Below are 72,089 nucleotides of genomic sequence, written 5' to 3'. Positions count from 1 at the left end.
GTTGGTCAAGCAAGACATTCCCTTTTGAAATCCATGCTGACTATTCATTATTATATTTTTGGTTTCTAGATGTTCTATTTTCTTCCTTTTTGTAGGCATTCTATTTTCTTCCATCCAACAAAGTTAAGATGACTGGTCCATAATTCCCAGAACATGTTCTATCTCCCTTCTTAAATATAAGTATTACTTTAGCTATTCGCCAGTGTTCTAGCACGACAACCTTTTTTAGTAATGTTTTGATACAAACTAATCCCTAACTGTATGAATTTAACATGGATATTAACCTATTTGGGAAATTGGAACATATACACCAGTATGTTTATGTTCTGTGGGAAAGCCTCCTGCTTTATAACTATTCCAAGCTAAAACATTTTTTAAAGATGTAACCAAAAATGTTTGGCAACTATGAATTTGATATGTTTCTCTCTTTCCTTCTGAAGTTTAAATTTAGAATATAAATTACTGAAGGTTAAAACTTTCCTAACCTTTTATCTGCTGTTGTGTACTATGTCAATATCCTGAATCTATTTCCATTCAGGTAAGATCCAAGACCTGCTGGCTCAAGGTTCAGTTGGCAGCGATACCAAACTCGTGTTGGTGAATGCCATCTACTTCAAAGGAAGCTGGGCTGAGAAGTTTAATGAACAATTCACAAAGGAGATGCCATTCAGACTGAGTAAGGTATTCGAAGCTAAGTCCCAATACTGAACTGAGTTATTTTGTCTTTTTAATTCTTTCCCCATAAGAAAACAAGTTTTGGTCTTGATTACTTGAATCAACAGTAATTGGAGTTAAATTGGAAACCAAATCATAGGGCCCCAAATATGATCAAAGCCAAGTTCCGCCCATTTACCGTCGAAAAGACCGCTAACATCCTGACGGTACTTTAGGCGGAAGTTTGCTGAAAAAAAATCGGAAAAAAACGCTCGGCGGAAAAAATGGGCATTACACGGTGATTCTGGATAGTAGAGGGCGGTAGGTCGGATTCTCAGCGGCAAATGCAATCCTCGACAAAGTAATGCCGAGGCTGGAGTCGGGCCCAGGGAGGGGAGAACGCACACAAAAAAAAATGTTCAACAAAACATGGCAAAACCTTTAGAAGACTCTTTTAAACAAAATTGCTGCATAAAATTAAAGAGAAACATCTCACTAACCTTTTCTTGCAGGACTTCATATCTACTGTCCAGGTAAGACCTGCTTCCATGCAGCGGTCTTTTCTCCTGCAGGAGCGGAGGACCGCTCAGATTAAACTCTGGTGGGAGCGGGCGGAAGGACCTTTTTTGGCGTTGCATGCCAGCGGATGGTCCCCAGCGGTCCTTTCAAACCGCCAGAGTGAGGGCCTCACCAATCTCGCACAGAGGGGCGAGCGCTAAAAAACGGGTAGACCGACGAGAACATTCGGCGGCAGCCGGCGGTAGGGTGATCAAATTCGGCCCCATTAGAATGGTTACACCACAGGAGGCCATTTGGCCCAATATCTACAGGTATATAAAAAGGAAGAGAGTAACTAAAATAAATGTTGGTCCCTTGGAAGATGCAACTAGGGAAGTAATATTGGGAAAAGGAGGATATGATCAAAACCAAATATTTTGTATTGGTCTTTACGGTAGAAGGCACTAAAAGCATCCCAATAACAGTAGAAAATCAGGGGAAAAGGAAGGAAGGGAGGAAATTAAAACAATCATTCACACTAGAGAAAAAAGCACTAAGCAAATTAATCGGACTAAAGGCTGACAAGTCCCCAAGACCTGATGGCCTGCACCCTCGAGTCTTAAAATAGACTGCAGAGATAGTGGATGCATTGGTTGTAATCTTACAAAATTCCCTAGATTCTGGAAAGCTCCCAGAGGATTAGAAAACTGTAAATGTGACGCCCATATTCAAGAAAGGAAGGAGACAGAATGCAGGAAACTATAGGCCAGTTAGCCTAACATCTGTCAGAGGGAAAATGCTGGAATCCATTATTAAGGAAGTAGTAGCAGGACATTTTATTGTTGTTTTCTAAATCAAGCAGAGTCAACATGGTTTTATGAAAGACAAATTGTCAAATTTGACAAATTTTAGAGTTCTTTGAGGATGTAACAAGCAGGGTGGACAAAGGAGAACAAGTAGATTTCCAAAAGGCATTTGACAAGGTGCCACATAAAAGGTTATTACACAAGATAAGAACTCACGGGTTGGGGGTAATATATTAGCATGGTAGAGGATTGGCTAACTAACAGAAAATAGAGAGTCAGGATAAATGGATCATTTTCAGGTTGGCAAACTGTAACTCCTGGTATGCCACAGCGATTGGTGCTGGGGCCTCAACTATTTACAATCTATATTAATGACTTGGATGAAGAGACCAAATATATTGTAGCCAAATTTGCTCACAACATAAAGATGAGTGGGAAGTTGTGAGGAGAACACAGAGTCTGAAAAGGGATATATATATAGGCTAAGTGAGTGAGCAAAAATTAGGCCTATGGAGCATAATATGGGAAAATGAGAGGTTATCTACTTTGGTAGCAAGAATAAAATATTATTTAATTAGAGACTACAGAATGCTGCAGTACAGATGGATCAGGGGGTCCTTGTACATGAAACACAAAGTTAGCGTGCAGGTACAGGAAGTAATTGGGGAGGCAAATGGAATGTTGGCCTTTATTTCAAGGGAGATGGAGTATAGAAGTAGGGAACTCTTGCTGCAACTGTCCTAGACATTGGTGAGATCTCAGCTGGAGTACTGCGCACAGTTTTGGTCTCCTTATTTAAGGAGAGATATACTTGCATTAGAGGCAGTTCAGAGAAGGTTCACTAGATTGATTTCTGGGATGAAGTGGTTATCTTATGAGGGAAGGTTGGGCCTGTACTCATTGGAGTTTAGAAGAATGAGAAGTGATCTGAAACATATAAGATTCTGAGGGGGCTTGACAGGGTAGATGCTGAGAGGATGTTTCCAATCATGGGGGAATCTAGAACTAGGGGGCATCATTTCAGAATAAGGGGTTGCCCATTTAACATGGAGATGAGGAGGAAATTCTTCTCTCAGAGGGTTGTGAATCTTTGGAATTCCCTACCCCAGAGAGCTGTGGAGGCTAAGTCACTGAATATATTCAACGCTCAGATAGATAGATTATTGACCTATAGGGTAGTCAAGAATTATGGGGAACAGGCAGGAAAGTGGAGTTGAGGCCAAGATCAGATCAGCCATAATCCTATTGAATGGCGGAGCAGGCTAGAGGGGCCAAATGGTCTACTCCTGCTCTTATTTCTTATGGCCTGTCAAACCCGTGCTGGCTCTCTGCAAGAGCTCTTCAGCTAGTTTCACTCGCCCACCCTTTTCCCATAGCCCATTTTTTTCCTTCAGGTACTTATCCAATTCCCTTTTGAATGCCATAATTAAGTCTGCCTCCACATCGTTTCAGGCAGCGCATTCCTCCTAACCACTCACTGCATAAAAAGGTTTTCCTCATGTCATCTTTGTTTTTTTTGCCAATCACCTTAAATCTGTGTCCTCTGGTTCTCGACCTTTCCGCCAATGGGAACAGTTGCCCTCTATCTCCTCTGTCTAGACTCCTCATGATTTTGAATGCCTCTCTCAAATCTCCTCTCAACCTTCTCTGCTCTAAGGAAAACAACCCCAGCTTCTCCAGTCTATCCACGGAGCTCACTCTGTTTCCATTCAGGTAAGCTCCAAGGCCTGTTGCCTTCAACAAGCAAATTTGTTTTGAAGGATTTGGGGGCATTGTGGTATTTCTGTCAGTGAGAGACATGGGGCTAGACTTGCACTTTTTTTGTATGCTTAACATCCATTTAACCGCTGAAATGATGTATAACGTTCATATATCCTCCATTTAGCCATAAAATAAAACTGATGTCCATTTTTAGAAAACTTATCGCTGAACGTTATTTTCCCCATGTGCTTAACGCCAGGAAAAAATATTACCGCCCGCCCATTTCTTTGGGGCGGAATCATCAGAATGGGCGGAATCATCAGAATGGGCGAAATCAACGCCCAGAATAGCGCCCAGCGTTAATCCGCATCGAATTAACGCCAAGATTCAATATTAACGCCCGCCCACTTTTTGTTGTTGTGAAGAGCATGTTTACTGAAATGAACATTCGGCAGATCGCCCAGCGTCAATTTCACCACCTCACACACACATTGCCCACAATAACGTTCGCCCAAAAAGCTGTTCACAAAATGTGGAACTGTTCTGAACAAACACCAGCAGTATGGTTGGCATTTTTTAAATCCCACTCTTACGTGAGGAGCTGATAGCTTAACGATTTGCCTGAAAGAACGTTGGTGAGTGACAACGCTGACACACTGCTGTGTGGGTGCAGCTCAGACATCAATGGTGCCCATCACCTTGGTGCCAGTTAACGTTTATGTTGATTCATGTTAAGTTGTATTTAACCCTTTCATTGTAAGGAATCACCAGTGTGTAACGGTGCAGCTATCTGAGACAATGCGCAACAAGGTTATGTTCAATAACAAAAATTTAATACCAGCATTGGTCTGAAATCATAAGCATCACAGGCAATAACACCCAACCCCTGCCCACACCCCACTTTTTCCACCAGTGACATAAATCACATGTTCAACATGTCCAGCAACACAGAGTACAAAGGCAAAGCAAGAGCGTGGTCCCCAGCCCCCATACATTGCAACATATTGCATACACCCAGATGGAGATATAACACAGCCATCACCTGCAGACATGCACCTCACATTCCTCCCCCCACCCCCCTCCCGTTCTTCGCACCCCCCCCCCCCCCATCTCTAACCCTTCCCCTCCTCGCTCCAAGGCGCCTGACTGAGAAGCTCCTCAGGCGGTATCTCATTGGGGGTGATGAAGCAGATGCTATCGTTGGACGGGTACGGGAGCGGGGGATGCCGAGGGGGAAACATTCTGTGATGCAGAAGCAGGATCTTGGTCCTTGCTCTCATCTGTTGTTCACAGTGGTGGTGCGGAACCTAGGGGTGGAGTGCCGTGCTCGGGGACCACTGGGAGGCCTGTGGCAGCAGTGTTTCTGGCTATCGCATTCAGGGACTCCGCCATCCGCGGAATGTACTCAGTCATGGTGCCGGAGATGGTGGCCAGCTGTCGGGATATGCCCCCCAATACTTCGATGAGCCGATCACCAATGTCTACAGTCCTCCTGGACAACTGTACCATCTCTCCGCTGTCATGTGGCGTCGTAGCACAGACCTGCCGCGTCCACGAGGCCTCCGCGGGGTTGGCGCTGTCCTGGGGATAAATGGCGTGCCCTGTGGCGAGGTGCTTGGGCCCGGTACCTCCAGAGTGGAAGCGGGAATGACTGGAGGAGCACTAGATGGCCTTGGGGTGGAATGGCTTCTGGAGCGAGGCGATGGAGGTTCCTCGAAGTCCGCGCTCTCATCCATGGAGAACAGATCCAACAGATTGACGGGCGAGAATCTGACCTCCTCAGAGCAGATGTAGTAGGATCCTCCACCGACTCCTGCCCCGCGCCCCCATCTTCTGGCCTCTCTGTTCTTGCCTTGGGACGCACTGCTGGCTGAGCTGCAAAACACAAATGAGACTATTCGAGGAGAAGGGGGTGCGAGGGTCACAAGTGAGTCCAGCACTACACACAGCATATGCACGACAAACGCACCACCACTATCAAAAGCATCACAACATCACATTTCATGACCATCAAAACATTTGCATTGCAATGATTTTCATTAGGCCATCATTATTTATATGACAATTTTAGAAATTATCTATCACATATGATTGTTCGGATATGAGTGGCTGTTTACATCACGCAATGGTGTAAGCTTTACTCACGTGTCATCACTTCAGGGTCTGCAGATGCGTCCGTGGCTGTCCGTGTGTGCTTCCGTCTGAGCGCGAGCACAGGCTCCTCCATGTCAGTGATGTCGCTGGGGACTGGTGGCCATTGCTAGGTACTATCACAGGCACTGATACAACACATAACCGACAGATATAATCATGATTATTATGAAAATTATCATTCTTTACCTAACGATGTACACCATGACTGCAGGCTTTGAGTAAAACATTCCCGGTAAAAGTGAAAGACCTCACATCTGATGATAGTCACTCATGACTGTTACAAATCAAATTATATAAATACACAAATACATATACCGTATATACTCGCGTATCATGCGACTTTTGAAGACCTAAATTGTAACCTAAATTTGGGGGGTAGCATGATACGCGAGATACAAAATTTGGGGGTGTGAAGTGCTGGCCAAGATTAGGCTGTTAGGCTGTTAAGCAGACCGTATCCATTTACGGTAAGTCAAATAGTACATATGTATATCAAATAAAGATGATTTTGATAAAACTGCTGTTTTACTTGCTGATACACACGTAATGTTTACGCTTTCCAAATCAGCTGAGAGGCTAACTACCAAAGGAAAACAGAAACGATTCTTAATGAAACTATTACCGGTATATTTATTTTTTTAAATGCTTTAACAATCAAATCTCCATCTATCTCAGCCCATGCTTCTTTTACCCACAAACACAGTAGAGGCAAATCCGGAGCCTTCATATTCCCTCCCTTCGTAAATGATTTCTCTCCTTCCATCATCCAGTCATTCCATTTCTTTCTTATATTGTCTTTAAATGGCTTATTAATGGATACGTCAAGTGGCGAACGCCGCTAGTCAAGCCAGCTGGAATGATTGCTATATTGGTGTTCGATTCGCGAACAGCTTTCACAACAGAATCCACTCGATGTGACCTAAACATATCCCACACAAGTAAACTTTTTTGGCGTCGTAAACCACCTGCTCTTGATTCCCAAACTCTCTTCAGCCAAATCTTGCAGCCATTATCGTTCATCCATCCTTTTTCGTTTCATGATTCGGTTGTTAAGGTCTGTATTCGATCGTTGTTATGTGTTAGGGTACTTGTTACGTGTTGGGTACTTGTTAAACTTGTTTGAAAGCCTAGCCTAGTGTCATCTGGTATCTCAAAAAAGTGACTCGCATGATACATGAGATATATGATAAAATCATGTTTTGGGGACGAAAAGTTAGGGGTCGCATGATACGTGAGATCGTAGGATACGCGAGTATATACGGTAAATCAATGTAATACTTATTCTTGCGGATTCCACAAGCTCGTTCCATTGTTCGCGGCATTTGTTTCCCTCACGCACCTTGTTGGTCACCGACGAGATCACCTCTGCTATTTTGGTCCATATCTTCTGGTATGCCTTTAGGGTGGGCTTCCCACGCCCTCCCTGTGTCAAATCACCCCAGCGTAACTCGACCTCCTGTAGGAGGGAGGCATTTGCCTCATCCGAGAAACTCCTGGCTCTTTTGCTGCCTCCAATGTGCTCCTCTCCCACCTCACTGCTCTCTCCAGCGTCAGTCTCCACAGCATGCTGTGATGCCTCCTCCTCTCTCTCCATTATAGGCCAAATTTGGTCAAATATGTGGCTGGTAAAAGCTACTTTTTGTTTCCCTACTTGCTGTAGAACTCTAAGGTCTTCCTCCTTCCTTCCAAAGCAGCCACACCACACCCAGACATGCCTTCAGTCCCTCTGAGTTCCCTCTCTGTCTCCTCTTCTGCACATGTCATGATGACACTTGACCTCCAGAATCACGAGAATCGAGCATTGCCATGCCGTTGCTAAGGACAGCCACACTTTATGGCAGAAGGTCAAAAAAATTTTACGCTACCGTCCATTTTATATCGCTCGCAATAACACCCATTTTCAAAAGTGGAAACTAGGTGCTTTGAGAATGGGCGAGAAGCTGGCGATCTGAAAACCTATTTTTAATGCCCATGCCAGAAATATTGCCCATTTTTGGATGATAACCACAAAAGTGCAGGTTTTAGCTCATGAGATGGTGAAAGTCTGAAACAAAGACAGTCCGATAACATTGTGTATTTCAACTCCGGAGACTTGTCAATCCACAGTGACAATGTGTCTAGATAACAATATTCTATGTTCAGGGAATTTAGAAGAACCAAACTTGTTTTTTGATATAATGATTGATTTTAAGTGACCTATTGCCAGGGTACCAGAATAAAGGTGACCACATTTTAGAACCAGGAAATATTCTGAACTACAAGTGGGCCTTCTCCCACAGAGTGTTTTGTTTATTCAAAGCCAACAATGTATTTTGATCAGTCCAGAGATGTAAATTAGTAACGTGGCTTATTGACTAAATGATCTATGGACGATACTTCATTGCATCTTTCAGAAGAGTGCACGCCACACACACAAACATATGTACAATAGATTGGGTAAAATAGATTGCTTGTAAAGCATCCTTACTGCTTACAACGATATAGCAGTGAGTACTCTTGTCAAACTTTAGGCAATTATGAGGGTCTTTTTCGGACTAGTGCACTAAAACATGATACAACAATGTGTCTATTTTGCCGGTTACAGCATCATCTGTGTTTTTACCTATATGTTTATCTTTTCTTTTAAATAATTCCTGTACCTTTCTCCTTCAACGCTTTCTTTGAATAGTTTAAATTTCAAAAGAATTACATGCAATGAATGTTACTATTTATAGACTGAAAGAAGGCCGGTGAAAATGATGTACCAAAAGGGGAAGTTACTTATCCATCACGTTCCTGAAGTTAAAATTCAAGTTCTTGAGCTTCCATACGTTGATGAAGAATTAAGTATGATCATCTTGTTACCAGATGACATCATGGATGATTCCACAGGTCTCCAAAAGGTATTGTATCTTTTTAGGTTGTAACTATTTGTAACACGAGAGTTCTGATTGGTCCCCTTGGAGGTCAAGACACACCCAGCAGTCTGTCGATAATGTGGAAATAGATCCTGCCTGCCTGAGTAATCAAGATCTTTGCAATGTGTGATTTGATCCATTATACAACTACTAGCCGTTCATTGAGGGTAGAAGATGAGAGGCTGGCCAGGAGAATATTGGAACAGTCGAGTCTGGAAAATAACACATAAATGTAATGTTAGGCATGTTTAGGACGATACACAGAATATCCTCATAATTTTAAATTCATTAATTTATTGCCCATCCCTAGTAACCTGAGGGAGGTGGTAGTGAGCTGCTTTCTTGAACCGCTGCGGTCTAGAGTCGGTGGTGGGGTGGGGGAGGAGAGGGTTAACGTAGTGCAGGTGTAAAGGGGGTGGGGGAGGAGAGGGTTAACCTAGTGCAGGTGTAAAGGGGGTGGGGGAGGAGAGGGTTAACCTAGTGCAGGTGTAAAGGGGGTGGGGGAGGAAGAACGTGATTCAGGCCCGACAAAAGGTGGAAGAATGCGATTGATCTTCCCATCTGGATCATGTTCTTGCTCTCATCCCCTCTTTCGCCCGCCTCCCCCGTCCTTTGGACCTAGATCACATTTTTCTCCCACCTAGGTCTCAACTGTGCTCTCTCGCCACCCTGTTACTGTATAATGCACTATTCTTTATAGAATGCCTTTCTGTGTAATGATAACTCAACCCTGGACTAGGAAAGGAAAATCAGGCAGGAATTCTACCTGTGATTGCTATCCAGCACACCCTCCTCAAAGCACGTCCATCCAGCCTGTCCCACATAATTGTGACACCTTGTATCTCACAATATATACACTCTCCACCAGTGTTCCTGTTGAGCCGTGTTGCCGCGCAGCGGTCTGGAACTCCTGTGTAGGCCGTTCACCGGCTTTTAAATGGACAAAATTGTGCATGCGCAGAAGTGTGAATGGGCCGCGCAGCACATTAAAGGGGCCACGCACCCAATAAAAATTTAGAGGGAACATCGCTCTCCATCCCACCCAAAAATCATGTGGTCTCCTGGGCAAGGCAAAAAAACAGATTTAAAATCCAGACCAATTTGGTGGAAAAATCTGAGAAATTGCTCTCGATCTTCCCGTGCAATCAAACCCAGTCCAGGAGATCACTCTGGCCCTTTCCTTTGTAACTGGGCTTTTCTTGTTTTGGTCTCTAACTGATGTTTTCTGTTTTGGTCTATTAGCTGGAGCAGGAACTTACATTAGAAAAGCTGCAAGAATGGACACTTCAAAACCGTATGCGCAAAATGGATGTTCAGGTTCGTCTGCCCAAATTTAAACTGGAAGATGACTATGAGCTCAACTCGCCTCTGTCCAGTTTAGGCATGCGAGATCTTTTCAATGTTTCTAAGGCAGATCTATCTGGAATGTCTGAGGCTCGTGACTTATTCGTGACCAAAGTTATTCACAAGTCTTTTGTGGAGGTGAATGAGGAAGGAACTGAAGCAGCAGGTTCTACAGCGGTGATGATAGAGCTCACAAGCATTAACTTACAGCCTGACAAGATTTTCACTGCTGATCATCCCTTCCTCTTTTTCATTCGACACAACAAAACCAATAGCATTCTGTTCTTTGGCAGATACACTTCTCCCAAACCCGACACTTCTCCCAAACCCGACACTTCTCCCAAACCCGACACCTTTTCCCAAACCCAACAGTTCTCCCAAACCCAACAGTTCTCCCAAACCTGGAACTAAGTAACGCTGCATGGCAAAGCGCGAAAGCAAAATGCGGAAATCACCTTCATGATGATTTAAAGATCTGTTGATGAACGTATTTTACTTTCTTAAATGTCCTTTAGCTCAAAAATATGTCAAATAAAAAATGTCCATTAAAATCAATGCGAAATATGGGTCAGTGATTAATGATTTAGAATCTTTAAGGATAGATTTATCACTTTCTGTTTACTTTTATCTGAAAATAATACATGAACTGATAATGAAAACCGACAATAAATTAACGACAAAATGCAATTGCATTTGTATTAATGATGTGTTTCAGTAACTCACTGGTCAGTTACTGTAACTCCAGGTTACGATTGATAAACCACCGATGTAAAATGTACTGCAAAGCCTGGCACTTCGGACCTTCCTTCACACCTGACTTTATGTCTAATATTGGGGTATGAGTAGTTTATCAATGGGTATAGCATCTCGTGTTTCTTTTTTCTGTGATGACAATTACAAATAGCTTTAATGCTGAGTTTTACAATATGCAATTTTTTTTAGCAAATCCAATTTTGCCAGTCCTCTGTCTGAAAACAAAATAGCAAAGCTGGGGTGAAAGGTTGGAAATAAAAGATTTAAAACTTTATTTCCTTTTTGTATAAAGGTTACCTGCTCTATTTACAATGTAGACCAACATTCCTGCTTTTGAGTTTTAAGTTTCAAATGAACTTTTTTATATTTTTTGGAATTAAAAAAAATAGAAAATAGTGAATCATTAAATGCAAAAAAATAATCTTAATGGTGATTGAAGATATGTTAGATGAACGCAATTTACTTGTTAAATCTTCTGTATCTCAAAACTTTTTCAAATAAAAAGTGTCAATAAATGAATACAAAATATGGTTCAATGATTTATTGTTTTGGAATCTTTGAGGATAGATTGATTGCTTTCTGATTTAAAAGATTTAAACCTTTTCCCTTATTTTGTATCAAGCTCTGTTTGCAATATCGACCAAAATCCTTACTTTTGGATTTTCAATTTCAACTGAACTGTTTTTTTGGAATTAAAAATGGAAAATACTAGCAATAAATAGCACCTCTGGGGGTCACTAACTGGTCAGGTCAGCTCCGTCTTGGGTGCTGGGCTGCTGGGCCGCTCGCACGCTGCCCTGGTGTTCCGCTGCTGAAACCATCATTCATACCTTTGTCACCTCCAGACTTGACTACGCTAACTCATTCCTGGCCATCCTTCCACCTTCCACACTATGTAAACTTGCAGTTATCCAAAACTCAGCAGCCCGTGTACTAACCCGCACCAAGTCAAGATCACCCATCAACCCTGCGCTTTCCGACCTACATTGGCTCCCAGTTAAACAATGCCTCATAAGAACATAAGTAATAGGAGCAGGAGTAGGCCATATGGCCACTCGAGCCTGTTCCGCCATTTAATACGATCATGGCTGATCCGATCATGGACTCAGCTCCACTTCCCTGCCCGCTCCCCATAACTCCTTATTCCCATTGTTTACAAAACTGTCTATTTCTGTCTTAAATTTATTCAATGTCCCAGCTTCCACAGCTCTCTGAGGCAGCAAATTCCACAGATCCACAACCCTCTGAGAGAAGAAATTCCTCCTCATATCAGTTTTAAATGGGCAGCCCATAAGGGGCAAGATTATGCCCCCTAGTTCTAGTCTCCCCTATCAGTGGAAACATCCTCGCTGCATCCACCTTGTCAAGCCCCCCCATAATCTTATATGTTGCGATAAGATCACCTCTCATTCTTCTAAATTCCAATGAGTAGAGGCCCAACCTCCTCAACCTAAACTCATAAGTCAACCCCCTCATCTCCGGAATCAACCTAGTGAACCTTCTCTGAACTGTCTCCAAAGCAAGTATATCCTTTCGTAAATATGGAAAACAAAACTGCACGCAGTATTCCAGGTGTGGCCTCACCAATACCCTGTATAACTGTAGCAAGACTTCCCTGCTTTTATACTCCATCCCCTTTGCAATAAAGGCCAAGATTCCATTGGCCTTCCTGATCACTTGCTGTACCTGCATACTAACCTTTTGTGTTTCATGTACAAGTACTCCCAGGTCCCGCTGTAGTGCAGCACTTTGCAATGTTCCTTCATTTAAATAATAACTGCTCTTTGATTTTTTTCCACCAAAGTGCATGGCCTCACACTTTCCAACATGATACACCATCTGCCAAATTTTTGCCCACTCACTTCGCCCGTCTATGTCCTTTTCAGATTTTTTTGTGTCCTCCTCAAACATTGCTTTTCCTCCCATCTTTGTATCGTCAGAAAACTTGGATACCGCAGTCCCTTCTTCCAAGTCGTTAATATAGATTGTAAATAGTTGGGATCCAAGCGCTGATCCCTACGGCACCCCACCAGTTACTGATTCCCAACCCAAGAATGAACCATTTATCTCGCCTTGATTGCAAAATTCTCATCCTTGATTACAAATCACTCCATGGACTTGCCCCCCGCTATCTCTGTAATCTTTTTCAGCCTCACAATCCCACAAGATGTCTGCACTCCTCAAATTCTGGCCTCTTGAACATCCCTCATTATAACCGCTCAACCATTCAGTGGACGTGCCTTCGGCTGCCTGGGCCCTAAGCTCTGGAACTCCCTAAACTTCTACGCCTCTCTATCTCTCTTTCATCCTTCAAAACACTCGATAAAACCTACCACTTTAAACAAGCTTTTGATCATCTGCCTTAATTTCTTCTGTGGCTCGGTGTCAAATTCATCTATTTGTCTGTAACACCTTTGTGAAGCGTCTCGGGATGTTTTATTATGTTAAAGGTGCTTTATAAATAAAAGTTATCATAATAAATTTGTTGGAGTTCTTTGAGGATGTAATGAGCAGGGTGGATAAAGTAGAACTAGTAGATGTAGTGTATTTGGATTTCCAGAAGGCATTCAATAAGGTGCCACATAAAAGATTACTGCACAAGATAAGAGCTCACTGGGTTGGATGTAATATTTTAGCATGGATAGAGGATTGGCTAACTAACAGAAAACAGAGAGTCGGGATAAATGGGTAATCTTCAGGTTGGCAAACTGTAATTAGTGGGGTGCCACAGGGATCAGTGCTGGCACCACAACTATTTACAATCTATATTAATGAATTGGATGAAGGGATCGAGTGTAATGTAGCTAAGTTCGCTGATGATTCAAAGTTAGGTGGGAAAGCATGTTGTGAAGAGGACACAAAGAATCTGCAAGGGATATAGATAGGTTAAGTAAGTGGGCAAAAATTTGGCAGATGGCATATAACGTGGGAAAATGTGAGGTTATCCACTTTGTAAGGTAGAATAAAAAAGAAAATTATTTTTTAAAAGGAGACTACAAAATGCTGCAGTGCAGAGGGATCTGGGAGTCCTTGTACATTGCAAGGGGGATGGAGTATAAAAGTACAGAAGTCTTGCTACAACTGTATATGGCATTGGTGAGATCTCACCGAGAGTACTGCATACAGTTTTGGGGGTCTCCGTATTTAAGGAGGGATATACTTGCATTGGAGGCAGTTCAGAGAAGGTTCACCAGGTTGATTCCTGAAAGGAAGTGTTTGTCTTATGAAGAAAGGTTGAGCAGTTTGGGCCTGTACTCATTGGAGTTTGGAAGAATGAGAGCTGGTCTTATTGAAAAGTATAAGATTCTGAGGGGGCTGGACAAGGTATATGCATAGAGGATGTTTCCCCTTGTGGAGAATCTAGAACTGGGAGGCATAGTTTCACAATAAGGGGATGCACACTTAAAATGTAGATGAGGAGGAATTTCTTCTCTCAAAGGGTCATGAATCTTTGGAATTCTCTACCCCAGAGAGCTGTTGAGGTTCGGTCATTGAATATATTTAAGGTAGAGATATGCAGACTTTTGAATGATAGGGCAGTGGATGGTTATGGGGTGAGAGCAGGAAAGTGGAGTTGAGGCCAAAATCAGACCAGCCATAGAAACATAGAAAAATAGGTGCAGGAGTAGGCCATTTGGCCCTTCGAGTCTGCACCAGCACTCAATAAGATCATGGCTGATCATTCACCTCAATACCCCTTTCCTGCTTTCTCTCCATACCCCTTGATCCCTTTAGCTGCAAGGGCCATTTCCAACTCCCTCTTGAGTATATCTAATGAACTGGCATCAACAACTCTCTGCAGAAAAGAATTCCACAGGTTAACAACTCTCTGAGTGAAGAAGTTTCTCCTCATCTCAGTCCTAAATGGCCTACCCCTTATCCTTAGACTGTGACCCCTGGTACTGGACTCCCAACATCGGGAACATTCTTCCAGCATCTAACCTGTCCAGTCCCGTCAGAATTTTATATGTTTCTATGAGATCCCCTCTCATTTTTCTAAACTCCAGTGAATACAGGCCCAGTTGATCGAGTCTCTCCTCATATGTCAGTCCTGCCATCGTGGGAATCAGTCTGGTGAACCTTCGCTGCAATTCCCTCAATAGCAAGCACGTCCTTCCTCAGATTAGGAAATCAAAACTGAACACAATATTCCAGGTGAGGCCTCACCCAAGGCCCTGTACAGCTGCGGCCTGACCTCCCTGCTCCTAAACTCAAATCCCCTAGCTATGAAGGCCAACATACCATTTGCCTTCTTCACCGCCTGCTGCACCTGCATGCCAACCTTGGATGACTGATGTACCATGACACCCAGGTCACGTTGCACCTCCCCTTTTCCGAATCTGCTGCCATTCAGATAATATTCTGCCTTCATGTTTTTGCCACATTTATCCACATTATACTGCATCTGCCATGCATTTGTCCACTCACCTAACCTGTCCAAGTCCCCCTGCAGCCTCTTCGCATCCTCCTCACAGCTCATTCCGCCACCCAGTTTAGTGTCATCTGCAAACTTGGAGATATTACTCTCAATTCCTTCATCTAAACCATTGATGTATATTGTAAATAGCTGTGGTCCCAGCATCGAGTCCTGTGGCACCCCACTAGTCACTGTCTGCCATTCTGAATAGGACCCGTTTATCTCGACTCTCTGCTTCCTGTCTGCAACCAGTTCTCTATCCACGTCAATACATTACTCAAAATACCATGTGCTTCAATTTTGCACACCAATCTCTTGCGTGGGACCTTGTCAAAAGCCTGGTTCTCCCTTGTCCACTCTACTAGTTACATCCTCAAAAAGTTCTAAAAGATTTGTCAAGCATGATTTCCCTTTCATAAATCCATGCTGACTTGGACCGATCCTGTCACTGCTTTCCAAATGCGCTGCTATTTCATTTTTAATAATTGATTTCAACATTTTCCCCACTATTGATGTCAGGCTAACCGGTCTATAATACCCCGTTTTATCTCTCCCTCCTTTTTTAAAAAGTGGTGTTACATTAGCTACCCTCCAGTCCTTAGGAACTGATATAGAGTCGATAGACTGTTGGAAAATGATCACCAATGCATCCATTATTGCTAGGGCCACTTTCTTAAGTACTCTGGGATGCAGACTATCAGGCCCTGGGGATTTATTGGCCTTCAATCCCATCAATTTCCCGAACACAATTTCCTGACTAATAAGGATTTACTTCAGTTCTTCCTTCTCGCGAGACCCTCGGTCCCCTAGTATTTCCGGAAGGTTATTTGTGTCTTCCTTCGTGAAGACAGAACCAAAGTATTTGTTCAATTGGTCTGCTATTTCTTTGTTCCCCATTACAAATTCACCTGATTCTGACTGCAAGGGACCGACATTTGTCTTCACTAATCTTTTTCTCTTCACATATCAGTAGAAGCTTTTGCAGTCAGTTTTTATGTTCCCAGCAAGCTTCCTCTCATACTCTATTTACCCCCTCCTAATTAATCCCTTTGTCTTCCTCTGCTGAACTCTAAATTTCTCCCAGTCCTCAGGTTTGCTGCTTTTTCTGGCCAATTTATATGCCTCTTCCTTGGATTTAACACAATCCCTAATTTCCCTTGTTAGACACGCTTGAGCCACCTTCCCCGTTTTATTTTTACTCCAGAAAGGGATGTACAATTGTTGAAGTTCATCCATGCGCTCTTTAAATGTTTGCCATTGCCTATCCACCGTCAACCCTTTCAGTATCATTCGCCAGGCTATTCTAGCTAATTCACATCTCATATCATCGAAGTTACCTTTCCTTAAGTTCAGGACCCTAGTCTCTGAATTAACTATGTCACTCTCCATCTTAATAAAGAATTCTACCATATTATGGTCACTCTTCCCCAAGGGGACTCACACAACAGGATTGCTAATTAGTCCTTTCTTGTTACACATCAACCAGTCTAGGATGGCCAGCTCTCTTGTTGGTTCCTCGACATATTGGTCCAGAAAACCATCCCTAATACACTCCAGGAAATCCTCCTCCATGTAGTGCTACCAGTTTGGTTAGCCCAATCTATATGCAGATTAAAGTCGCCCATCATAACTGCTGTACCTTTATTGCATGCATCCCTAATTTCTTGTTTGATATGGTCCACAACCACACTACTACTATTTGGTGGTCTGTACACAACTCCCACTAGCGTTTTCTGTCCTTTGGTATTCCGCAGCTCTACCCATACAGATTCCACATCATCCAAGCTAATGTCCTTCCTTACTATTGCGTTAATTTCTTCTCTAACCAGCAACGCTACCCCACCTCCTTTTCCTTTCTGTCTATCCTTCCTGAATGTTGAATACCTCTGGATGTTGAGTTCCCAGCCTTGGTCACCTTGGAGCCATGTCTCCATCATCCCAATTATATCATATTTGGTAACAGTTGCTTGCACAGTTAATTCGTCCACCTTATTATGAATACTCCTCGCATTGAGGCACAGAGCCTTCAGGCTTGTCTTTTTAACACACTTTGTCCCTTTGGACTTTTTCTGCAATGTGGCCCTTTTTGATTTTTGCCTTGGGTTTCTCTGCCCTCCACTTTTACTTTTCTTCATTCTATCTTTTGCTTCTGCCCCCATTTTACTTCCCTCTGTCTCCCTGCATTGGTTCCTATCCCCCTGCCATATTAGTTTAACCCCCCCCAACTGCACTAGCAAACACGCCCCCTAGGACATTGGTTCCGGTTGTACTGGTCCCACCTCCCCCAGAACCGGTTCCAATGTCTCGGGAATTTGAATCCCTCCCTCCTGCACCACTCCTCAAGCCACGTATTCATCTTAGCTATCCTGCAATTCCTACTCCGACTAGCACGTGGCACTGGTAGCAATCCTGAGATTACTAGCTTTGAGGTCCTGCTTTTTAATTTAACTCCTAGCTCCCTAAATTCAGCTTGTAGGACCTCATCTCGTTTGTTACCTATATCGTTGGTACCTATATGCACCACGACAACTGGCTGTTCGCCCTCCCCCTCCAAAATGCAGCTGCTCCGAGACATCCTTGACCCTTGCACCAGGGAGGCAACATACCATCCTGGAGTCTCGATTTTGGCCGCAGAAACGCCGATCTATTCCCCTTACAATAGAATCCCCTACCACTATAGCTCTCCCACTCTTTTTCCTGTCCTCCTGTGCAGCATAGCTTCCCATGGTGCCGTGAACTTGGCTGCTGCTGCCTTTCCCTGATGAGTCATCCCCACCAACAATATCCAAAACGGTGTATCTGTTTTGGAGGGGGCTGACCGCAGGGGACCCCTGCACTACCTTCCTTCCATGATCCTATTGAATGGCGGAGTAGTCTCAAGGGGCCAAATGGCTTGCTCCTGCTCCTATTTCTTATGTTCTTCTGTTCCTTCATTCTTCTGACTTGTGCCTCACCTTCTCTCGTGCCCTCGCTACTCCCATCGTGTTAATCGCAAATAAGACCATCTCTGACCACTTCCTCCTATCTGTCTCCATCCACATCCCCCTTCCACGCCCTACCCGCTTTGTGTTCGCCCCTGAAAAAATCTCTCTCCTGATTCTCTTAAAACTGCACTTATGAACTCCCATCTGTCCAACCATTGGCCCTCCATTAACCATAATATTTCTGTAGCTATCTATCTGCTCAATCACACCCTCACCACCACCTTTGATGCCCTAGTCCCTGTTAAAAGAATGAATCACTCTCACCCTGGCCGTTCCCCCTAATACAGCCCTGATCTTCACTCCCTTAAGTCTAAGGGACGCAGATGTGAACGGTTTAGCCACTCACCGCCAGATATAGCTGGACCACATAAAGCACTATCGGGTCCTGCTCTCATCTGCCAAAATGGTTCATTATTCCAGAATCATTCTGGAAGGTAAAGATAAACGCCGGCTTCTATTCTCCTCTGCTAACCGTCTTTTTAAACCACTCTCCCCAGTCCCCACCCTCACCTCCGACAATAAGTGTGAGGAACTCATGGACTTTTTTGTCTCTAAGATTGAGACCATCCGCTCGGCCACCTCTCCCTCTTCCCTTCCCTCCCCTAGCCCACCAGGCCAAACTTCCTCCAAGGATCCCCCGTGCCTTAGCCCTGACCTCACATCTTTCTCCAGTTTTTCTCCGATCTCCCCTCATGACCTTTCTGAGCTGATCCTGTCCATGAGACCCACGTCCTGCTCCTTTGACAGTATTCCCACCAAACGCTGACCACCCAACTCCTTTTCTGGCTCCCATGTTAGCTGACATCGTTAACGGTTCTCTCTCCTCAGGTATTGTCCCCCTTTCCCTCAAATCTGCTGTCATCACCCCTCTCCTCAAAAAAACAACCTTCGACTCCTCCATCCTTGCAAACTACTGCCCCATCTCCAACCGCCCTTTCCTCTCCAAAGTCCTTGAATGTGTTGTCATCTCCCCAATCCGTGCCCATCTTTCCCGCAATTCCATGTTTGAATCCCTCCAATCCAGATTCCGTGCCTGCCACAGTACCGAAATGGCTCTCATCTAAGTCACAAATCACATACTTTGTGACTGTGACAAGGGCAAACTATCTCTCCTCGTCCTTCTTGACTTGTCTGCAGCCTTTGATACAGTTGACCACTCTATCCTTCTCCAACGTCTCTCCACCGTTGTCTAGCTGGGTGGGACTACACTTGCCTGTTTCCATTCTTACCTATCTAAGCATAGCCAGTGAATTATCTGCAACGGCATCTCTTGCGACCCCTGCATCGTTACCTGTGGTCTCTCCCGAGGATCTATCATTGGCCCTCTCCTATTTCTCACCTATATGTTGTCCCTTGGCGACATGATCTGCAAACACAGCGTTTCCACATGAACTCTAATGACACCCAGCTCTACCTCAATACCACTTCAGTCGACTCCTCCACAGTCTCTAAATTGTCAGTCTGCTTGTCCGACATCCCCAGTTCTGGATGAGCAGAAATTTTCTCCAATTGAATATTGGGAAGACCGAAGCCATTGTTTTCGGTCCCTGCCACAAACTTCGTTCCCTAGTCACTGACTCCATTCCTCTCCCCAACTTCTGTCTGAGGCTGAACCAGACTATTCATAACCTTGGTGTCATATTTGACCCTGAAATGAGCTTTCGACCACATATCCGCAGCATCAATAAGACCGCCTATTTCCACCTCAGTAACATCACCCATCTTCGCCCTTGCCTCAGCTCATCCGCTGCTGAAACCCTCATCTAGCCTCTAGACTTGACTATTCCAATGCACTGCTGGCTAGCCTCCCACATTCTACCCTACGTAAACTAGAGGTGATCCAAAACACGGCTGCCCATGTCCTATCTCGCACCAAGTCCCGCTCACCCATCACCCCTGTGCTCGCTGACTTACATTGGCTTCTGGTTAAGGAACGCCTCAATTTCAAAATTCTCATCCTTATTTTCAAATCTCTCCATGGCCTCACCCCGCCCTATCTCTGTTATCTCCTCCAGCCCCACAATCCCCCCACCTCTTCTCCCCTCCCTCCCCGAGATGTCTGCCCTCCTCTAATTCTGCCCTCTTGAGTATCCCTGATTATAATTGCTCAACCATTGGTGGCCATGCCTTCTGTTGCCTAGGCCCCAAGCTCTGGAACTCCCTGCCTAAACCTCTCCATCTCTCTATCCTCGTTCAAGACGCTCCTTAAAACCTACCTCTTTGACCAGCTTTTGGTCACCTGCGCCAATTTCTACTTACGCGACTCGGTGTCAAATAGTTTTATCTCATAATACTCCTGTGAAGTGCCTTGGGACATTTCATTACATTGAAGGCACTATATAAATACAAGCTGTTATTGTTATAGATTTGGGGAGTCAGGAGGTAGATACACGCCACAGAATAACCAACCTCTGACCCACATGGAATGCTTCTGAGTAGTTGTGAATAGCAATGAAAATTGTGCAATAATCCCCACTTCTGACTTTATCGTGGGTGAAGGTCATTGATGAAGTAGCTGAAGATGGTTGGGCCTACTCGGACACTGCCCTGAGGAACTCGTGCAGCAATGTCCTGGGGCTGAGATGATTGATCTCCAACAACCACAACCACTTTCCTTTGTGTTAGGTATGACTCCAGACAGTGGAGAGTTTTCCCCAAGATTCCCATTGACTTCAATTTTACTAGGGTTCCCTGATGCCACACTCGGTCAAATGCTGCCTTGAGGTCAAGGGCAGTCACTCTCACCTTCTCTGGAATTCAACTCTTTTGTCCATGTTTGGACCAAGGCTGCAATGAGTTCTATAGCTGAGTGGTCCTGGCGGAACCCAAACTAGGCATCAGTAAACAGGATATTGGTGAGCAAGTGCCACTTGCTAACACAGTCAACTACACCTTCCATCACTTTGCTGATGATTGAGAGTAGACTGATTGGGCGGTAATTGACCGGATTGGATTTGTCCTGCTTTTTGTGGACAGGGCATACTTGAGCAGGTTTCCACATAGTTGGGTTGATGTCAGTGTTGTAGCTGTACTGGAACAGCTTGGCTAGAGGTACAGCTAGTTCTGGGATGTGGTCGAGGCCCATAGCCTTTGCTGTATCCAGTGCGCTCAGCCACTTCTTGATATCATGTGCAGTGATTTGAATTTCTGAAGACTGGCTTCTGTGATGGTGGGGGCCTCAGGAGGAGGCCGATATGGATCATCTACTCAGCACTTCTGGCTGAAGATGGTTGCAAATGCTTCAGCTGTGTCCTTTGCATTTCCATGCTGGGCTCCGCCATCATTGAGGATGGCGATATTCATAGAGCCTCTTCCTCCTGTTAGTTGTTTAACTGTCCACCGCCATTCACGAATGGATATGGCAGTACTGAAGTGCTTTGATCAGATCTGTTGATTGTGGAATCACTTAGCTCTGTTGATAGTATGCTGCTTCCGCTGATATTTTGCATGTAGTCCTGTGTTGCACTTCTCCAGGTTGGTATCTCATTTTCAGGTACGCTCTTCAGCTGCCCCTGAGATGCTCTTCTGCATTCTTCATTGAACCATGGTAGGTCATTTGGCTTGATGGTAATGGTAGAGTGAGGGATATACTGGGTCATGTGGTTACAGATTGTGATGGAATACAATTCTGCTGATAGCCCACAGTGCCTCATGGATGCCCAGTTTTGAGCTGCTAGATCTGTTCTGAATCTGTCCCATTTAGCACAGTGGTAGTGCCACACCACACGATGGAGGCTGTCCTCAGTGTGAAGATGGGGTGTCTTCTCCACAAGGTCTGTGCGGTGGTCACTGCTATCAGTGCAGTCATGGACAGATGCATCAGTGACAGGTAGATTGGCGAGGACGAGGTCAAGTAGGATTTTCCCACATGTTGGTTCTCATATCACCTGCTGCAGGCCCAGTCTGGCACCTATATACTTCAGGACTTGGCCAGCTCAGTCAGTAGTGGTGCTACCGAGCCACTCTTGGTAATGGACGTTGAAGTCCCCCACCCAGAGTACATTCTGTGCCCTTGCTACCCTCAGTGCTTCTTCCAAGTGGTGTTCAACATGGAAGCGTACTGATTCATCAGCTGAGGGCAGTAAGTGGTAATCAGCAGGTTTCCTCGCCCATTCTTGACCTGAAGCCATGAAACTTCATGGGATCCGGAGTCAATGTTGAGGACTCCCAGGACCACTCCGTCCCGACTGTACACCACTGTGCCGCCACCTCGGGTGTGTCTGTCCCACCTGGAGCCATGAGACTTCATGGGATCCGGAGTCAATGTTGAGGACTCTCTGGACCATTCCATCAATGTTGAGGACTCCCAGGACCCACCTCGGGTGTGTCTGTCCCACCTGAAGCCATGAGACAGTGGAACAGGACACTCCCAGGAATGGTGATGGAGGAATCTGGGACATCGGCTGAAAGTTATGATTCTGTTAGTATGACTTTGTTAGGCTGCTGCTTGACTAGTCTGTGGGACAGTTCTCCCAATGTTGGCACAAATTCCAGATGTTAGTGGGGAGGATTTTGTCGGGTCGACTGGGCTGGCTGTTGATGGTGCCGAGGTCGATGCTGGGTGGTCCGTCCAGTTTTATTCTTCTTATTGTTTCTTATAGCGGTCTGTTACAAATGAGTGGCTTGCTAGGCCATTTCAGTTAAGAATCAATCACATTGCTGTGGGTCCAGAGTCACATATTATTCACAGCAGATTTCCTTCCCTAAAGGGACATTAATGAACTAGATGGATTTTTACAATAATCCAACAGTTTCATGGTCACTATTATTGAAACTAACTTTTTATTCCAGATTTATTGAATTAACTGAATTAACTTTATTGTCTTCCCTCTAAACAGAGAGAAGCACTATGCTACCGTTCCCACAGGCCCAGAATTAACATGTATACCAGCTTGCTGGAAGACATTTATCAAGTTGTTAAAGTGTGCAGGGAGTTGGGAAGGTGTTGGTTGCTAATGGAAGGCCCCTGACCACACAACTTTCCCCCAGTCATGGCAGTGTTTCTTGCTGCAGCAGGTCAGGCAGATGGAGCAGAGGCAGCAAAGAAGACAAGCTGCTCACAGATGGAGGAGGGGGAGGGGGACGTGGGCGCTCAACGGGTGGCCTTCCCCACCTCGGGTCTTCAGCAATGTTCCCTCATTTTTGGGGAGGGTGCCCGGCCCATTCACAATTTTGTGCTTTTGCGCATGCGCAACGTTTTACATTGAAAAAGCCGGTCCCGGGTCGTGCACCTTATAGGGAACGTTGGTCTTCAGGGCTACCCGCACCTCAGCCCACAGCGGAGCGTTTGATGGCTCAGCTTCACAAGGTGGTGCTCACAGAACTCTGCCACCTCAAGGAAAGAGACCTGCAGCCTCAGAGCAGGACAATGGTGGTGCTGCTGGTGATGCCTCCAGGTGACCATGGCCCCGAAATATTTTCGCCAGCGCATCCTTCCAAACTGGAACAGGCGACATAGCAAACATCTTGCAGTTTGCCGTCCGTCGCTGCATCCGGGAGGTCACAGAGGCTCTGTACACTAGGCGAGGGGACTTTATTGTCTTCCCTCTAAACAGACTGAAGCAAGAGGAGCGCACACATGGCTTTGCCAGGATATTGGGCTTCCGCATGGCAGGGCGCCATAAATGGCATGCATGTTGCTTTGCGGGCACTGTATACGGTAACCACAAAGGCTCTTTTAGCTGTGCAGTTGGCGTGAAACCATGGCCAGCAGTTGCTGATGGTCAATGCCCGGTATCCTGGCAGCAGCCATGATGCCTTCATGCTGCGCCAGTCCCCTGTGGCAGCAATCTTCCAGCCACCAAGTCGAGCCCGAGGGTGGCTGCTAGGCGACACGGCTATCCGCTTTGTGCCTGGCTGATGACTCCCCTCCAAAACCCCACCACTCGTAGCCAGCAATCATATAATGACAGCCATGCAGCCACAAGCAGAGTCGGCATGGTTTTATGAAAGGGAAATCATGTTTGACAAATTTGCTGGAGTTCTTTGAGGATGTTACGAGCAGGATGGATAAAGGGGAACCAGTGGATGTGGTGTATTTGGATTTCCAGAAGGCATTTGATAAGGTGCCACATAAGAGGCTACTGCACAAGATTGGGGTTGGGGGTAATATATTAGCATGGATAGAGGATTGGCAAACTAACAGAAAATGGCGAGTCAGGATAAATGGGTCATTTTCTAGTTGGCAAACAGTGACTGGTGGGGTGCCGCAGGGATTGTTGCTGGGTCCTCAACTATTTACAATCTATATGAATGACTCGGATGAAGGGACGGAGTGTAATGTGGCCAAGTTTGCTGATGATACAAAGATGGGTGGGAAAGCAAATTGTGAGGAGGACACAAAAAAATCTGCAAAGGGATATAGACAGGCTAAGTGAGTGAACAAAAATTTGGCACATGGTGTGTAATGTGGGAGAATGCAAGGTTATCCACTTTGGCAGAAATAATAGAAAATCAAATTTAATTTAAATGGAGAAAAATTGCAAAGTGCTGCAGTACAGAGAGACCTGGGGGTCCTTGTGCATGAAACACAAAGTTACTGTGCAGGTACAGCAAATAATTAGGAAGGTAAATGGAATGTTGGGCTTTATTGCAAGAGTATTAAAGCAGAGAAGTCCTGCTACAACTGTACAGGGTATTGGTGAGGCCACACATGGAGTACTGCGTACAGTTTTGGTCTCCGTATTTAATGAAGGATATACTTGCATTGGAGGCTGTTCAGAGAAGTTGATTCTGGAGATGAGAGGGTTGACTTATGAAGATAGGTTGAGTAGGTTGGGCCTATACATATTGAAGTTCAGAAGAATGAGAGGTCATCTTATTGAAACTTACAAGATAATGAGGTGGCTCGACAAGGTGGATGCAGAGAAGATATTTCCACTCATAGGGGAAACTAAAACTAGGGGACATAGTCTTAGAATAAGGGGCTGCCCATTTAAAACTGAGGTGAGGAAAAATTTATTTTCTCAGAGGGTTGTAAATCTCTGGCATTCTCTGCCCCAGAGAGCTGTGGAGACTGGGTCATTGAATATATTTAAGGCGGAGATAGACAGATTTTTGAGTGATAAGGGAGTAAAGGGTTATGGGGTGGGTAACACCACTGCTCTGTAGACCATGAGCTTGGTGCCTGGTTTGAGGTCCTGGCCTTCAATCACTCTTTTCGTCAGGTGACCAAAGGCTGCACTGGCACACTGAAGGCGGTGTTGGACCTCGCCGTCAATGTCTGCCCTTGTTGACAGTAGACTCCCGAGGTATGGAAAATGGTCCACGTTGTTCAAGGCCTCGTCGTGGATTTTGATAACCGTGGGGCAATGCTGTGTGGTGGGGGCAGGTTGGTAGAGGACCTTTGTCTTACGGATGTTTAGTGTAAGGCCCATGCTCTCGTATGCCTTGCTGAAGGTGTTGACGAAGGCTTGGAGTTCGGCCTTTGAATGTGCGCAGACGCCAGCATCGCCTGCGTACTGTAATTCGATGGCGGAGGATGGGACGACTTTGGATCTGGCCTGGAGGCGGCGGAGGTTGAACAAATTCCCGCATGCCCTGTAATTTAGCTCCACTTCAGCGGGGAGCTTGCTGAGGGTGAGATGGAGCATTGAAGGAAGGAAGATCAGGAAGAGCATTGGTGTGATGACACAGCAGGTCATGTACAAGGGTTGGTGCTGTTCCCTGCATTTCTTTTGTATCTGCCACGCAGTGAAGATCATGTCCATTGTGCCTCTTAGTGGGCGGAATCCGCATTGCGACCTCTGTGAGGAGCTCTTCAGCCACAGAGAGAAGACGATTCAAGAGGATTCTTGCACTGAATTTCCCGGTGGTCGACAGCAGGGAGATTCCTCTGTAGTTACCGCAGTCGGACTTGCCACCTTTCTTGAAGATGGTCACTGAGATCTCATGGCATGATCTCCTCCTTCCAGATAAGAGAGATGAGGTCATCAATCCATGCCAGTAGTGCTTCTCCGCCGTGTTTTAGTACTTCGGCGGGGATTCCTGACGACTGGTTGTTCTTCAATTGTCGGATGGCCTTTTCAACCTCGTGCCAGGGTGGGGTTATGCTGAGATGGTGGTGGGGAGCATGCTGTGGGATGGAGTCGAGGACACTCACGTCGAAGTCAACGTCTTGATGGAGGAGATCCTCAAAGTGCTGACTGCCTTTCTGCCCTTGATGAGCAGCTCTCCGTTCTTGGCCGGTAGTGGGGTAGAGCCTTGGTGCTTGTGCCGTAGGTCATCTTGACTCCGCTGAAGAATCATCGCACATCATGGTTGTCGGCTAGCTGCTAGATTCCGGTTTTCTTATATGTCGCACTGCGCACGTGCGACTGAATCGAGCGCACATGCGCAAAAAGGAACGAAGTCCAGGGCACGCATGCGCAGAAGGACACACAAAAAACTTGCAAATAATCACTCTAATGATATTCACTCACCTCTAAATCAAAGTTATAAACATGACATGTTCCCCGCACCTCATTTGTTTCAATGGGTGGTATATACAATTGGAATAGCTCGCAGCACATTTTAGTAAAAAAACTACTGCCTGCTGTGCCTGTGCCTGACTTGTCTTTATCATGTCAAGAGTTCTTCGGAAATGCTCCAGGCACCTCATTGCTTTGTATGGGCACTTTATATAATTTGAATATCTCGCAAAACTTTTAAATAAACATCTAATGCCTGACTTGTCTTGTCATGTTAAGAGTTCTCCGGTAATGTTGTGTTGGTAAAGGATCAGGGCCATCCAAAGTGCCATCCGCTCTTAGTATGGGCAGTTTTAATAACCAATTGGTCTGTAAGAATTTAAATGAAAAGCGACCCTATTTATCACCCAGATATATTGAATGGGGAGACAGTCCCATACTGACTGTATCCCAGACATGCTCAATGCTCACAGTTTGCCCTCAGTCTTGCCATTACTATTCTCTTTCTGTTTGCCACATGTCATCAGGCACTACCGATTGATTTGATTGTGCGGCGTTCTGTAGTTGGAGGCGGTGAAGTCACTTTCTGTTTCTCTGGAACTAAAATAAACATTGATTTGTGAGCGTTACATTCGAGTGTGCGTTTTACCTCAGCGTCTTCTGTCAAATAAAAGCGGATGATTCGTAGCCGCAAAGAGCAGTGCGGGGACGGTGGAGGCTTATTTCCAATCGGGTTATCTTTGGCGGACCCCCGGGGCAGTTGTTCCCCACGTCGCCTGATATCGAACTCCCCGGGGCATGAGCTCTCAGCTGCGCCGCTCGAGCGGACGGAGAAAATCTAAATATCGACCAACAGCGCACGCGCGTCCAGCACACGCCATCGCAGCAACCGGTCCTGGTTATGGGAGGAAGCAGCTTTGTTAGAGGCCCAGAAATCCCGGCTTCTCCTTCCCGTGGGCGTTTGACTGGATTCTACAAGAAAGATGCGCACCTACCTGCTCCTGCTGCGCCCACGCGAGTTCCCGGTCCTGAGGCCTCCACTGACTGCGCCTCGCAGCGCGTGCACGTCAGGACAGGCACAGGGCTGTAGCTGCAGTCACATGGCTCTGGGCAGCCAATCCAGGTAAACTCCGTAAATTGAGTTCCCATTGTTATGAATGAGAACTCCCCCATCCTCCATATACACAAAACATTAATAAAAAATAGAAAAAAGACACTACAGATTTTGCATTAATTTAAATTAAAGTTATTTATGTATGCTTTAAAATAAATTTAACATAGTGGGCAGAGTTTTGAAAAATAAAATGTGTTCATTAATTTTATTTTTTATGTTTTAAGTATGTTTTAAAATGCTGACACCTGTGCCTGCTTTTATCTGGCGCAAGAGTTTTCTGGACATTTGCTGGGCAACATATGGGTAAATACTTCAATCTTGCCCTTGCAAATGTCCTCGCTCCTGAGATGCGTTGGATCTGTCAAGCTCCAGGCCTGACACACGGGCTAAATGTCATCAGCAGCTGTACATAGGAACAAGAATAGACAATTGAAGCACTTGAGCCTGTTCCACCATTCTATTAGATCATGGCTGATCCACACCCCAACTCTGTTTACCTGCCTCTTCTCCATATCCCTTACCCAACCAAAAATTAAAAACGATTGCTGTCATGACATTTTCAATTGACTCAGCGTCGTGCCCTTTAGAAAAGAGAGTTCCAGATTTTCCATTATCCTTTGAATGAAATAGTGCTTCCTCCCCCAAGTAGCCTAGCTCTAGTTTCAGGATGACGCCTCCTTGTTCTGGCAGTGTGGGGAGATTCTAGCTTTAGCCGCAGCATGAATATCAACAGGTTATAGGATTACAACTAGATACAGGTAGGAGAGCGGGGCATTACATCTATTACTACTATTTACATACAGACTGAGTTATTGCATTACTCACTACTCCACCTTTGGTTTCCTCTCTTCACTGCCCTCTATTTCCCATCTTCACCTGTTTACAGGTGGCCTCTTGCTTCTTGTAACTTCTCACTCAACAGCTCCTATTGTGAAACCATATCCAACTCAACTACAGGTGATCCAACCTTTACATCGTCAAACCTTCAGGAATATCTCCAAGCAGAGTTGGCAACCCTTGTACACATGGACACCCAAATCCCTTTAATCATCCATGGTGCCTAGTCTATTCCCATTAAGCAAACAACCTGATGTATCTGATCCAAACTGGACAACCTCACACTTCTCTACGTTGAACTCCCATCTGCCAGTTTTGCACACTGAGATTATGTCTAAGTTACTTTATAACTTCCTGCTCCCATCAACACAAATCCTTAGGCCTCCTACCTTGTCGTCTGCAAACTTGGACATACAACTCTTCCTTCATCCAAGTCAAATAAATAAAGATAAATGAACAAATCTCAGTACCACTTATTACCTCCCACACGACAATCAAATGGAAGGTAGTTTGTGCAACAGTTAAAGATTAATACAATAAACTAAAGTGCCACATTTGCCACAGATCACTGACTGAGATGGCAGTTAAAATAAATAATAGTAACCTTTATTAATATAGCGCCTTTAATGTGGTAAAATGTCCCAAGGCGCTTCACAACAGTGTTACAAGACAAAACAGATAAATTCTACACTGAGCAACAAAAGAAGAAATGAAGGCAGATGACCAAAAGCTTCTTTAAAGAGGTAGGTTTTAAGGAGGGTCTTAAAGGAGGAAAGAGAGGTAGAGAGGCGGAGAGGGTTATGGAGGGAGTTCCAGAGCTTAGGGCCCAAACAGCTTGGCACGGCCACCGATGGTTGAACATTTATAATGAGGGATGCTCAAGAGGCCAGAATTTGAGGAGTGCAGACATCTTGTGGGGTTGTGATGCTAAAAAAGATTACAGAGAGGGAGGGGCAAGGCCATGGAGTGATTTATAAACCAGGATGAGAATTTTGAAATTGAGGCATTGTTTAATCGGGAGCGAATGTAGGTCAGAAAACGCAGGGGTGATGGGTGATCGTGACTAGGTGCGGGTTAGTACATGGGCTGCTGAGTTTTGGATGAACTCAAGTTTACATAGTGTAGAATGTGGGAGGCCAGCCAGGAGTGAGTTGCAGTCATCAACTTCAGAGGTAACAACGGCATGAATGAGAGTTTCAGTAAAACACAATTGCTATTGATCCTTAAGCAAGTAGTTTATTAGCAGTGTGAATTTATGGTTCATTCGCCTATCTGAAACTGAAAAGTTTTCGGTTTAGTGGTTTGACTGTTACTAGCACAATAATAATGAAAGTACATTTATACGGAGACATTTTACTTAGAGAAGGAATCAAACTTCAAATCAAGGTGCAGGTCAGAGTAACTTTGCTCCAGAAGATGTTGACATGAATACTCTGAACACTTGGGTCAGTGTTGGACTGGCTGGAGCAGTGGTTCTCAACGGTTGGTCGTGGCCTCTGAGGGCAGGGAGTCTGCAGAGACTTTTCAGGAGGTCCACAAAATAATCTACGGAGTGAATATGTACTGTGTGGCAATTAGCTTCATTTCAATAGTGTTCACTTTTTTCCACCCTAAGTATTCAAACTTTATCTTCATGGGCTGCTTAAGTGCATACCATGGAGTTTCGTGAGTCACATATCCAGTTTAACTCAACATTCACTTTAACTTGCATATATTTCAAGCCCGTGGTGAATAAATCTCAAATGAAACACTAGTGTGGCAGTGCTCAGAAGAACACTTCCCATATAGTCCTGCCCAAAAAAAGTAAAACGGGACATCAGCCAGTAAGGAAAACTTAAATTTGAAGAGTATTAGTGGCTGGATTGTTAGGTTTCGTGGGCTAGTTTTTAAACTCCAGGGCTAGAGCATGACTGCTTTATGGTGATCTAATGGATTTTGGTAAAGCCGTGGGCTGCAATATTTGGTTTTTTTTTTCAAACATTACAGGTAAACTTAAAAGTGCGTCCAGTTTGATTTGTATTTGGAAGTTTTCAGCAACAACTTCCCCAGCACAGTAGTGTGCTGTTCACCTAACTTTAAGAATGAGTATACAGCAATGAATTGGGCTTTCAATAGTTTGATTGAAAACTGCTACACAATCATAGTAATACATTATTGCTATAACTTCCCTTTCACCTCCATATATTTCCACAAAATTAGTGCTTTAAAGGAGTTACTTCCACTTCATTGGGGAAGGTAGGGTAAACTCCTCTTAAACAGCCGATTGCCAATGATGAAACTGCTATCCCACCACCAAAGTTCCTCTAATTACTTTCTGCACGGTCCCTTTAAATTTGCTGCGCGGCCAAGCATGTGCGGTATCTTTACCAGCAGCAACAGCTAGTGAGCAACCTGGGTGGGAGCTCTGGATAGGCTCCACATCTTAGAGGGAACGTGTCCCACCATCTAATGCCGCTGTACATACTTGTGCAAAATGTCATCAAAGCATCGAAGGTAGCAGTGGAATTGCAGTCTGCTGTCATGTTGAAACCTACAGTTTTAGGTGGCCTAGTTTTAGTAATGTCCCTTGCGTCATCCTAGTTTTCCTGCCTGATCAGCTACATTATGTGCTGGCTAAATCAGATCAATAAGGTCAGAGATGACTGACAACAAAGACACTTGGGTGGAGTAGCTCAGATTGCGTAATACTTGGAAATAATGGCCCTGAAATGCCGGTTTCTTCTTCACACAGCAATCGACTAAAACTAGGACAAAAGATGCGCACTTACCTTTTGGTTGAATGCTCACTAGAGATCCCGGACTCGAGGCCTCCTCTTCTTGCGCAACAGAGCACGTTCATGACACAATTTTAAAATTCTCCATGATAATATATAATCTATAAAATGCATGTTGTTGATGATGTTTTAACATTGGATCCATTTTTATTTTTAGCTTCACAATCAGCTCACTTTTGATAATCTGATGGACTGGACCAACCCAGATATGATGGATAATATGGGAGTTTATGTCGAACTGCCCAAATGCAAGCTGGAGGAGAAATATGACCTTAAATCAACCCTCACCCTTATGGGAATAGTAGATGCTTTTAGTGATTCGCAAGCTAACTTCTCTGGAATGAATGAGAAAAATGACTTGGTTTTGTCAAAAGTTGTTCATAAATCCTTTGTAGAAGTGAATGAAGAAGGCACAGAAGCCGCTGCTGCCACAGCACCAATCCTTTTATTGCGAAGTGCAAGGAGAACAGCTGACTTTGTGGCTGATCATCCGTTCTTGTTCTTCATCAGGCACAACAAAAGGCGCAACATTTTGCTTTTTGGTAGATTCTCCTCTCCTTAAACACAATGCCTGGGCCTGCAGCTACTGCAATCCAACCCCGGTTAGGTCAGTTGGGTAATGTCGACACACGTGGTTTTCAAAGTGGCGTCAACAGACCCTGTGATAATCTCAGGGATTTCCAGGGGTCTGCAAGGTACCTACGAGAGTGGGGTTTAGTGGCAGTTGAGATAAATGGGGTAAATGAAATAAAATGCATATATTGATGTTTTTAATGATTGTACACAATTATTTATAACATTACTGCCATTTTATTTAATACTCTTCTATAAATGAATAGAAATAAAAATTCTTACTAGAGGGTCTCAGATTGCAAATCACATTGCTTCAGTCCTATGGTAGTGAGAGGGGTCTCAAATATAAAAGCTTGAAAACTCTAGGCTAGAGTTTTTTTAAAGTCCTTTATTTGTTACCTCCATTTATTTGATGTAATAAGGGGACCAGAGTAACATGATCTTGGATAATCTGATCTTAATTTTAGGTGCCATCCTATCTGGTTTAATAATGGTTTGTGCCAAAATGGATTACATCTTAATTCATCCAGTCTGAGACAATACCCTTCTCCTCCACCCCCCATTATAGCATTTAACTGTTTCTTCAATGATTTGAGTTGTTTTCTTTACTACTGTATCTAAAACCTACTTCAAATGTTGATCCGTTTGTGAATAACTTCATGAATTTAGTCCTTTTATTCCATTTAGTTTGAAGCTTTATCCCCTTATCCAACTCGCACTTTTAAAATTTAAAGTAGTATTCTGGATTAGCCTCCTCTTGCATTCTCTCAACTATCTTGTACTCTTCGAAGATCACTTCTGGGTTCCTTCTTTGAGCTGCTGCAGACACAGACAAACAAGCCTGTGGTGAATAAATCCCAAATGAAACACCAGTGTGGCAGTGCTAAGAAGAACACTTCCTGTTGTGTCCTTAGATGCTCTAACAATGATTCCATGAGGCCGTGTGTTGTACTTGAACTGTAGTGACCTTAGTCCTTTATTAGTTAACTCCAGAGTGAGGATCACACCTGGTGGCCTGCCTTTTATACTAGGCCAGGCACACCTGTATAGGTAACCTACGAGTCTCCCACTGCTGTGCCCTCTGGTGGCACACCAGATACAGTACCAACAGTGGCCATGTAAGATACATGACATGACTTCCCCCCTAAACCCTCAGTGAAAATCACCTTTGCATTAACTGTGCTCTGGGCTTCGCTCTATATGGGTTCTGTCTTGTAGACCTCTAGCGGGCCGGCTCAACCTTGGGTGGGCAGTTGGTGCAGTAGCGTGCTGGTGGTTGCCGTTTGTGTGAGTGTGTGTTCCTAACCACTCCGTTCTCCCCATTTCCCACGTTGGTGTGGCGGGGGCTCCTGGCATTCATTACATACGAGTTCAGTTGGTGGGTTTTGCGTTTTGTTTTTGCATGGCTCTGTGGTGTGACAAGAGCGCTAGATGCCATGTCGGTGCAGAGACCGGTGCGTAAGGACAAGCTAATTCCAGAGCTGCTGGGTGGTGTCTCTGCAGTCTGGTGGCGGATCAGTGCCCGGTGCTGGCAGTGGGAAGCCAGTTGGGGCTGTTGCCATGGTTCCTAGTGTCAGGCAGGTTCACAAATGTCTGTGACACCCCCATCCTTTCTTTACGCCCTGGGTGCCAGCTGTTCCCTGAGGAGCTGTCGTCTAGCATGCACAGTGAACCGCTGACTCGCTGGCCTGAGTGTCGCTTGATTTGAGATCCTGGCTGATGCTTGTTTCCTCTGGGGAAACAGTGGCGGGTGATCCTACAACTCCGGGTATGGCCTTAGTGCAGTCTGCTCTTTCAGGCTTGTGGCAGATGGTGCCATCGATTGCCTGAGAGATGGAGCCGACCCAGGGCATGGTATCACCACCGGTGCCTTTGCCCTGCTGAGGTCGCTTGCTTCGCAGCTCGTGTGTGTTGGCTGCGTGTGGCAACATTTCGTGGTGCATGACACTGGTCCCCAGGACGCAGGCTACAGCATTGGGTAGCTTGCTGGACCTGTGTGCACCCGATGGGTGTCTGCCCGCTGCATTGGCTGTGTGCAGTGGTAATCCTGCATCGCACAGCTTTTCCTTACTTATGATGGACACTCTAGGGGTCCGATCACGATCGCGTGACTTTTCCTCGCTGGTTGTATGTATACAATTCCGATTACCAGTTACACATTTTACATGGTCAGTTACACACTTTACATAGTCCGTTACACCTTTAGTCTCTAACTTACAATTCTTGTTACATTGCTTAATTATGTGGAACTGTCCCTTTAATTGTAGTGGGTTGCCGGCCTACTTTAAGAGAGCCTTGCTTGCTTTACCCCAATCCGCTTCTCCATTTGGTGCCACGTGTTGCTCCATCAGCGCTGCACCTCATAGTCTGGCTGTGGCCATCTTTGTCTTCAGCGCATTGCCTCGTGGTGCGAGCGCCATCTTTTCTTCGTCCACGATGTCGACTGCGGCGATCCTCTTCTCCCCAGGTTCTGCCTCCACAGTTGGGAAGTCGCTGCTGGATCTGATTTTCTCACTCCTGAGTCCTGCCACTGGAGCCTGGAACGTGCGTTCGGGTCGTCTCAGCTGGATCATCTCCACGCAGTCGTGCTGAGCGGTCTGTGTCTCGGGTGCCGTGCTGGTCAGCTCATCGGTGCCGGGTCCACTCTCAAGTGAGGGCTTGCTTTGCCTCTGAGCACAGAGGGCTTCGATCACTGGATGGGTGAAGTCTTCCCACTTCCACTGGATCTTCTCCATCCACCTTCTGCTGAGCAGCATTGGTCCATCACCTGCAACAATCCACAGAGGTAACTTGTGCACCGCACCATCATGGAGTACGTTTACATTCACACTACCAACCACTGGGATGATTTCATTGGTGTAGGTGCACAGTTTTGCTTGAACCCGGGGCCAACTCGGGTCGTTCAGCCGGATTGTCCCACAGCCTCTCAAAGGCTTCTTGATTCATCACTGACTGGCTCGCCCCCGTGTCCACTTCCATGAAGACTGGACTTCCCTCTATCTCAACTTCCATCTTCAGCGGGGAGCACTCAGTGGTGCAGGTAAACATGCTATGTACCTCCCCATGGGACTCGGGTGCTTCTCTGCCTAACAATTCATAATCCACTCTGGATTCATGGCCATCTGCAGACTCTTCATCGACATAGTGAGTCCTATTTCTCTTACACATTCGCTGGAGGTGGCCCTTTATGCTGCAGCTTTTGCAAACATATTCTTTAAAATGGCATTGCTGAGCCCTGTGATTCCCTCCGCAGTGCCAACATGGTGCTACTCGATTAGCCCCCCTCGGCTCACTCTGAATTAAGGGACTCAGGGGCCTGTTCTCTCTTCCCTGAGAGGATTTGCGCTCTACAGTCCAGCTCCTGAATGGCGCTACTCTGCATAGTACCTGCCGGGTTTGAGACCTGAGGGTGAGACATCTGCCTTGAGCTGCAGGTCAAGGTCATGAATGACTGGCTCACAGAGATGGCCTTCTGCAGGGTGACTGTGGTATCGCCGACAGTAGCTTGTGAAGAAGGCCCTCATGGCCAATTGCAATGACAAAAATGTCCCGCAGCACTTCGTTAAGGTGGATGCTGAACTCACACGGTGCCGCCAGCCTCCTGAGGTCTGTGGCATAATTTCTTCCGAGCCTTCGGGTCGTCGGTGGGTATAGAACCGGTGTCTGGCTGTGAGGAGCACTGCTCTCCTTGGGCTTGAGTTGTTCCTGGATCAGGGTTACGAGCTCCTTGTATGACTTGGTCGTTGTTTTCGCTGGTGCTAACAAGTCCCTGACAAGGTGATAGATGTTGGGCCCACAACTGGTTAGCAGGAGAGCATGGCGCTTATCAGCCAGTGTGGCCGGGTCATCTCCTGCCAGGTCATTTGCTGAGAAAAAAATGTTCTAGCCTCTCCACAAAGGCACCCCAATCATCACCATCGGCGAACTGCTGCAACGTACCAAGGGTAGCAATTCCCACGTGAAAGTTTGTATTCTCATCGCCAGTTGTGTCCTTAGATGCTCTAACAATGACTCCGTAAGGCAGTGAGTTTACTTGAACTGAAGTGGCCTTAGTCCTTTACTAGTTAACTCCAGAGTGAGGATCACACCTGGTGGCCTGCCTTTTATACTAGGCCAGGCACACCTGTACAGGTAACCTACGACTCTCCCACTGCTGTGCCCTCTGGTGGCACACCAACAGTGGCCATGTAAGATACAGGACACTTATCATATATCCTGCCCAAAAAAAGTTAAATGGGACATCAGTCAGTAAGGAAAACCTAAATGTGCATAGAGTATTAGTGGCTGGATTGTTAGGTTTCGTGGGCCAGTTTTTACACTCCAGGGCTAGAGCATGACTGCTTTATGGTGGTCTAATGGATTTTGGTAGAGCCGTGGGCTGTAATATTTGTTTTTTGTTTTCAAACATTACAGGTAAACTTAAAAGTGCATCTCGTTTGATTTGCATTTGGAAGTTTTCAGCAACAACTTCCCCAGCACAGTAGTGTGCTGTTCACCTAACTTTAAGAATGAGTATACAGCAATGAATTGGGCTTTCAATAGTTTGATTGGAAAAGTGCTACACAGTCATAGTAATACATTATTGCTATAACTTCCCTTTCACCTCCATATATTTCTACAAAATTAGTGCTTTAATGGAGTTACTTCCATTTCATTGGGCAAGGTAGGGTAAACTCCTCTTAAACAGCCGATTGCCAATGATGAAACTGCTATCCCACCACCAATGTTCCCTCTAACTTCTTTCTGCACGGTCCCTTTAAATTTGCTGCGCGGCCAAGCATGTGCGGTATCTTTACCAGCAGCAACAGCGAGTGAGCAACCTGGGTGGGACCTTTGGATAGGCTGCACACCTTAGAGGGAACGTGTCCCACCACCTAATGCCGCTGTATATACTTGTGCAAAATGTCATCAAAGCATCAAAGGTAGCAGTGGAATTGCAGTCTGCTGTCATGTTGAAACCTGCAGTGTTAGATGGCCTAGTTTTATTAATGTCCCTTGCGTCATCCTAGTTTTCCTGCCTGATCAGCTACATTATTGCTGACTAAATCATTGCAATGTCAGAGATGTCTGGCAACAAAGACACTTGGGTGGAGTAACTCAGATTGCATAATACTTGGAAATAATGGCCCTGAAATCCCGGTTTCTTTTTCACACTGGTGTTCGACTAAAAATAGGAGAAAATATGCGCACTTACCTTTTGGTCGAACGCTCACCAGAGATCCCGGACTCGAGGCTCTTCTTGCGCAACGGAGCGCGTTCACGACTCAATTTTTAAAAATGCATGTTGTTGATGATGTTTTAACATGGGATTCATTTTTATTTTTAGCTTCACAATCAGCTCACTTTTGATAATCTGATGGACTGGACCAACCCAGATATGATGGATAATATGGGGATTGATGTCGAACTGCCCAATACAAGCTGGAGGAGAAATATGACCTTAAATCAACCCTCACCCTAATGAGGATGGTAGATGCTTTTAGTGATTTGCAAGCTAACTTCTCAGGAATCACGGAGAAAAATGACCTGGTTTTGTCAAAAGTTGTTCATAAATCCTTTGTAGAAGTGAATGAAGAAGGCACAGAAGCCGCTGCTGCCACAGCACCAATCCTTTTATTGCGAAGTGCCAGGAGAACACCTGACTTTGTGGCTGATCATCCGTTCTTGTTCTTCATCAGGCACAACAAAAGGCGCAACATTTTGTTTTTTGGAAGACTCTCCTCTCCTTAAACACAATGCCCGGGTCTGCAGCTACTGCAATCCAACCCCGGTTAGATCAGTTGGGTAATGTTTACACACGTGGTTTTCAAAGTGGCGTCAACAGACCCTGTGATAATCTCAGGGATTTCTAGGGATCTGCAAGGTACCTGCAAGAGTGGGGTTTAGTGGCAGTTGAGATAAATGGGGTAGAATGAAATAAAATGCATACATTGATGTTTTTAATGATTTTACACAATTATTTATAACATTACTGCCATTTTATTTAATACTCTTCTATAAATGAATAGGAATAAAAACTCTTACTGGAGGGGCTCAGATTGCAAATCACATTGCTTCAGTCCTTTGGTAGTGAGAGGGGTCTCACATATAAAAGCTTGAAAACTCTAGGCTAGATTTTTTTTAAAGTCCTTTATTTGTTATCTCCATTTATTTGATGTAATAAGGGGACCAGAGTAACATGATCATGATTAATCTGATCTTAATTTTAGGTGCCAACCTATCTGGTTTAATAATGGTTTGTGCCAAAATGGATTACAACATCTTAATTCATCCAGTCTGAGACAATACCCTTCTCCTCCACCCCCCATTATAGCATTAACTGTTTCTTAAATGATTTGAGTTGTTATCTTCACTACTGTATCTAAAGCCTACTTCAAATGTTGATCTGTTTGTGAATAACTTCATGAATTTAGTCCTTTTACCAGTTTGAAGCTTTGTCCCCTTATCCAACTTGCACTTTTAAAATTTATAGTATTCTGGATTAACCTCCTCTTGCATTCTCTTAACTATCTTGTACTCTTCGAAGATCACTTCTCGGATTCCTTCTTTGAGCTGCTGCAAACATTGACAAACACTGCACAGAGGTCAATGACTGCACCCAGGCTCTCCCATGACTACCTCCAAATGCTCAATGAGAGAGACACAGCTCGCAGGAAGGTTATTTTCCCTTCCAATTGGCGGAAGAAACTTCCCCAGGACACCAACGCAGCCTGTTGCACATTGCACAGGAGGGCACAGGCAGGGAGGTCATCAAGAGGAGCTGGCTGCAGTGGCACAAACCTTTCAATGATCTCAGTTCATCACAAAACGTTAATTCTGCAACAACTTCAAAAAATGAGGAAACGCCTTGCGTCCCCAGTAAGAGGACCGCCTCCGCTGTGATGGATAACAGAGCAGTCCTGTCAATCCGGGGTTGGAGGGGCGGCGACTCCGGGTTAAAAGGCGCCTCACAGGCGACGCTCAGAGCAAAGTGAAGACAGTGAGAGGAAGTGTTGGATGCTGAACGATAGCAGCGCATAAGGTAAGTGTCTTTATATCTCTGCCAGGGGTTTTAGTGACACTACATTTCCGTGTCAGCGCTGTAAACCTTCGCTAACTTCATGATCAATTCCCTTTTAATGCAGCGGATAAACACCGTCCACTCCCCCCATGTGCAATCTGTCCTTTCTCTCTTGTACTGCACTGTGAACAAGTGAAATACACACGGTTCCACTTTCGGAGTTGTGATTCGGCTGTTCATTTCCGAGATGGGATAGACCATGTAAATTTACAAAGCTAAATTTGCCTGAGGAGTGACGATATATTTATAGTTCATCAACAAAAACAAACCCATTTTCCGTGTTTCTGGAGGTTCCAGGCTCGTACTTTTCAGGAAAAGAGTAAATGTTTCCTGGGCATGAAGGTGGGCCATTGAAACTTACAAGATCATTGAGGCAGCTGTTGAGAATCATTGAACGTAGATAGGCAGGAAAGAAACCGGATCCACCATGAGACAGATTGTGGGTGAGGAAGTAGTCAACAGGTGGGTCACCACCGAGAAACCCAGAGAGGCACACATGAACTGGAGACCAGGGGCTAGAAATTGGCCTCTGCTGGAATTGGGGTGCACCTACCCTTTCTGACGTGCTCTAGTGTGGCAACCTATCTGGCGAAATTCAGCTCCTTGGGGTTTTTATCCAGCGGGATGGAAGTGGATCATCATGGGGGGGGCAGAGGTCGGAGCGGAGTGGCCGTCACTAGCAGGGCGGAAGTGGAGGCGGGACGGAGTGTCCGCAGATATCCGTCATCAACGCCGCGCTGATGATGTCATCGCGCTGATGTGTCACAACGTCTCTCGCCTTCAGTTAAAGGAGAGAGCCGCTGAGAATTCTGTAGATATTTTAGGGAGGTCCACTGGGCCACCAGGGAGCGTTTCAGCCGGGCTAGTGGTCTGGCATCCAAGAGGGGTGCCATTTTCCCGAGAGTGCACCAACAGCAAAAGTTGTCGGGGGCACCCTCTTCCGCGGGGCAATTTCGTGAGAGGGGTCCCCCTCCAGTCAGTAAGGGGTCGGTGCGTGCACACCATGGTGGGAAATTGGGTGCAGCGGTCCCGGGCATTGCTCCGCTCCTGAGGTAGGGCAATTTATAAAATGGCGGCCCCTCCACGGAGAGTCGGCGGCCATTCCATGCCGCCACAAGGCCACTGCTTTCCTGCGGCCAGGCACCTTTATCGGGAGGGGCAATTTTGGCCCACAGGAATAAGTAGGCACTGGGGGATCTTGATTTATGTTAAAATATATATACATGAAGGCTAGAAGCATTAGGACTAAGATGGTAGAATGGTTGTGTGGGGATGTGGGGCAGGAGGCAGGATAACGCCGATTATTTACGTGGCCAAATTGCATTCTGTGCCACTGCGCCCGAATTTGTGGTCAGCGGCGTAGCTCAGGAGCACACCGCCAACATCCAAACAAAATCCACACTTACCTGGTGAGAACCCCGCTTCCAGAACTTGCGCTGTGTCACTGCGGAGTTGGGCACTGTGTCATGGCCCACAGATCCCGGGGCGCACTGTTATGCGTACGCGTACCTGGGATGACGTGGGGTGGTGCTCCTTTCACTAGCCAATCAGGAAACATAGAAACCCCGTGTATTATTATCTAATTACAACTTGTAAATTTAAATGGTGTGATACTAAATATTTATTTGACACGTACAGTAATTGGCTTTAAAAAGCACAGGGAATACTATGTACAGATATTTACTGGAAGATTCTGCAAGATTTTCAAAAAGATTAAAATGATCTCATCCCTCAAATTGAACCTTTACAGATGTTAATAGTGTTTGCTTTTAACAATTTTCTCATCCCTCCCGCCCACTTCCATTGACGCTGTGCAAACAGGCTCTATTTGTGTTTGAAAGGCAAACTCCACTTTGAAGTAAGAAAGACTTGGAATTATAAAGCGTCTTTCCCGACCATCTCACGTCTCTAAGTGCTTTACAGCCAATGAAGTACTTTTGCAGTGTAGTCACTGTTGTGATGTATTAAGCCAAAAATCAACCAGCAAAATGTTTGACTGTAATCTCGGTTTTTGCATAGTAGCTGTGCAAGGGCTGTTTCCTTGCAATGGATCGAAATCCAGGCTCAAGGGGGAAGCCTGCGAACTTCGAAACTTTGATCCACTTTGTTTGGTTTTCAGTGAACAAATAAAAACTGAAATGCTGGAAATACTCGGCAGGTCAGGCAGCATCTGTGGAGAGAGAAACAGAGTTAACGTTTCAGGTCTGTGACCCTTCGTCAGACTTGCTGACAAAAGGTCATTGACGTGATATGTTAACTCTGTTTCTCCCTCCCTAGGTGCTGCCTGATTGCTGAGTATTTCCAGCATTTTCTGTTTATATTACTACTATTAAAGATTGCTTTGCATCGGTTACAATGTACGAAGGGCGCACACTCGCTAGATGTGTGTATTTTAATTCAAAATACTTTTGTTTTAATTCAGTCATTTTTTGCACTACTGATGGAAACAGCGAATGCAATAATTATTGGCAGTTGTGTCCCAGCAAACTATTGATTTATTTAACCAGCATTTTGCCCATTTAAATGTAGCAGTTTTACTAAGCTCAGTGGGGTGGCTGCACTAAATTGGACAGCTTTTTCAAAGAGCCAGCACAGGAACAACGTCCCAAGTGGCCTCCTTCTGTGCTGTAAGATTCTATGGCCGCGCTCTCGCCAACCACTGGGAGACCGGGGTAGGTGGCGGGTGGAGACACTGCTCCTCGCTCCAGCCCGCACTGCATGAAGAACCCTGCGAGATTTCCAGCCAATTAAAAGGAAGCGGGTCTGATGACGCGTCACTAGCCAGTTTCCTTAAAGGGACCACGGCTACATTGATTTTGACAGTTGTTCTGTCAGTGTTCTGCAGCATTGAGCTGCTGCAAACACTGACAAACACTGCACAGAGGTCAATGACTGCACCCAGCCTCGCTCATGACTCCCTCTAGATGCTAATGGAGGGAGACACAGCATGCAGGTAGGTTCTTTTCCCTTCCAATCAGCTGAAGAGACCTCCCCAGGACACCTACGCAGTCTGGTTGCACATTGCACAGGAGAGCACAAGCAGGGAGGTCATCAAGAGGAGCTGGCTGCAAACCTTTCAGTGATCTCAGCAGATCACAAAACGTTACTGCAAAGCCAACTGAACCTCATCCTGCTGTGCCACTCATCACATCCCCATCACTCTGCCTTCCTAACCTAGTCCTGTGCATCCTTACTAACTTACCTTGCACCTCCACTCATCCCTCTCTCTATCTACATTATCACATCCCCATCTCACTAGCCACACCTTACACTCACCCTTATCCTTGTCCAATCATACCAACTAACAACACACAAGGATAGACACTTGGGTCTTTTAGCCAATGTTCATGTAGAGTTTCTGCCAATGAGTTGTCAAAAATTGAAATCTTTATTTGAACACGTTGCCTTCTTGGACAGATTTGTGTGAACCTTTGGAAGAGTCTTAGTGAGTTGCGGTGAATGGTGAGACCCAAGGGTAACCCTTGCAGTGGTGATGAGTATGAAAGGAATGGTTTGGCCATTGCAGGAATGACTTGTGGTGCTGGTGTGGGGTAGTACCAACCTGGCATCCCAGGCAGCAATGTGGTCGGGTGCTGATGCCCTGTGTCCTGTGCAGCATCAGGTGATTGCGGAGAAGTTTGGTGTTGTTGGTGGTGATGCTGTTGTGTTTAGTGATGTTGGTGTTGAGGCTGGTCGTGGTGGGATTCTGAGGACCAAGGTGAGATTTTCTCAAGGGTGCCGATGCTGCTGGAATAGATGGCAGCTCAAGTTGAGATGACAGAAGTGATCTGTCAATGGTGAGAGAGATTGCTTCTGCAGCTGTCAACTAGTCAAAGCAAAGGAGAGTCATTGAGAACCCAACACATTTACCTAACTTGAAGCCCGAGCGACAGGAAGCTTATGAAAAACATGTCAAAATGTTAAGTACCCGGTAAAATTCTTATTAAATACTTCTCAACTACATCTTAATGATATTAATTGGCTTGGTGTCGTGTCTGTGAACCGCAGTCAGACCCAACACTTTGGAAACTGACAAGGAGGCTGGTTCAGAGTGGGATCCCGCCCTGTTATCAATCACGGCCACTTTGACTGCGGGCCCGCTTCCAAACCCGCACTCGCAGGGCTGGTAAAATTCCAGCCTCTGATTCTATCAACTTGATGTGGGATATGTTAGGGGAAGCAGAGTTTTGGATGAATTGAGGTTAGGAGCGGGGTGAGGTGTATGTTCATTAGATTTGGCGCTGTACCTTCACACCAATAGTTTTTGGTGGTTGCGCGTTAACTGAATCAAACTGTCTTGATCTTGAACTGTCTCCAGGTAGTAGAGGTTTCAAAATGGCAATACCTGCAGCAAGACGCACTAGTGGCTGTACGGAGTTTAATGTGGTGGCACAGTTCACAGCTCTCAGATATTGATATTTATTGCAGGTAAATAAATGTTCAATATGCGACTTTGAACGTGAAATGACGTCAATTGCTGAAGTTGGTGTTAAAACACTGAAGTGGCCCAGAGCAGAGGAAGCTTTACTCTCCATCTGACCCATTTCGCTGAAATAAATGGACTCATGCTGAGAGTGAATGCCTGTAATGGGAAATTGCTCCATTCCCTCGCACTAACATGAAATGTTCAATGTGAATATTTGCATATACTTGGGTGTACAGGGCATAATTTCAAAGTTTGTAGATGACACGAAATTCGGAAATGTAGTAAACAATGAGGAGGATAGTAACAGACTTTAGGAGGACACAGATAGCCTGGTGAAATGGGCAGACACATGGCAGATGACATTTAATGCAGAGCAATGTAAAGTGATACATGTTTGAAGGAAGAATGAGGAGAGGCAATATAAACTGAATTATACAATTTTAAAGGGGGTGCAGGGACAGAGACCGCTCGAGGTATATGTACACAAATCTTTGAAGGTGGCAGGACAAGTTGAGAAAGCTGTTTTTTTAAACATATGGGATCCTTGGTTTTCTTAATACAGGCATAGGGTACAAAAGCAAGTTATGCTAAACGTTTATAAAACACTGGTTGGGCCTCAGCTTGAGTATTGTGTTCAATTCTGGGTTCTGGGAATCACACTTTCGCAAAGATGCCAAGGCTTTAGAGAGGGTGCAGAGGGGATTTACAAGAATGGTACCAGGGAGGAGGGACCTCAGTTATGTGGAGAGACTGGAGAAGCTGGGAGTGTTCTCCTTGGAGTAGATGAGAGTAAGAGAAGATTTAATAGAGATGGTCAAAATCATAAAGGGTTTTGATCAACTAAATAAGGAGAAATAATGCGGTCTTACTCCTTACTTTTATTTCATATTTGTTTCCAAATATTATAGTGACGCATTTTCTGATTTATTGATGGCTAAGCAATTTAACTTGGCTCACTGGAATATGTTGATTTAAAAGCTGGTTTGGCAAAATGTACCTTGACACACAAGTCTTTGTTGCTTCAACACGTTGGTTAATGAGAAATGATAATATTTCAATTTTAGACATGGAGAGAATAAAACCTGAATTCAATTCTACAGAGAAGGCTATAATTGTTTCATTGCAGACCAACACCCAGTTTGCGTTTCTTCATAAGGCAATTCCTATCTTCAGTTGCAAACTCTGGTAATTCATTAAGTTTCTTGCGAGCCTTATTATACTAAAATCTTTCTGAACATCTGCGCTTTATATTCATTTTTCTTGCAGTTTTAAACAATGGAGGACCTGAGCAAAGCAAATTCCCATTTCACCCTTGACCTATTCAGAAAGCTGATTAAAGAGAATCAAGCTGGCAACATCTTTTTTTCTCCATTCAGCATCTCCAGTGCGTTGGCCATGGTTTATCTTGGAGCAAAAAATAATACTGCATCTCAAATGGCAAAGGTATGTATGAAATTATTCAGAGCAAAAGACATAGCTGAAATCTTTTTTAACTGTCTTGAGTGTGCATTTTGTTTGATAAATCCATGCTTCTGGCAAACTCCTAATACGGGCAACTCCATGGTAGCTCTCGATGAGGCCGATACTTGTCAGGATAAAATAGATTAAACGTAGCTCGTGTGTGTATTATGAATATCCAAAGTCTATTATTGTAGTTATATTAAAGGAGAATTCAACCCTATTTTATTAAATTAAATGCATTCTGATCCAAGCACAGGAGTGTTGTGGAGTTTATAACCAGCCATTCTTCTTTACACTGAGGAAGACTATTTCCCTTAATTCACTGCATTCAGGGTGATAATCCACAGGGACCTCACTGCTACACGAAGCTTGTAGTTTTGCTTTACAACAGGGTTCAATGTTGTTGTGTTTGGTCCCTCCCCAGCCGCCTGCTACAGGTGACTGACAATAGGATTGGGAAACCTGTGATTAGTCAATTAATTAGGTGGCTGAAAATCTGTTGCTGCCTTGTGACTGTATGTAAGCATTTTTTTGCCTGTTTGGATAGTTTTTCCGTGACCTGTGTGCATATATAGCTAAAAACAAAAGAAAGACACACATTTATATAGCGCCTTTCATGACCACCAGACGTCTCAAAGCATCTTGCAGCCAATGAAATACTTTTTGACGGGTAGTCACTGTTGTAATGTGGCAGCCAATTTGCGCAGATAATCTGTTTGTAGGAGCTTGCTCCCACAAACAGCAATATAATATTGACCAGATAATCTGTTTTAGTGATGTTGATTGAGGGATAAATATTGGCCAGGACAATGGGGATAACTCCCCTGCTCTTCTTCAAAATAGTGCCATGGGATCTTTTACGTCCACCTGAGAGGTCAGCAAGGGCCTCGGTTTAATGTCTCACCTGAATCACGGCACCACCAACTGTGCAGCACTCCCTCAGCACTGCAGTGGAGTTTCAGCCTTGATATTTGTGCTCAAGTCCCTGGCGTGGGACTTGGTTATCTGACAAATGGAGTCTATGTTTCGTTAAATGTTTAGTGCACATCTACCTGGCTATCACTGAGGCCTGTGAGCATACATTCACTTCACTTTACAGGTTGATAATGCTGCATTGCTGTGCTGTGTATGTACATTATGATGAGAGTGAACGCAAGTTGAATGTGTCTCCTCCCAACAGTGTTGACTAAGATAATCAAATCTCGTAACTGTGATTTATGTCTATATTAAAATTGTCTTTATAATTTAGTAACTTTTACACAGCAACATTTAAAATTATGGAATACTGCGAGCTTGAATAAGCTATTGACACTCACTCTCTAGGCTTAGACCTGAAGAATGCCTTGTTTGGTGACATACTAGAGGGTGATCAGCATGTGTAGAATGGTATCCCAGCACAAAATAAAAGCCTTTTGGGAAGCAGGCAAAGAAAATTGGCTGAAAAAGAAAAGTTGAAAGTGGATGATTATAACGTGTAGCTCCCTTTTTCACTTCGTTGCTTGATGATTGTTTTGTCCATGTATTCTGATAACAGGCTCTCCACTTTGATCAAGTGGGAGATCTCCATTCTGGATTCCAGAAATTACAATCAGCCATTAACCGAGCTGATGTTTCGTACCTGTTGAAAGTGGCCAATCGACTATATGGAGAGAAGACCTATAACTTCCTAGAAGTAAGTTGTGAGTGGGTCACCTGCTCCCAGATTGTTCCAGTTATCAGGAATCAAGCTGTAAGACTCATGCCAGTTATGTTGTTCTTGGATCCTCACAATAATCCCTTCAAAGGACCTAATGCCATTGTTTTGACATTACTGCTATATATAATGTACCAATTCTGGTCATTCACTAATTGATCATTTTTAAATCAGGTCTTCAAAGGGTTTTAACTAATTTTCCCTGTATCCATTGTGCAGGAATTCTGCAAATCCTCCAAGCAATACTACGGAGCAGACATGTCTGGAGTTGATTTCCAAACTGCTGCAGATAAAACAAGACAGGTGATCAATAAATGGGTGGAGGCACAGACTGAGGGTAAGTTGTGCTTCATGTTGAGTTGCTTACACACTGGTGGCGATGCACAAATCGATTGTATCGCAATTTGATCAGTAGATTTTTTTAAAATTAATAAAGAAACATAGGGGATGTTTTATGAATTAGCCCCCCAGCAACAGCAGTGTGAATTTGTAAAAGCTACTTCAATCTATTCTATAGAATGAAACTGGAGTCAGAAACCAGAGTGGCACCAACAATAAATTAATCGTCTCAGACTTGAGCAAGAGCAGCTGTGTTTCAATGTACTAGTGAGCCTTCGTTGTACCTAACCTGATGACAAAGTGAGTTGGACAATGTGACCTCCATTGTATCAGACTGGTTATAGGCTGTACAGTGTCCAGGCTTTACCTGAACTTTGGCTCACCTCGCATGTTCAAAACCATGCTCGATAGATCCTATGCTGTCTGAACGTGGGTCTCTCTGTGCAGAATGATGCTCATTGTTACAGAAAGCCCCGCCTCCTCCCCACCCTCCCATGCAAAAACACAGCTGGGGCAATGTTCCTGAATTAATGCCAGTTGTGAACGGGCTGTAAATGATATGTGCAACAGGACACACGGCCATTCTCCTGATGTTTTATGGCGTTTTTTTTCCTTTTCCGGTCTCTGTTCACTGACACCGACAATGCATTTTCTTTGATTGCATCTTTACAGCATCAGAAAGATTTGCATTCAAAATTCAAAATCTTCCACAATTGCATTTTCTGGAAAATGTTGTGCCTAATGTGCAGAAATGAATGCTTGATGACTTAAAGCTTTAATTTTCATGCATAAAGAGGGACTTAAAGAAGGAATATGGCATAAGTTCTGTGCTTTCCTCAGGCCCTGATTATTTACATAGATTTCCACTTGTTTTATCCCTGTTTTTACATTTTGCCATATGCTAATGAGATACACTCAATTTCGGCGCAACTCACCGATAGAAACACTAGCGTAAAATTGGGTAAAACGTACCATTTCAGGAAATACGAGGCATTCATGTCGGGAGACTAGAGGAGTCAAATCTGCATTTGCAATTCCAATGCTTGTCATAATAACCAGACACAATGCCTTATGGGCCATTTGGCTCAGTTCCAGCTATTACACAGGGACCAACACAGTTACGGCACTGCCTAGCTTGTGGATCTGACCACCGCACTGGGTTAGCACATTGTCCTTCCACCACTGGGACCTGGGGTTTGAATGTGGCTCAGACTCGGGGGGTGAAAGTCTCCACTTTGTGACCTGAAATCTCCTTGGGCTGTCTCAATCTAATAGACATAGGCTCACAATGCAAACCTTGCCCCTAATTTGACAACATGGGGGCAAATTTCTGCAAAAGGTTTACCCGCTCGTCCAACATAAATTTGGCAGAGGAGGAGCAAAAACCTTGGAAAGGTGGTGTTGATGCTATGTTTATGGCAGTTTTCATGGTTTTTCCAGCTTTCCCACTGAAGATATGGCAGCCGAGTGGGAGAACCTCTGCGGAAATTCACCCCTATGTTGGTAATCTCACTGAGAAGCCATAGATATGGCGAATGTAAGAAAGGTATATTGTGCGGTGAAGGTTGTTGTTCTCAGGTGAGGGGTTCTAGCACACTGTTCGGCAGAATACAGGGAACTTACCCCTCATCTAACGATGCTGACAATGAAAGGATGAAAAGAGAAAGTATTTGATTTTCCAAGACTGAAGACCATTATATCAGTGGAAGTAACCATTCCATTTTCAGACCATCATATTGTGTCCACTCCAACACCCAAACATTAGCAACTGCATTTGATTTGATGGGCCTGTACTGGAATATTCATGGCAGTTAAATTGGATGACGCTGGAAAAACCTGCGCGGGCACTGCAATATACCCTTTGAATTTATGCTGCCTGCTACATAAGTATAGCACACAGCCCAATGTGCTGCTGATAGGCTGTGCACTCAGCAGGGGGCCGAAGTTCGGGATGTTCGTGGGAGGCTTGCTTTACTTAAAGCTGGCCTGCACCTCTTAAAGGCAGTCTGCACCTCTTAAAGGTGAGCTGCCTTCTGGTGATGCAAAATATTAAAAGTGCTTCAGCACTAACCCAAATAGCTTAACAGGCCAGGGAAAGGGCACCGAGGGTCTCTGACGCAGCACTCGAGGTCTTTGAGCGGGGGTGAATGCTGGTAGAGACGTCCTCTTGCCACTGGGGTCCAGGAGGCCCTCCAGAAATAGATATTTGGCACCAGATCAATGCCAGCAGCGTTGCCCCCAAATCCTGGCTCCAGTTCATGAAGAAGTTTCATGACCTTAGACCAGTGGTCAAGGTCAGTCAATGCATCGTCAAAAGTCCTTTCCTACCAACTACACCAATAGCCTGAGGAGATTGAGATCATCAATATTTTATCCAGCAAATTTCATAATCATTAATCCTACAAATGAACCCTACGTGACATCATATTTTTGGGTACATTTAATTGCTGATAAGAGCCTTGAAGATCAAGTGTAATCACTGCTCATAAACATGCTTCACTCCAGTGGTCTTGTTTGTAACTACTGAAAAATAGCAGTAAATGGTATTATAAGAAAGATAAGGTTATGGAGTACAGGAAAAAAAATGCTGTTCATCTGGCCAGTCCTGTTGTTGGTTTCTGGTACTAAAACATAACTTGGAGATTGCCGAGGTTTTGTAAAATGATTTTGTTAGAACAAAAAAACAAATTTTAAGATTAGCCATTATTTTCCAACGTACACAGGAAGTACAGTGCAGAAATAGGCCACTCAGCCCAACCTGTCCATGCCGGTGTTGATGCTCCACTCGAGCCTCCTCCCGTCTTTCCTTATCTAACTCTGTCAGTATAATCCTCTATGTGCAGCTCTGGGGCACTCTGCGCGATTGTCCCTGCCGTCCTATTTACAGCCAGCTCAGACCACCTTTTTCCCAGCGGTTGTTCTGGCAGGCGGAGCAGCATCTTAGAGGCTCCTAGACCACCAAAATCCCACTTTTGGAGCCTCCGGCATGGGCGGGCAGCAGGAAGTTGCGTAGGTGGTACTTCCCCGAAGAAACTCCCACCGGGCGGGACCTGGGCACCAGATAGGTGGTACATAAGGAATCTCGGCAAAGAAAATGTTTTTGGGCGGTATCTCGGCAGCTGTGGGTGGTATTGGGCGGCTCATTGACCAAGTTCAAGCCCATTCTCTCTCTATCTACTCTATCGAAACCTTTCATAATTTTAAAGACTTCTGTTAGATCATCCCTCAGCATTCTCTTTTCAAGAGAAAAGTGACCCAGTCTATTCATCATTTCCTGATAGATATACCCTCGCATTTCTGGTATCATCCTTGTAAATCTTTTTTGCACCCTCTTTAGTGCCTCTATCTGTTTCATAATATTGCGACCAGTATTGTATGCAGTACCAAGTGTAGTCTAACCAGGGTTCGATACAAGTTTAGCATAACTTCACTACTTTTCAATTCTATCCCTCTAGAAATAAACTCTAAAGGTTACTTTCCTTTTTTAATGGCCGTGTTAACCTGTGTCTTCTTTTTAGTGATTTGTGTAGTTGTACACCCAGATTCTTTTGCTCTTCTACCCTGTTTAGATTCTTATTTTCCAAGTAATATGTGACCTCCGTATTTTTCTTACCAAAATGTAATACCTCACATGTATCTCTGTTGAAATTCATTTGCCAATGATATGCCCATTTTGCAAGTTTATTAATAATATCTTGTAATTTGTTGCAGTCCCCTGCATTCTCTGTCCGTATTCATTAGTCTGTTATGTGGTACCTTATCGAAGGCCTTTAGGAAATCTAGATAAATTACATCTACTACATTACCATTCTCTACACTCGCTATTACCACATTCTTCAAAAAATTCAATGAAGTTGGTCAAGCAAGAATTTCCCTTTTGAAATCCATGCTGACTATTCATTATTATATTTTCGGTTTCTAGATGTTCTATTTTCTTCCTTTTGTAGGCATTCCATTTTTTTCCTTCCAACAATGTTAAGATGACTGGTCCATCATTCCCAGGATATGTTCTATCTCCCTTCTTAAATATAAGTATTACTTTAGCTATTCGCCAGTACTCTGGCACGACAACTTTTTTTAGTAATGTTTTGATACAAACTAATCCCTAACTGTACTAATTTACCATGGATATTAACCTATTTGGGAAATTGGAACATACACACCAGTGTGTTGATGTTCTGTGGGAAAGCCTCCTGCTTTATAACTATTCCAAGGTAAAATATTTTTTAAAGATGTAACCAAAACTGTTTGGCAACTATGAATTTGATATGTTTCTCTCTTTCCTTCTGAAGTTTAAATTTAGAATATAAATTACTGAAGGTTAAAACTTTCTCCTAGCTTTTTATCTGCTGTTGTGTACCATGCCAATATCCTGAATCTATTTCCATTCAGGTAAGATCCAAGACCTGCTGGCTCAAGGTTCAGTTGACAGCACTACCAAACTCGTGTTGGTGAATGCCATCTACTTCAAAGGAAGCTGGGCTGTGAAGTTTAATGAACAAGACACAATGGAGATGCCATTCAGACTGAATAAGGTATTCGAAGCAAAGTACCAGTACTGAACTGAGTTATTTTGTCTTTTTAATTATTTCCCCATAAGAAAACAAGTTTTGGTCTTGATTACTTGAATCAACAGTAATTGAAGTTAAATTGGAAACAAAATCATAGGGCCCGAATATGATCAAAACCAAGTTCCGCCCATTTACCGTCAAAAAGAGCGCTAACATCCTGACGGTACTTTAGGCGGATGTTTGGTGAAAAAAATAGGAAAAAAAACGCCGGCGGAAAAAATGGGCATTACACGGTGATTCTGGATAGTAGAGGGCGGTAGGTCGGATTCTGAGTGGCAAATGCAATCCTCGACAAAGTAATGCCGAGGCTGGAGTCAGGCCCAGGGAGGGGAGAACGCACACAAAAAAAAATGTTCAACAAACCATGGCAAAACCTTTAGAAGACTCTTTTAAACAAAATTGCTGCATAAAATTAAAGAGAAACATCTCACTAACCTTTTCTTGCAGGACTTCATACCTACTGTCCAGGTAAGACCTGCTTCCATGCAGCGGTCTTTTCTCCTGCAGGAGCGGAGGACCGCTCAGATTAAACTCTGGTGGGAGCGGGCGGAAGGACTTTTTTTGTCGTTGCATGCCAGCGGATGGTCCCCAGCGGTCCTTTCAAACCGCCGGAGTGAGGGCCTCACCAATCTCGCACAGAGGGGCGAGCGCTAAAAAAACGGGTAGACCGACGAGAACATTCGGCGGCAGCCGGCGGTAGGGTGATCAAATTCGGCCCCATTAGAATGGTTACACCACAGGAGGCCATTTGGCCCAATATCTACAGGTATATAAAAAGGAAGAGAGTAACTAAAATAAATGTTGGTCCCTTGGAAGATGCAACTAGGGAATTAATATTGGGAAAACGAGGATATGACCAAAGCCAAATATTTTGTATCGGTCTTTACGGTAGAAGGCACTAAAAGCATCCCAATAACAGTAGAAAATCAGGGGGAAAAGGAAGGGAGGAAATTAAAACAATCATTCACACTAGAGAAAAAAAAAGCACTAAGCAAATTAATCGGACTAAAGGCTGACAAGTCCCCAAGACCTGATGGCCTGCATCCACGAGTCTTAAAATAGACTGCAGAGATAGTGGATGCATTGGTTGTAATCTTACAAAATTCCCTAGATTCTGGAAAGCTCCCAGAGGATTAGAAAACCGTAAATGTGACGCCCATAATCAAGAATGAAAGGAGACAGAATGCAGGAAACTATAGGCCAGTTAGCCTTAACATCTGTCAGAGGGAAAATGCTGGAATCCATTATTAAGGAAGTAGTAGCAGGACATTGTATTGTTGCTTTCTAAATCAAGCAGTCAACATGGTTTTATGAAAGAGAAATTGTCAAATTTGACAAATTTTAGAGTTCTTTGAGGATGTAACGAGCAGGGTGGATAAAGAGGAACAAGTAGATGTAGTGTATTTGGATTTCCAAAAGACATTTGACAAGGTGCCACATAAAAGGTTATTACACAAGATAAGAACTCACGGGGTTGGGGGTAATATATTAGCATGGTAGAGGATTGGCTAACTAACAGAAAATAGAGAGTCAGAATAAATGGGTCATTTTCAGGTGGGCAAACTGTAACTCCTGGTATGCCACAGGGATTGGTGCTGGGGCCTCAACTATTTACAATCTATATTAATGACTTGGATGAAGAGACTAAATATATTGTAGCCAAATTTGCTCACAATATAAAGATGAGTGGGAAGTTGTGAGGAGGACACAAAGAGTCTGAAAAGGGATATATATAGGCTAAGTGAGTGGGCAAAAATTAGGCATATGGAGCACAATATGGGAAAATGAGAGGTTATCTACTTTGGTAGGAAGAATAAAAAAATATATATATTATTTAATTGGAGACTACAGAATGTTGCCATACAGATGGATCAGGGGGTCCTTGTTCATGAAACACAAAGTTAGCGTGCAGGTACAGGAAGTAATTGGGGAGGAAAATGGAATGTTGGCCTTTATTTCAAGGGAGATGGAGTATAGAAGTAGGGAACTCTTGCTACAACTGTACAAGGCATTGGTGAGACCTCACCTAGAGTACTGCACACAGTTTTGGTCTCCTTATTTAAGGAGAGATATACTTGCATTAGAGGCAGTTCAGAGAAGGTTCACTAGATTGATTTCTGGGATTGTTATTGATTTCTGGTTGTCTTATGAGGAAAGGTTGAGAAGGTTGGGCCTGTACTCATTGGAGTTTAGAAGAATGAGAAGTGATCTGAAACATATAAGATTCTGAGGGGGCTTGACAGGGTAGATGCTGAAAGGATGTTTCCAATCATGGAGGAATCTAGAACTAGGGGGCATCATTTCAGAATAAGGGGTTGCCCATTTAACATGGAGATGATGAGGAAATTCTTCTCTCAGAGGGTTGTGAATTTTTGGAATTCCCTACCCCAGAGAGCTGTGGGGACTGAGTCATTGAATATATTCAACGCTCAGATAGATAGATTCTTGACCTATAGGGTAGTCAAGAATTATGGGGAACAGGCAGGAAAGTGGAGTTGAGGCCAAGATCAGATCAGCCATAATCCTATTGAATGGCGGAGCAGGCTAGAGGGGCCAAATGGTCTACTCCTGCTCTTATTTCTTATGGCCTGTCAAACCCGTGCTGGCTCTCTGCAAGAGCTCTTCAGCTAGTTTCACTCGCCTACCCTTTTCCCATAGCCCTGCATTTTTTTCCTTCAGGTACTTATCCAATTCCCTTTTGAATGCCATAATTAAGTCTGCCTCCACCACCCTTTCAGGCAGCGCATTCCTCCTAACCACTCACTGCATAAAAAGGTTTTCCTCATGTCATCTTTGTTTTTTTTGCCAATCACCTTAAATCTGTGTCCTCTGGTTCTCGACCTTTCCGCCAATGGGAACAGTTGCCCTCTATCTCCTCTGTCTAGACTCCTCATGATTTTGAATGCCTCTGTCAAATCTCCTCTCAACCTTTTCTGCTCTCAGGAGAACAACCCCAGCTTCTCCAGTCTATCCACGGAGCTCACTCTGTTTCCATTCAGGTAAGCTCCAAGGCCTGTTGCCTTCAACAAGCAAATTTGTTTTGAAGGATTTGGGGGCATTGTGGTATTTCTGTCAGTGAGAGACATGGGGCTAGACCTGCACTTTTTTTGCATGCTTAACGCCCATTTAACCGCTGAAATGACGTATAACGCTCATATATCCCCCATTTAGCCATAAAATAAAACTGATGTCCATTTTTCAAAAACTTATTGCCCAGCGTTACTTTCCCCATGTGCTTAACGCCAGGAAAAAATATTACCGCCCGCTCACTTCTTTGGGGTGGAATCATCAGAATGGGCGAAATCAACGGCCATAATATCGCCCAGCGTTAATTTCCGCATCGAATTAACGGTGAGATTCAATTTTAACGCCTGCCCACTTTTTTGTTGTTGTGAAGAGCATGTTTACTGAAATGAACACTCGGCAGATCGCCCAGCATCAAATTCACCACCTCACACACATCGCCCACAATAACGCTCGCCCAAAAATCTGTTCACAAAATGTGGAACTGTTCTGAACAAACACCAGTGGTGTGGTTGGCATTTTTTAAATCCCACTCTTACGTGAGGAGCTGATAGCTTAACGATTTGCCTGAAAGAAAGTTGGTGAGTGACAACGCTGACACACTGCTGTGTGGGTGCAGCTCAGACATCAATGGTGCCCATCACCTTGGTGCCAGTTAACGTTTATGTTGATTGATGTTAAGTTGTATTTAACCCTTTCATTGTAAGGAATCACCAGTGTATAACGGTGCAGCTATCTGAGACAATGCGCAACAAGGTTATGTTCAATAACAAAAATTTAATACCAGCATTGGTCTGAAATCATAAGCATCACAGGCAATAACACCCAACCCCCACCCACACCCCACTTTTTCCACCATTGACATAAATCACATGTTCAACATGTCCAGCAACACAGAGTACAAAGACAAAGCAAGAGCGTGGTCACCAGCCCCCATACATTGCAACATATTGCATACACCCAGATGGAGATATAACACAGCCATCACCTGCGGACATGCACGTCACATTCCTCCCCCCCACCCCCCTCCCGTTCTTCGCACCCCCCACCCCCTAACCCTTCCCCTCCTCGCTCCAAGGCGCCTGACCGAGGAGCTCCTCAGGCGGTATCTCACTGGGGGTGATGAAGCAGATGCTATCGTTGGACGGATACGGGAGCGGGGGATGCCGAGGGGGCAACATTCTGTGATGCAGAAGCAGGATCTTGGTCCTTGCCCTCATCTGTTGTTCACAGTGGTGGTGCGGAACCTAGGGGTGGAGTGCCGTGCTCGGGGGCCACTGGGAGGCCTGTGGCAGCAGTGTTTCTGGCTATCGCATTCAGGGACTCCGCCATCCGCGGAATGTACTCAGTCATGGTGCCGGAGATGGTGGCCAGCTGGCGGGATATGCCCCCCAATGCTTCGATGAGCCGATCACCAATGTCTATAGTCCTCCTGGACAATTGTACCATCTCTCCGCTGTCATGTGGCGTCGTAGCACAGACCTGCCACGTCCACGAGGCCTCCGCGGGGTTGGCGCTGTCCTGGGGACAAATGGCGTGCCCTGTGGTGAGGTGCTTGGGCCCGGTACCTCCAGAGTGGAAGCGGGAATGACTGGAGGAGCACTAGATGGCCTTGGGGTGGAATGGCTTCTGGAGCGAGGCGATGGAGGTTCCTCGAAGTCCGCGCTCTCATCCATGGAGAACAGATCCAACGGATTGACGGGCGAGAATCTGACCTCCTCAGAGCAGATGTAGTAGGATCCTCCACCGACTCCTGCCCCGCGGCCCCATCTTCTGGCCTCTCTGTTCTTGCCTTGCGACGCACTGCTGGCTGAGCTGCAAAACACAAATGAGACTATTCGAGGAGAAGGGGGTGCGAGGGTCACAAGTGAGTCCAGCACTACACACAGCATATGCACGACAAACGCACCACCACTATCAAAAGCATCACAACATCACATTTCATGACCATCAACACACTTGCATTGCAATGATTTTCATTAGGCCATCATTATTTATATGACACTTTTAGAAATTATCTATCACATATGATTGTTCGGATATGAGTGGCTGTTTACATCACGCAATGGTGTAAGCTTTACTCACGTGGCATCACTTCAGGGTCTGCAGATGCGTCCGTGGCTGTCCGTGTGTGCTTCCGTCTGAGCGCGAGCACAGGCTCCTCCATGTCAGTGATGTCGCTGGGGACTGGTGGCCATTGCTAGGTACTATCACAGGCACTGATACAACACATAACCGACAGATATAATCATGATTATTATGAAAATTATCATTCTTTACCTAACGATGTACACCATAACTGCAGGCTTTGAGTAAAACATTCCCAGTAAAAGTGAAAGACCTCACATCTGTTGGTAGTCACTCATGACTGTTACAAATCAAATTATATAAATACACAAATACATATTAATCAATGTAATACTTATTCTTGCGGATCACACAAGGTCGTTCCATCGTTTGCGGTATTTGTTTCCCTCATGCATCTCGTTGGTCGCCGACGGGATCACCTCTGCTATTTTGGTCGATATCTTCTGGTATGCCTTTGGGGTGGGCTTCCCACGCCCTCCCTGTGTCAAATCACCCCAGCGTAACTCGACCTCCTGTAGGAGGGAGGCATTTGCCTCGTCCGAGAAACTCCTGGCTCTTTTGCTGCCTCCAATGTGCTCCTCTCCCACCTCACTGCTCTCTCCAGCATCAGTCTCCACAGCATGCTGTGATGCCTCCTCCTCTCTCTCCATTATAGGCCAAATTTGGTCAAATATGTGGCTGGTAAAAGCTACTTTTTGTTTCCCTACTTGCTGTGGAACTCTGAGGTCTTCCTCCTTCCTCCCAAAGCAGTCACACCACACCCAGACATGCATTCAGTCTCTCTGAGCTCCCTCTCTCTCTGTCTCCTCTTCTGCGCATGTCATGATGACACTTGACCTCCAGAGTCACGGGAATCGAGCGTTGCCATGCCGTTGCTAAGGACAGCCACACTTTATGGCAGAAGGTCAAAAAAATTTAACGCTACCGCCCATTTTATATCGCTCGCAATAACACCCATTTTCAAAAGTGGAAACTAGGTGCTTTGAGAATGGGCGAGAAGCTGGCGATCTGAAAACTCTTTTTTAACGCCCATGCTGGAAATATCGCCCATTTTAGGTTGATAACCACAAAAGTGCAGGTTTTAGCTCATGAGATGGTGAACGTCTGAAACAAAGACAGTCAGATAACATTGTGTATTTCAACCCCGGAGACTTGTCAATCCACAGTGACAATATGTCTAGATAACAACATTCTATGTTCAGGGAATTTAGAAGAACCAAACTTGTTTTTTGATATAATGATTGATTTTAAGTGACCTATTGCCAGGGTACCAGAATAAAGGTGACCACATTTTAGAACCAGGAAATGTTCTGAACTACAAATGGGCCTTCTCCCACAGAGTGTTTTGTTTATTCAAAGCCAACAATGTATTTTGATCAGTCCAGAGATGTAAATTAGTAACGTGGCTTATTGACTAAATGATGTATGGACTATACATCATTGCATCTTTCAGAAGAGTGCACGCCACACACACAAAGATATGTACAGTAAAAGGTAAAATTGATTGTTTGTAGAGCATCCTTACTGCTTACAGCGATATAGCAGTGAGTACTCTTGTCAAACTTTAGGCAATTATGAGGGTCTCTTTCGGACTAGTGTACTAAAACATGATACAACAATGTGTCTATTTTGCAGGTTGCAGCATCATCTGTGTTTTTACCTATGCGTTTATCTTTTCTTTTAAATAATTCCCGTACCTTTCTCCTTCAACGCTTTCTTTGAATAGTTTAAATTACAAAAGAATTACATGCAATGAATGTTACTGTTTATAGACTGAAAGAAGGCCAGTGAAAATGATGTACCAAAAGGGGAAGTTACTTATCCATCACGTTCCTGAAGTTAAAATCCAAGTTCTTGAGCTTCCATACGTCGATGAAGAATTAAGTATGATCATCTTGTTACCAGATGACATCATGGATAATTCCACAGGTCTCCAAAAGGTATTGTATCTTTTTAGGTTGTAACTATTTGTAACACCGGAGTTCTGATTGGTCCCCTTGGAGGACAAGACACATCCAGCAGTCTGTCTATAATGTGTAATTCGATCCTGCCTGCCTGAGTAATCAAGATCTTTGCAATGTGTGATTTGATCCATTATACAACTACTAGCCGTTCATTGAGGGTAGAAGATGAGAGGCTGGCCAGGAGAATATTGGAACAGTCGAGTCTGGAAAATAACACATAAATGTAATGTTAGGCATGTTTAGGACGATGCACAGGATATCCTCATAATTTTAAATTCATTAATTTATTGCCCATCCCTAGTAACCTGTGGGAGGTGGTAGTGAGCTGCTTTCTTGAACCGCTGCGGTGTTGGGGTGGGGGAGGAGAGGTGGGGGAGGAGAGGGTTAACGTAGTGCAGGTGTAAAGGGGGTGGGGGAGGAAGAACGTGATTCAGGCCAGACAAAGGGTGGAAGAATGCGATTGATCTTCCCATCTGGATCATGTTCTTGCTCTCATCCCCTCTTTCCCCCGCCTCCCCCGTCCTTTGGACCTAGATCACATTCTTCTCCCACCCAGGTCGCAACTGTGCTCTCTCGCCACCCTGTTACTGTATAATGCACTATTCGTTATAGAATGCCTTTCTGTGTAATGATAACTCAACCCTGGACTAGGAAAGGAAAATCGGGCTGGAATTCTACCTGTGATTGCTATCCAGCACACCCTCCTCAAAGCACGTGTGGATACCAATCAAAGTCCCAATCTGACTTGGCTGAGATGCTTTCCAGTCAGTTTGCCTACATTTGCTGTTCAGGCTTGCATGTGAATAATGGCTATTTCGCCAGTGTGAAACCAGCACTACTGGGAGCATTGCCCAGCACAGAAGCAGCACCTTCAGGAGAGGAGGATAGAAAAAGTTACAAGGGAAAAAAAGTAAAGCACAAGATGGCTGGCTTCCCATTCAGGAACACAACCTTTCAGCACTTCTGAGGCAAGGTGAAGAAATGTGACACCTTGTAGTTACTCCCAGCTCCCAACACTATTCATGGTTTAATATTATATGCACATATAAACAATGACAGACAGGAAAGGACCCATTGGTCCATCCAGCCTGTCCCACACAATTGTGACACCTTGTATCTCACAATATATACACTCTCCACCAGTGTTCCTGTTGAGCTGTGTTGCCGCGCAGTGGTCTGGAACTCCTGTGTAGGCCGCTCACCGGCTTTTAAATGGACAAAATTGTGCATGTGTAGAAGTGTGAATGGGCCGCGCAGCACATTAAAGGGGCCACGCATCCAATAAAAATTTAGAGGGAACATCGCTCTCCATCCCACCCAAAAATCATGTGGTCTCCTGGGCAAGGCAAAAAAACAGATTTAAAACCCAGACCAATTTGGTGGGAAAATCTGAGAAATTGCTCTCCGATCTTCCCGTGCAATCAAACCCAGTCCAGGAGATCACTCTGGCCCTTTCCTTTGTAACTGGGCTTTTCTTGTTTTGGTCTCTAACTGATGTTTTCTGTTTTGGTCTATCAGCTGGAGCAGGAACTTACATTAGAAAAGCTGCAAGAATGGACACTTCAAAACCGTATGCGCAAAATGGATGTTCAGGTTCGTCTGCCCAAATTTAAACTGGAAGATGACTATGAGCTCAACTCACCTCTGTCCAGTTTAGGCATGCGAGATCTTTTCAATGTTTCTAAGGCAGATCTATCTGGAATGTCTCAGGCTCGTGACTTATTCGTGACCAAAGTTATTCACAAGTCTTTTGTGGAGGTGAATGAGGAAGGAACTGAAGCAGCAGGTTCTACAGCGGTGTTAATGATGCGCAATAGTGTTCAGTTACAGCCTGACAAGATTTTCACTGCTGATCATCCCTTCCTCTTTTTCATTCGACACAACAAAACAAATAGCATTCTGTTCTTTGGTAGATACACTTCTCCCAAACCCGACACTTCTCCCAAACCTGACACCTTTTCCCAAACCCAACAGTTCTCCCAAACCCAACAGTTCTCCCAAACCCAACAGTTCTCCCAAACCTGGAACTAAGTAACGCTGCATGGCAAAGCGCGAAAGCAAAATGCGGAAATCATCTTCATGATGATTTAAAGATCTGTTGATGAACGTATTTTACTTTCTTAAATGTCCTTTAGCTCAAAAAAATGTCAAATAAAAAATGTCCATTAAAATTAATGCGAAATATGGGTCAGTGATTAATGATTTAGAATCTTTAAGGATAGATTTATCACTTTCTGTTTACTTTTATCTGAAAATAATACATGAACTGATAATGAAAACTGACAATAAATTAACGACAAAATGCAATTGCATTTGTATTAATGGTGTGTTTCAGTAACTCACTGGTCAGTTACTGTAACTCCAGATTACGATTGATAAACCACCGATGTAAAATGCACTGCAAAACCTGGCACTTAGGACCTTCCTTCACATCTGACTTTATGTCTAATATTGGGATATGAGTAGTTTATCAATGGGTATAGCATCTCGTGTTTCTTTTTTCTGTGATGACAATTACAAATAGCTTTAATGCTGAGTTTTACAGTATGCGATTTTTTTTAGCAAATCCAATTTTGCCAGTCCTCTGTCTGAAAACAAAATAGCAAAGCTGGGGTGAAAGGTTGGAAATAAAAGATTTAAAACTTTATTTCCTTTTTGTATAAAGGTTACCTGCTCTATTTACAATGTAGACCAACATTCCTGCTTTTGAGTTTTAAGTTTCAAATGAACTTTTTTATTTTTTTTGGAATTAAAAATAATAGAAAATAGTGAATCATTAAATGCAAAAGAATAATCTTAATGGTGATTGATGTGTTAGATGAATGCAATTTACTTGTTAAATCTTCTGTATCTCAAAACTTTTTCAAATAAAAAGTGTCAATTAAATGAATACAAAATATGGTTCAGTGATTTATTGTTTTGGAATCTTTGAGGATAGATTGATTGCTTTCTGATTTAAAAGATTTAAACCTTTTCCCTTATTTTGTATCAAGCTCTGTTTGCAATATCGACCAAAATCCTTACTTTTGGATTTTCAATTTCAACTGAACTTTTTTTTTGGAATTAAAAATAGAAAATACTAGCAATAAATAGCACCTCCGGGGGTCACTAACTGGTCAGGTCAGCTCAAAGATGGCGGCCCTAGCATGGTGCGGGCAACCATCGTGTAGCCCAGCACTCCATCTTGGGTGCTGGGCTGCTGGGCCGCTCGCACGCTGCCCTGGTGTTCCGCTGCTGAAACCATCATTCATACCTTTGTCACCTCCAGACTTAACTACTCTAACTCATTCCTGGCCATCCTTCCACCTTCCACACTACGTAAACTTGCAGTTATCCAAAACTCAGCAGCCCGTGTACTAACCCGCACCAAGTCAAGATCACCCATCAACCCTGCGCTTTCCGACCTACATTGGCTCCCAGTTAAACAATGCCTCATAAGAACATAAGAAATAGGAGCAGGAGTAGGCCATATGGCCCCTCGAGCCTGTTCCGCCATTTAATACGATCATGGCTGATCCGATCACAGACTCAGCTCCACTTCCCTGATCGCTCCTCATAACCCCTTATTCCCATTGTTTACAAAACTGTCTATTTCTGTCTTAAATTTATTCAATGTCCCAGCTTCCACAGCTCTCTGAGGCAGCAAATTCCACAGATCCACAACCCTCTGAGAGAAGAAATTCCTCCTCATCTGGGCAGCCCCTTATTCTAAGATTATGCCCCCTAGTTCTAGTCTCCCCTATCAGTGGAAACATCCTCTCTGCATCCACCTTGTCAAGCCCCCCCATAATCTTATATGTTTCGATAAGATCACCTCTCATTCTTTGAAATTCCAATGACGAGAGGCCCAACCTCCTCAACCTAACCTCATAAGTCAACCCCCTCATCTCCGGAATCAACCTAGTGAACCTTCTCTGAACTGTCTCCAAAGCAAGTATATCCTTTCGTAAATATGGAAAACAAAACTGCACGCAGTATTCCAGGTGTGGCCTCACCAATACCCTGCATAACTGTAGCAAGACTTCCCTGCTTTTATACTCCATCCCCTTTGCAATAAAGGCCAAGATTCCATTGGCCTTCCTGATCACTTGCTGTACCTGCATACTAACCTTTTGTGTTTCATGTACAAATACTCCCAGGTCCCGCTGTAGTGCAGCACTTTCCAATGTTCCTTCATTTAAATAATAACTGCTCTTTGATTTTTTTCCGCCAAAGTGCATGACCTCACACTTTCCAACATGATACACCATCTGCCAAATTTTTGCCCACTCACTTCACCTGTCGATGTCCTTTTCAGATTTTTTGTGTCCTCCTCAAACATTGCTTTTCCTCCCATCTTTGTATCGTCAGAAAACTTGGATACCTTACACGCAGTCTCTTCTTCCAAGTCGTTAATATAGAATGTAAATAGTTGAGATCCCAGCGCTGATCCCTACGGCACCCCACCAGTTACTGATTTCCAACCCAAGAATGAACCATTTATCTCGCCTTGATTGCAAAATTCTCATCCTTGATTACAAATCACTCCATGGACTTGCCCCCCGCTATCTCTGTAATCTTTTTCAGCCTCACAATCCCACAAGATGTCTGCACTCCTCAAATTCTGGCCTCTTGAACATCCCTCATTATAACCGCTCAACCATTCAGTGGACGTGCCTTCAGCTGCCTGGTCCCTAAGCTCTGGAACTCCCTAAACTTCTACGCCTCTCTACCTCTCTTTCATCCTTCAAAACACTCGATAAAACCTACCACTTTAAACAAGCTTTTGATCATCTGCCTTAATTTCTTCTGTGGCTCGGTGTCAAATTCATCTATTTGTCTGTAACACCTTTGTGAAGCATCTCGGGATGTTTTACTATGTTAAAGGTGCTTTATAAATAAAAGTTATCATAATAAATTTGTTGGAGTTCTTTGAGGATGTAATGAGCAGGGTGGATAAAGTAGAACTAGTAGATGTAGTGTATTTGGATTTCCAGAAGGCATTCAATAAGGTGCCACATAAAAGATTACTGCACAAGATAAGAGCTCACTGGGTTGGATGCAATATTTTAGCATAGATAGAGGATTGGCTAACTAACAGAAAACAGAGAGTCGGGATAAATGGGTAATCTTCAGGTTGGCAAACTGTAATTAGTGGGGTGCCACAGGGATCAGTGCTGGCACCACATCTATTTACAATCTATATTAATGAATTGGATGAAGGGATCGAGTGTAATGTAGCTAAGTTCGCTGATGATTCAAAGTTATGTGGGAAAGCATGTTGTGAAGAGGACACAAAGAATCTGCAAGGGATATAGATAGGTTAAGTAAGTGGGCAAAAATTTGGCAGATGGCATATAACGTGGGAAAATGTGAGGTTATCCACTTTGGTAGGTAGAATAAAAAAGAAAATTATTTTTTAAAAGGAGACTACAAAATGCTGCAGTGCAGAGGGATCTGGGAGTCCTTCCACATTGCAAGGGGGATGGAGTATAAAAGTACAGAAGTCTTGCTACAACTGTACATGGCATTGGTGAGATCTCACCGAGAGTAATGCGTACAGTTTTGGGGGTCTCCGTATTTAAGGAGGGATATACTTGCATTGGAGGCAGTTCAGAGACGGTACACCAGGTTGATTCCTGAAAGGAAGTGTTTGTCTTATGAAGAAAGGTTGAGCAGTTTGGGCCTGTACTCATTGGAGTTTGGAAGAATGAGAGCTGGTCTTATTGAAAAGTATAAGATTCTGAGGGGGCTGGGCAGGATAGATGCAGAGAAGATGTTTCCCCTTGTGGAGAATCTAGAACTGGGAGGCATAGTTTCACAATAAGGGGATGCACACTTAAAATGTAGATGAGGAGGAATTTCTTCTCTCAAAGGGTCATGAATCTTTGGAATTCTCTACCTCAGAGAGCTGTTGAGGTTGGGTCATTGAATGTATTTAAGGTAGAGATATGCAGACTTTTGAATGATAGGGCAGTGGATGGTTATGGGGTGAGAGCAGGAAAGTGGAGTTGAGGCCAAAATCAGAACAGCCATAGAAACATAGAAAAATAGGTGCAGGAGTAGGCCATTTGGCCCTTCGAGCCTGCACCAGCACTCAATAAGATCATGGCTGATCATTCACCTCAATACCCCTTTCCTGCTTTCTCTCCATACGCCTTGATCCCTTTAGCCGCAAGGGCCATTTCCAACTCCCTCTTGAATATATCTAATGAACTGGCATCAACAACTCTTTGCAGAAAAGAATTCCACAGGTTAACAACTCTCTGAGTGAAGAAGTTTCTCCTCATCTCAGTCCTAAGTGGCTTACCCCTTATCCTTAGACTGTGATCCCTGGTTCTGGAGTCCCAACATCGGGAACATTCTTCCAGCATCTAACCTGTCCAGTCCCGTCAGAATTTTATATGTTTCTATGAGATCCCCTCTCATTTTTCGAAACTCCAGTGAATACAGGCCCAGTTGATCGAGCCTCTCCTCATATGTCAGTCCTGCCATCGCGGGAATCAGTCTGGTGAACCTTCGCTGCACTCCCTCAAGAGCAAGCACGTCCTTCCTCAGATTAGGAAATCAAAACTGAACACAATATTCCAGGTGAGGCCTCACCCAAGGCCCTGTACAGCTGCGGCCTGACCTCCCTGCTCCTAAACTCAAATCCCCTAGCTATGAAGGCCAACATACCATTTGCCTTCTTCACCGCCTGCTGCACCTGCATGCCAACCTTCAATGACTGATGTACCAGGACACCCAGGTCACGTTGCACCTCCCCTTTTCCGAATCTGCTGCCATTCAGATAATATTCTGCCTTCATGTTTTTGTCACATTTATCCACATTATACTGCATCTGCCATGCATTTGTCCACTCACCTAACCTGTCCAAGTCCCCCTGCAGCCTCTTCGCATCCTCCTCACAGCTCACTCCGCCACCCAGTTTAATGTCATCTGCAAACTTGGAGATATTACTCTCAATTCCTTCATCTAAATCATTGATGTATATTGTAAATAGCTTTGGTCCCAGCATTGAGCCCTGTGGCACCCCACTAGTCACTGTCTGCCATCCTGAATAGGACCCGTTTATCTTGACTCTCTGCTTCCTGTCTGCAACCAGTTCTCTATCCACGTCAATACATTACTCAAAATACCATGTGATTTAATTTTGCACACCAATCTCTTGCGTGGGACCTTGTCAAAAGCCTGGTTCTCCCTTGTCCACTCTACTAGTTACATCCTCAAAAAGTTCTAAAAGATTTGTCAAGCATGATTTCCCTTTCATAAATCCATGCTGACTTGGACCGATCCTGTCACTGCTTTCCAAATGCGCTGCTATTTCATTTTTAATAATTGATTTCAACATTTTCCCCACTACTGATGTCAGGCTAACCAGTCTATAATTCCCCGTTTTCTCTCTCCCTCCTTTTTTAAAAAGTGGTGTTACATTAGCTACCCTCCAGTCCTTAGGAACTGATCCAGAGTCGATAGACTGTTGGAAAATGATCACCAATGCATCCATTATTGCTAGGGCCACTTTCTTAAGTACTCTGGGATGCAGACTATCAGGCCCTGGGGATTTATTGGCCTTCAATCCCATTAATTTCCCGAACACAATTTCCTGACTAATAAGGATTTCCTTCAGTTCTTCCTTCTCGCTAGACCCTCGGTCCCCTAGTATTTCCGGAAGGTTATTTGTGTCTTCCTTCGTGAAGACAGAACCAAAGTATTTGTTCAATTGGTCTGCTATTTCTTTGTTCCCCATTACAAATTCACCTGATTCTGACTGCAAGGGACCGACATTTGTCTTCACTCATCTTTTTCTCTTCACATATCAGTAGAAGCTTTTGCAGTCAGTTTTTATGTTCCCAGCAAGCTTCCTCTCATACTCTATTTTCCCCCTCCTAATTAATCCCTTTATCTTCCTCTGCTGAACTTTAAATTTCCCCCAGTCTTCAGGTTTGCTGCTTTTTCTGGCCAATTTATATGCCTCTTCCTTGGATTTAACACAATCCTTAATTTCCCTTGTTAGCCACGCTTGAGCCACCTTCCCCATTTTATTTTTACTCCAGAAAGGGATGTACAATTGTTGAAGTTCATCCATGTGCTCTTTAAATGTTTGCCATTGCCTGTCCACCGTCAACCCGTTAAATATCATTTGCCTGGCTATTCTAGCTAATTCACATCGCATACCATCGAAGTTACCTTTCCTTAAGTTCAGTACGCTGGTCTCTGAATTAACTATGTCACTCTCCATCTTAATAAAGAATTCTACCATATTATGGTCACTCTTCTCCAAGGGGCCTCGCACAACAGGATTGCTAATTAGTCCTTTCTTGTTACACATCAACCAGTCTAGGATGGCCAGCTCTCTAGTTGGTTCCTCGACATATTGGTCCAGAAAACCATCCCTAATCCACTCCAGGAAATCCTCCTCCATGTAGTGCTATCAGTTTGGTTAGCCCAATCTATATGCAGATTAAAGTTGCCCATCATAACTGCTGTACCTTTATTGCACGCATCCCTAATTTCTTGTTTGATGCTGTCCACAACCACACTACTACTGTTTGGTGGTCTGTACACAACTCCCACTAGCATTTTCTGTTCTTTGGTATTCCGCAGCTCTACCCATACAGATTCCACATCATCCAAGCTAATGTCCTTCCTTACTATTGCGTTAATTTCTTCTCTCACCAGCAACGCTACCCCACCTCCTTTTCCTTTCTGTCTATCCTTCCTGAATGTTGAATACCCCTGGATGTTGAGTTCCCAGCCTTGGTCACCTTGGAGCCATGTCTCCATAATCCCAATTATATCATATTTGGTAACAGCTGCTTGCACAGTTAATTCGTCCACCTTATTACGAATACTCCTCGCATTGAGGCACAGAGCCTTCAGGCTTGTCTTTTTAACACACTTTGTCCCTTTGGACTTTTTCTGTAATGTGGCCCTTTTTGATTTTTGCCTTGGGTTTCTCTGCCCTCCACTTTTACTTTTCTTCATTCTATCTTTTGCTTCTGCCCCCATTTTACTTCCCACTGTCTCCCTGCATAGGTTCCCATCCCCCTGCCATATTAGTTTAACCCTCCCCCCCCCTGCCCGCCCGCAACAGCACTAGCAAACACTCCCCCTAGGACATTAGTTCCTGTCCTGCACAGGTGCAGACCATCTGGTTTGTACTGGTCGCACCTCCCTCAGAATCGGTTCCAATATCCCAGGCATTTGAATCCCTCCCTCCTGCACCACTCCTCAAGCCACGTATTCATCTCAGCTATCCTGCAATTCCTACTCCGACTAGCACGTGGCACTGGTAGCAATCCTGAGATTACTAGCTTTGAGGTCCTGCTTTTTAATTTAACTCCTAGCTCCCTAAATTCAGCTTGTAGGACCTCATCTCATTTGTTACCTATATCGTTGGTACCTATATGCACCACGACAACTGGCTGTTCGCCCTCCCCCTCCAAAATGCAGCCGCTCCGAGACATCCTTGACCCTTGCACCAAGGAGGCAACATACCATCCTGGAGTCTCGATTTTGGCCGCAGAAACGCCTATCTATTCCCCATACAATAGAATCCCCTACCACTATAGCTCTCCCACTCTTTTTCCTGTCCTCCTGTGCAGCAGAGCTACCCATGGTGCCGTGAACTTGGCTGCTGCTGAACGGTTTAGCCACTCACCGCCAGATATAGCTGGACCACATAAAGCACTATCGGGTCCTGCTCTCATCTGCCAAAATAGTTCATTATTCCAGAATCATTCTGGAAGGTAAAGATAAACGCCGGCTTCTATTCTCCACTGCTAACCGTCTTTTTAAACCACTCTCCCCAGTCCCCACCCTCACCTCCGACAATAAGTGTGAGGAACTCATGGATTTTTTTGTCTCTAAGATTGAGACCATCCGCTCGGCCACCTCTCCCTCTTCCCTTCCCTCCCCTAGCCCACCGGGCCAAACTTCCTCCAAGGATCCCCCCTGCCTTAGCCCTGACCTCACATCTTTCTCCAGTTTTTCTCCGATCTCCCCTCATGACCTTTGAGCTGATCCTGTCCATGAGATCCACGTCCTGCTCCCTTGACAGTATTCCCACCAAACTGCTGACCACCCAACTCCTTTTCTGGCTCCCATGTTAGCTGACATCGTTAACAGTTCTCTCTCCTCAGGTACTGTCCCCCTTTCCCTCAAATCTGCTGTCATCACCCCTCTCCTCAAAAAAACAACCTTCGACCCCTCCATCCTTGCAAACTACTGCCCCATCTCCAACCGCCCTTTCCTCTCCAAAGTCCTTGAATGTGTTGTCACCTCCCCAATCCGTGCCCATCTTTCCCACAATTCCATGTTTGAATCCCTCCAATCCAGATTCCGTGCCTGCCACAGTACCGAAATGGCTCTCATCTAAGTCACAAATCACATACTTTGTGACTGTGACAAGGGCAAACTATCTCTCCTCGTCCTTCTTGACTTGTCTGCAGCCTTTCATGCGGTTGACCACTCTATCCTTCTCCAACGTCTCTCCACCGTTGTCTAGCTGGGTGGGACTACACTTGCCTGTTTCCATTCTTACCTATCTAAGCATAGCCAGAGAATTATCTGCAACGGCATCTCTTGCGACCCCTGCATCGTTACCTGTGGTCTCTCCCGAGGATCTATCATTGGCCCTCTCCTATTTCTCACCTATATGTTGTCCCTTGGCGACATGATCTGCAAACACAGCGTTTCCACATGGACTCTAATGACACCCAGCTCTACCTCAATACCACTTCAGTCGACTCCTCCACAGTCTCTAAATTGTCAGACTGCTTGTCCGACATCCCCAGTTCTGGATGAGCAGAAATTTTCTCCAATTGAATATTGGGAAGACCGAAGCCATTGTTTTCGGTCCCTGCCACAAACTTCGTTCCCTAGTCACTGACTCCATTCCTCTCCCCAACTTCTGTCTGAGGCTGAACCAGACTATTCATAACCTTGGTGTCATATTTGACCCTGAAATGAGCTTTCGACCACATATCCGCAGCATCAATAAGACCGCCTATTTCCACCTCAGTAACATCACCCATCTCCGCCCTTGCCTCAGCTCATCCGCTGCTGAAACCCTCATCTAGCCTCTAGACTTGACTATTCCAATGCACTGCTGGCTGGCCTCCCACATTCTACCCTACGTAAACTAGAGGTGATCCAAAACACGGCTGCCCATGTCCTATCTCGCACCAAGTCCCGCTCACCCATCACCCCTGTGCTCGCTGACTTTCATTGGCTTCTGGTTAAGAAACGTCTCAATTTCAAAATTCTCATCCTTATTTTCAAATCTCTCCATGGCCTCACCCTGCCCTATCTCTGTTATCTCCTCCAGCCCCACAATCCCCCCACCTCTTCTCCCCTCCCTCCCCGAGATGTCTGCCCTCCTCTAATTCTGCCCTCTTGAGTATCCCTGATTGTAATTGCTCAACCATTGCTGGCCATGCCTTCTGTTGCCTAGGCCCCAAGCTCTGGAACTCCCTGCCTAAACCTATCCACCTCTCTATCCTCGGTCAAGGCGCTCCTTAAAACCTACCTCTTTGACTAGCTTTTGGTCACCTGCGCTAATTTCTACTTACGCGACTCGGTGTCAAATAGTTTTACCTCATAATACTCCTGTGAAGTGCCTTGGGACATTTCATTACATTGAAGGCACTATATAAATACAAGCTGTTATTGTTATAGATTTGGGGAGTCAGGAGGTAGATACACGCCACAGAATAACCAACCTCTGACCCACATGGAATGCTTCTGAGGAGTTGTGAATAGCAATGAAAATTGTGCAATAATCTCCACTTCTGACTTTATCGTGGGTGAAGGTCATTGATGAAGTAGCTGAAGATGGTTGGGCCTACTCGGACACTGCCCTGAGGAACTCCTGCAGCAATGTCCTGGGGCTGAGATGATTGATCTCCAACAACCACAACCACCTTCCTTTGTGTTAGGTATAACTCCAGACAGTGGAGAGTTTTCCCCAAGATTCCCATTGACTTCAATTTTACTAGGGTTCCCTGATGCCACACTCGGTCAAATGCTGCCTTGAGGTCAAGGGCAGTCACTCTCACCTACTCTGGAATTCAGCTCTTTTGTCCATGTTTGGACCAAGGCTGCAATGAGTTCTATAGCTGAGTGGTCCTGGCGGAACCCAAACTAGGCATCAGTAAGCAGGATATTGGTGAGCAAGTGCCACTTGCTAACACAGTCAACTACACCTTCCATCACTTTGCTGATGATTGAGAGTAGACTGATGGGGCAGTAATTGGCCGGATTGGATTTGTCCTGCTTTTTGTGGACAGGGCATACCTGAGCAGTTTTCCACATAGTTGGGTTGATGTCAGTGTTGTAGCTGTACTGGAACAGCTTGGCTAGAGGTACAGCTAGTTCTGGGATGTTGTCGAGGCCCATAGCCTTTGCTGTATCCAGTGCGCTCAGCCACTTCTTGATATCATGTGCAGTGATTTGAATTTCTGAAGACTGGCTTCTGTGATGGTGGGGGCCTCAGGAGGAGGCCGATATGGATCATCTACTCAGCACTTCTGGCTGAAGATGGTTGCAAATGCTTCAGCTGTGTCCTTTGCATTTCCATGCTGGGCTCCGCCATCATTGAGGATGGCGATATTCATAGAGCCTCTTCCTCCTGTTAGTTGTTTAACTGTCCACCACCATTCACGAATGGATATGGCAGTACTGAAGTGCTTTGATCAGATCTGTTGATTGTGGAATCACTTAGCTCTGTTGATAGTATGCTGCTTCCGCTGATATTTTGCATGTAGTCCTGTGTTGCACTTCTCCAGGTTGGTATCTCATTTTCAGGTACGCTCTTCAGCTGCCCCTGAGATGCTCTTCTGCATTCTTCATTGAACCATGGTAGGTCATTTGGCTTGATGGTAATGGTAGAGTGAGGGATATACTGGGTCATGTGGTTACAGATTGTGATGGAATGCAATTCTGCTGATAGCCCACAGTGCCTCATGGATGCCCAGATTTGAGCTGCTAGATCTGTTCTGAATCTGTCCCATTTAGCACGGTGGTAGTGCCACACTACACGATGGAGGCTGTCCTGTGTGAAGATGGGATGTCTTCTCCACAAGGTCTGTGCGGTGGTCACTGCTATCAGTGCAGTCATGGACAGATGCATCAGTGACAGGTAGATTGGCGAGGACGAGGTCAAGTAGGATTTTCCCACCTGCTGCAGGCCCAGTCTGGCACCGAAATACTTCAGGACTTGGCCAGCTCGGTCAGTAGTGGTGCTACCGAGCCACTCTTGGTGATGGACGTTGAAGTCCCCCACCCAGAGTACATTCTGTGCCCTTGCTACCCTCAGTGCTTCTTCCAAGTGGTGTTCAACATGGAAGCGTACTGGTTCATCAGCTGAGGGCAGTAAGTGGTAATCAGCAGGTTTCCTCGCCCATTCTTGACCTGAAGCCATGAGACTTCATGGGATCCGGAGTCAATGTTGAGGACTCCCAGGACCACTCCGTCCCGACTGTACACCACTGTGCCGCCACCTCGGGTGTGTCTGTCCCACCTGGAGCCATGAGACTTCATGGGATCCGGAGTCAATGTTGAGGAC

General features: G+C 44.7%; 3 protein-coding genes across 3 annotated transcripts in view; all 3 read left to right on the top strand.

Moving 5' to 3' along the window:
• The window catches only part of LOC139263769 (leukocyte elastase inhibitor-like), a 23,364-nt gene extending 12,121 nt beyond the window's left edge, over nt 1-11,243 (top strand). Inside the window, exons 5-7 of the mRNA XM_070879816.1 lie at nt 539-681; nt 8,528-8,695; nt 9,953-11,243. Coding sequence (XP_070735917.1) covers nt 539-681; nt 8,528-8,695; nt 9,953-10,465 — 824 coding nt within the window. The 3' untranslated portion in view covers nt 10,466-11,243. The remainder of the gene's footprint in view (nt 1-538; nt 682-8,527; nt 8,696-9,952) is intronic.
• A 23,785-nt stretch (nt 11,244-35,028) lies between these two features.
• On the top strand, nt 35,029-37,644 carry LOC139264055 (serpin B6-like). Its single transcript, XM_070880155.1, has 2 exons — nt 35,029-35,058; nt 37,336-37,644. The coding sequence occupies exons 1-2, from the start codon at nt 35,029-35,031 to the stop codon at nt 37,642-37,644; spliced, it is 339 nt and encodes a 112-aa protein (XP_070736256.1).
• Nucleotides 37,645-38,613: 969 nt separating this feature from the next.
• LOC139263768 (leukocyte elastase inhibitor-like) lies at nt 38,614-61,335 on the top strand. The gene is made up of 7 exons (XM_070879815.1): nt 38,614-38,935; nt 44,667-44,843; nt 46,396-46,533; nt 46,774-46,891; nt 51,286-51,428; nt 58,349-58,516; nt 60,059-61,335. Exons 2-7 carry the CDS (start codon nt 44,676-44,678, stop codon nt 60,569-60,571), a joined length of 1,248 nt encoding a protein of 415 aa, XP_070735916.1. The 5' UTR covers nt 38,614-38,935; nt 44,667-44,675; the 3' UTR covers nt 60,572-61,335.
• The last annotated feature ends 10,754 nt before the right edge of the window (nt 61,336-72,089 follow it).

This window comes from Pristiophorus japonicus, chromosome 5, assembly GCF_044704955.1.
Source record: "Pristiophorus japonicus isolate sPriJap1 chromosome 5, sPriJap1.hap1, whole genome shotgun sequence".
Classification (NCBI taxonomy): domain Eukaryota; kingdom Metazoa; phylum Chordata; class Chondrichthyes; family Pristiophoridae; genus Pristiophorus; species Pristiophorus japonicus.
Note: the sequence above shows the minus strand (reverse complement) of the source record. Positions and strands in the feature narration are given on the sequence as shown.

Bases quoted from the DNA above. Each gene is read 5' to 3' on its own strand.
- LOC139263768 (XM_070879815.1), top strand. From the start codon at position 44,676: ATGGAGGACCTGAGCAAAGCAAATTCCCATTTCACCCTTGACCTATTC. The intron at 46,534-46,773 runs GTAAGTTGTGAG...TCCATTGTGCAG, and splicing joins AGACCTATAACTTCCTAGAA to GAATTCTGCAAATCCTCCAA. The intron at 51,429-58,348 runs GTATTCGAAGCA...TACTGTTTATAG, and splicing joins TGCCATTCAGACTGAATAAG to ACTGAAAGAAGGCCAGTGAA.
- LOC139264055 (XM_070880155.1), top strand. From the start codon at position 35,029: ATGGCCATCTGCAGACTCTTCATCGACATA. The intron at 35,059-37,335 runs GTGAGTCCTATT...GCCCAATACAAG, and splicing joins GCAGACTCTTCATCGACATA to CTGGAGGAGAAATATGACCT.